Below are 70,925 nucleotides of genomic sequence, written 5' to 3' on the forward strand. Positions count from 1 at the left end.
ACATTCATTTGCTCTTTAGAGACTTTTGCGAGGAGAATACTAAAAAAGCGAATAACATTAACTGAATGCATTATACTCGTGAGCCTGACCGATATATACTGATCACCTTTCGATCTGGGCAACTACTGTTTTGGTATTCGACTGGGAAAGGAAAAATTTTCAGCTTAATCGTTTTTTTTATAGTCTCTTTATATTCTTTGTTTTCCTTAGGATAACTGGGGAGAGAGATAAGGAAGTCGTTTTTCGTGATTCAGCCTCATCATGGATGCGATCTGACACTCAGTTTCCCAGCCAACTTCCAAGTATTCTCCACTTTCAGTGAAAAAAATGTTTTCGATCTCTTTTAGAGACATGTTTTCGTCACATCCTCGTTTGCCGCTATTCGCGCAATCTTTACGTTTGCTGAGGTTAACTTGACAGACCTTATGGGCTGAATCGAAGATGTCTTTACATCTAATGGTAATTACTATAGAGGGGATACTTCCTCTGTTAGTTGTCTATTGTGGATAAGTTTGGAACGCTGAGCTTAATAATGCGCCAGCTTCCAGTAAACCACCTTGTTTTCGCATCGTGTTGCCTGGGGAATACCGTTACACGAGAAAGCGCAATAACAACTTCTCTACTCGACATCACGTGAGAAAGATCATTGTGACCCAAGGGAATGCCGTTCCAGAAACTAGACTACGGTGGCCTGGACAGATATAAAAATACAGCCAAAGAACTACTTTTCCATTCGTGGAGAGCCAAACTACAACCGGCACTTCTTCATCAACCGGAACTATGGGGGCTGTTCCGGTAATGCCGGGTGGATGATAATTGCTACCCAAGGCTGCGAAGTCTCCAACACAAGAACCCTATTCTTTACAGCAAACAGCCTACATTCACCAAGTGGGCGCAGAAGAGTGAGTTAACCAACGCATAGGGTCTATCTGTATGAATTTATTTCGACTTCGGGAATGTTTCCTTCTCGCGGATGAGCAAGGCAAAACGTCATAGAGGAGCATATTGATAAAGCGAAACAAAAATGATGATTGGATTATTATCACATTCACTTGGCGGGCTAGGTTCTCGCTGGTTGGAAAAGCAAGCGGGGGAGGGGGTATAAATATGAATTTGTTTGAATTTGCAAAAGTAGACAGTCCCTCGTGGGTGACTGATACTGATGGGTAGAAAGGATTTTCATTTTTCAGGTTTTAGATGACCGATACCCTTACTGTATCATTGTTAATGGGTCATCGAGGCTAATAGTGTAGACAAACACAAGCACTACTTCCTTCGCCGCTGCACTACAAAAACACTACTTCAACTTGTCACATGACTCCAGACTTCCTCCGGATCAGACACATCCCTCCCTCTCTTCACTTGCAAAGTCTCACTACTACTAAGTAACATGAAAATGTCAACAGTGTCTTTTTAAGGTACAATTGATACAAATTAACACTTCCGTAGGCACAGCCTTATCAAAGTTGCCACTGTCATAGCAAAGTAATTGTCTCCCTCATGTGGTAACATAGTCACTAAGTCTCTCTCGCGTCTAAGCACTTAATTATCGCTGCTGAACTGGTGGACTTAATGACGTCAACCTCCACCCATCGGCTAAAATAATCCACTAGGACCAGCAAAGACTCTCCTGTTGGCATAGGGCCCAGTAGGTCCAATGCTAGAATAGGTCCTGCCACGGTCTCTCAGGTATCCTGGTTGTCTTCACTGGTGGAGGCACTGTCTCCTTTGTCATAAGCTGGCACTCATAACACTCTTGGCGCTTTCGTTCTGCATCTTTATCAACACCTGGCCACCACACCTTAGATCTCAGGCGCTCCTCAATCTTCACCACCCTCTGGTGTCCCTCATGTGCAAGTTCTAAGACCCTCTTCCTCAAAATGTTAGGAATCACGATTCTAGTTCCACGCAGGATGACTTGGCCAATATAGGTAAGTTCGTTACGTACCCACACATATGGCTTTGGAGCTTTCTCCCAGTTCCCACTTATAAGACAACTTTGCACTGCTTGCAAATCCTCATCCTCAGCTGAGGCACTCTCAATCTCCTGAATCTTTAGGGCTATAGGTACGGCACTGAGAGCAACTATTCGAACGTGCTCATCATCATATCGACATTTCTCTGAAGCGGGGATCTTCGTCAGACGATATAGGACATCTGCAATGTTGTCTTGGGACTTGACACAGCATACCTTGTAATTGTATGGTTGCAGTCTTAGCACCCAGCGCTCGATGCGTGCAGATAGTTTGGATCCTCTCGAGTAGACCACTTTCAATGCTTCGTGGTCCGTGACTAAATCAGAGGTTGGTAACCAAAGCAGGTAAAGGTTAAAACGTTCACAGGCCCACACGGGAGCTAGTGCCTCCTTTTCAGTTTGGCCGTACCTCCTTTCGACACTGCTGAGGCTTCTGCTGGTGTAACAAACGACTCGGCTCTCTCCATTCTTGTCCTGGACCAGAACAGCGCCTAACCCCACGGGACTTGCATCGGCTATCACTCGCGTGTGTGCATCTTTGTCAAAATAAGCTAGCACAGGCGCAGTAGCTAATTGCTTTTTCAGTTCTTTAAAGGATTTATCCTGCTCACTGCTCCAAACAAAGGGTACCCCCTTCCTGGAAATTGCTCGTAAAGGCTCGGCGACAGTTGCAAGATTAGGAATAACTCATGCACTAAAGCCAACCATACCAAGAAAGCTTCTCACTTCCGTTGGAGTAGATGGGCGGTTTGCCTCCAGCACTGCACGTACCTTCTCTTCTGTTGGACCCACGCCATACTTTGAAACTAACAGCCCCATAAAGACTACCTTGTCCATTCTGAATTGGAATTTATAAGGTTGAGGGTGAGGTTCTCCTCTGCTAATCTCCGTATCAATCGATATAGATTCCAGTCATGCTCCTCGTTGTTCTCACCATGTACTATCAGGTCATCTGCAATATTCTGGACACCACCAATGTCTGAGACCACTTGTCTGATTATCTGCTGATATTTCCCAGGGGCAGATGATTTAATTACTTTTTACTGAAATCTAAATTTGAATGGAAAATCATATGGACTTCCTCGTTCGTTGCACTTTTCGTTGATAGATCACATAGAGAATTTCAGTTCGAAGTGATTGTTCGCTTAAGTTTAGTTCCGCAAGTTTCTATTTGACAGTTCTTTATTCGCAGTGAAGAAAGATGAGGACTTTTTGAGAGCGGAAGCCTGTATACACGAGTGGCTGAAAATCATCTGGCGTGGATGTTAGTTAAAACAAACAAGAAAATTAAAGCGTCTAAAGAAAATCATTTACCTGACTACGTTTTTGGACCACTCTTTTGGACGAACGACATCAGCCCTTTGAAGTCAGTTTGGATATTGCGTGGCCTGGCCATTTCAGAGGAAAGTATAGTCGCTCATCTTTGTCTCTGTCTTGTAAACACCTCACTTTGTTTTAAGAAATGTAAGAAAGTGGAAAACTTATGTTGAAAAAAGTGACCAGTAGGACACAGACTTTACATTTTATTCCTTAAGGTTTTATTCAAACGGAAAAACCATCACAATTTTAACCTAAAAGAATCAGAAATACGAGAAGATGCAAGTTATATCTGAGCTTTCCTAGACTGAATGTTTCTTTTTGTACGAACTTGAAAAAATCATTCAACAAAAGGAAATAGAGGAATTTACTTCCCCAAATCATTTCGGTTACGGAGAGTTTGTAGTTGAGATTTTGAGTTATTTTTATACGATTTTGCTACGTTTTTTTTCTCCATTTATGTAATTCTCTCGCGATTATTGCAACGTTATAAACAGTCAAATTAAGAGTTTTGTTTTATCGTATTACATAATTCTCTTTGCGCCTTACGATGCAAGACGGGCACCACTTACAGTTTGATTATCTATTTCCCAGAAACGCTTAGCGATCGTTATCCTTTCACAGATTCATTTTGGAAAGGAAACTACTTTATAATAATTATATAGGACCAAATTAAGTGAAGGAAACACACACATGTCAAGCATGCGCACAGCCACATCTCCAGGTACAGATTGTAGTGGCAGCCGTGGAAGGCTGGCACTTAAGGCCCTTTAAGTCCCGGTATACACATACAAATTCTCAAGTCCGATCTCAATGCATTTCCTTGAAAAATTAGTGGAGAGAATTTGTTAAAAGATCAAAGCATTATCTTTTTGGTGTTATTTTATAAATTCTTAGGGTAACCTTTCTACTTGACTAACAAATAGATTCCATGTTGCCGTGCTTCTGTTCAGTAATAGATCACAGATGACGTCAAAATGTCGTAAAAACAAAGAAGTGGCACACGAGCCGCAGGCGAGTGTGTCACTGTTGTTTTTACCACATTTTGACGTCCTCTGTGATCTATTACTGAACAGACCCACGGCAACATGGAACCTATTTGTTTTATACAATGATCAGAAAAGAAAAAGACCGATACACACACCTGCCTCGAACCGCTTGACCTTTTGAGGATTTGTGCTAGTTTTTAAGTCCCAAACCCAACTTTTCATCTTAGCTTCTTCTTTATCTTACTTGTGTATAGTTTCTTCGAAAAGTTTTTCACCGTCTTTTCTTGCTCAAAGAAGAATAATAAATAATAGCGAAAACATTTTGCAAAACAGCGAGTCTCGTAGCGAAGACACACGATGGCAACTGTTGTGAAGATTTCTTGTAGTTTAGGCATTGTCAAGTAGTCAATAGCTTTTTTGGTCTCCGTTTCTCCATTTTTCTTCTTTGTAAATAGCTCCTGCTAAACTTTTTCCGAAGCTTTCACTTGCCTTAATCCGAAATAATCTCACAAACATTTTCAAAACAGCGTGCCATGTTGAACAAAACAAAGAAAACAAGTTTCCCGTGACGTCATCCATGTATCTGTACTCTAATAGATCATGGGCAACGACCAATCACAGCGCGCGTAGCATTCACATCATTGTATAATTATGTATTGATATCAGTTGTTAGGAGAAATTTGATGTCCATGGAGTGCATTTTCGCACTCTCTTCAGCAGTAAACGAAGGGGTCAGGGGTCACCTAGTGAGACCCTTTACCTGGGGCAAAGGCATGCTGATAAGTCCTAATAAGGACGAAGCAGCTGTGAATGGCTGCCAAATCCCAATGATATGGCTGTGTGCAGACTCAAGGTACTGCATGGCCATACCGCGGAGTTGGTAGTGTGTGCTTACTTGCTAAATTATTTGGTCTTGTTTAAAACTATAGCCTGGAATTGCTTGGGAGATTCGTCAGGTTTTGGCATCTAATCCAAAAGCCTGCTGGGGCAACTGTCACCATTATATCTTTTGGAATATTCCCATTGTACCGTTTTTTCTCGCTAGAATACGAAGGTTAATTTTTTATATAGCTGAAGCATCTTTAAAGGTAACGCTTCCCTCCTCCCCCCCTCCCAGGACTTTATTGAAATAAATTTTAGTTAAGTTCTAAGTTAAGAATTGAGAACTCAAATGATGGAGGGCAAAGGATCTTGAACTCGAGTGTCGTTATGTGATTCGAAGTTTCCATGGCTCTGTATCCTCTTCTCCTTATGAAATATCCAGCAACACATCTTTGGTGGAGCGTTGCAGCGGCTGGACGAAGGCTTGACAATATCTGTGAATAAATCAAAATTCATACATATTGTTAGCGGTTTAGCCCTGCTTGTCCGTTCTACGTCACAAATTTTTATTTTATGCCTTTAGGTATAACATATAAGGACACGTATCTAGTCATGAGCTCAGCTAAACTACATTTTTGTTTGATAACTGAAAGAGCATTTAAGGCAGGTCTTCACTAGCGACGGAGTCGGTGTCGGAGTCGAAATCAGAAGCGTTGGGGTTAAAGATCTAGTGAAAACAGCGTCCAAATGCTACGACTCCGTCGTTTACGATCGAGTGAAAATTAGGCTGTCGGAGTTGCAAACAGAAGCGGAAGAACTAAGCTAATCACAAAGGGTTGGAATTAGCGTTGTGATTGGTTTATTCTTCCGCTTCTGCCTCCGACTCCGACAATCTGGTTTTCACTAGATAGTAAAGGACGGAGTTGCAAGCGGAATCGGAAGAAAATGAAAACGTACTGATTCTTTCTACTCCGATTCCGTCCCGCTTGTGACTGAGTCTGCTTACGACTCCAATTTTTGATTTTCACAAGGTCATGAGCGCTCTTACGACTTCGCTTGCGATTCCGATTCCAATTCTGTCGTTTCTTGAGTAAGTTTTTCTGAAGACCTCGCAGCAAATCGAGTTTTTTTGAGCATCAATATCTTGGAAGGTACATGAGTGGGGTTAGGGGAGGCCTAGACTGAACTCAGTCGAGTTTTGCTCTAAATTAAAAGTAGAAAAAAAAATCGAAGAAGCATTAGAAAAGGAGAGACATGATAAACTATTAGCCACCTTTTATTCCTTCACTTTTTTTCTTCTTTACAAATCTCTGGTATAGATACAAAAGCAGTTCACAGAGGAGGATTGCTGCGATCAGTGCTCCCAAAAAGATTGTTAATGAAGTAACAAGGGCGAAAAAAGTAGGATAATTCCTCTCCAGTAGAGAAAACCCGTCTTCATCCATTGCGGTGGAGAGTTCGTCCTTAAAATAGAATTTTAATAATATGAGCAAAGAACTTACTTTTTGTTAAAGAAAGCAAGCAATAGGACCATTTCCGAGTTGCCCTTGGCCTGTTTTATTAGCGAGGACAAGTGCATATCCAGTGATATGAAAATGATTTTTTATCCGCATTGAAATAAATTAAATGGTTTTGCAATTAGACTCGTTTTGAAAGTGAGATTTTGGAAGTATTGACGTGCAGTTGTTGACGTCCAAGGCTATGAAGGAAGGGCGTAAAACGTAAGGCAAAGTTAAGGACTTGTGCAGTGGAACTACACTTAGCTTTTCAGCTTAAGTTTACAAGTGCACCACTTAGACCTTATTCACGATACCCGCCATCCTTGCATTTGGTAAAGGACTGATAGGATAGAAGCGATGTCACGTGGTTTCTCAGGGGACAAACAAGTGATAAATCTGTCAATACAAGAAATCGCAGTCACGTTTATTTTATCCTAGACAACAAAACTTTTTATCTTAAAGCGATAATAGAAACGTATGGGTGAAGTGATCGTTGTTACTTTTTTGGACGCAATAGCGACCGCAGATGTCCTCATAAAAAAACAATATAATGAGATATCAGTAAACTTGTCAATTCTGGAATTGTACATTTGGCATGAGTAAAATTGTTTTCTTGTTTTGAAAGAGTTAACCAACTGACCGTCTAATTGAAACAAATATTCCAAATAGAACATAACAGGGTTAAAACCAAACTAGTAGGAGGTATTAACAAGCGTGGTAGAGGATTTGAGTTCGCAACAGCCGTGACTGAACAAATTCAGCCAGTGACCGTAGGGGAACTCGAACCCGAAACCGCCGGATTGCAGATCCGACGCGCTGATCACTCGGCCACGCCCCAACCCATAATATGTCGTAGTTATCCCGTTGTTTTATTGGATATTGCTTTTGTGTTAATGAGCAATAGTTAGTTGATTAAAAAGTTAGCGAAAGAAGCTCAGTGAATTACTTCCATTGATTAAACCTAATTACCTTCATTTCATCCTTGAACTGTTTCATAACAGAGTAAACATCCTCTCTGCGATGCAAAATAAGGTTTCGAATGCAGTCCTCGGCCGGCCATTGAAAGATAGTGTCTTTCTTGAATGCGAAGCCATAAGAACGTGTTCTCTCAATAATCTTAACCAAATTCAGTCTTGAATCTCTAACTTGTTGCATCCAGTAAAGTCCGTGGTACATCTCATCCATTATACCTGTCACAGTCTTATTTAGGAGAGCTTTTTGCATGTCTTCAAAGTTGTCAAAAACTGAGAAAATAAACGGAGCATGAAGACAAACAATCTCGTTAAGAGAGAGGAATTTTATGATTCCCAACGCTCAACAACTACAATTTACAATTAATTAAATCTTATATATAGCGCAACTTCCCATTGCACATGATTAAATGTGCAGTTACAATACTTGGGAGCTCTTGCCGCTTGGAACCTCAAGCATAAATTTTTTGTTGGATTTGAGAGAATAGCCACAAAACATCAAGGGAACTAGTCGCATGTTACATCAGAATGAACTGGCCTGCCAGCACATGACCCACAGGAACCAGTTGCAGCTATGAATTGGAACTTTTAGGCTGAGTTACGTTCTGTTCAAGAGAACCAAGCGAATCATTTAAATGGAATACCTTTTTTAATTAAAAAAATATGCGACATAACATTTGCAAAAACCATGATTTCCAAATTCAAGTTCAAACCGGTGTTTAGACTAAAGAAAGCTGTGATGTGCTACCCAAGTATAAAATTAATGGTGAAAAAGCTAGTAAATAGAGCAAGAAACGGGATTCTTTTTCCTTCAGTGCTGATCCCGTAAGCGGGAACGGAATAAATGAACTCTCGTTAATAATTAAACACGTGTATACGACCAGTTAGTCATGTTAATCTTACGTGTTGGGCTTGCTCCCTGTTTGATAACTTCTTGGAATGCTGGACTTCCCTTCAACACAGCAATCTGCAGTATGGATAATCGAGAGCACGTAACATATCACTTAGTAATTATTGGATGAGGCCGAGTACTGTGATCTGAAGGAATATAGCAGATAATTTTTAGGAGAGGGTTATCAGTCAAAGCCGATAACATCCTCCGAGATCTGCATCACATTTCTTCAGATCACCCTTGAGCGGAATCCAATAATTGTTTTAGGTTTCCGCCATTTTCTACTGTTCTACCAAGACAATGCAACCTCGTCTCCAGGGCCTCCCGGTTGCCGTCCCTTTTTCTGCCGTTTATCGGATAGTATTGATGTCATTTTATCGGATGTAGCAAACGACTTCCAAATTTGGTCAGCCCTAACTGGTTATATTATAAAAAGAATTAGCCGGAGGATTTAAGGGCAATTATTTGAAAAGGCTGAATATGGTTTGAAGAAACAAGCTAAGCCAAATAAATATTTTATTATTCTTTCTATTATTCATTCAAAATATTTCCAAGGTCAAAACTTGCTTACATGTTTAATTTCCGTCGCTTTTCTGCGTAAGTTCAATGCATCCCTTTATCAGTAGTAGAATAATTTACGATTGACGTCAATCTTTAAATCAACAGTTTTACATCGATATGTTCTTTAAAGTTCTACAAACTACTTTGCTATTCTTATAGGTAGCCTCTATCCAACAGAGTCCACAAACCTTTAATGCCCATTTCACAGACTATTAAGCTCATAAATGTGCAAACGATAACTTTAATCAATGAAAATAGCCAAAGGAAACATCTGAGTAATTTTTGATAATGAATATTATACCTTCTTTCCCACCAGGTCTACATCTTTGACAGCTGCTGTGGCGAGTGCTGTGGTAAGAGTAGCTGTCAAAACTGAACACACTGTAAGTCCAACCATGATCCACACGATAGAGAATAATCGAGCAATAACTGACTTAGGAGCTTTATCTCCGTACCTTAAAACAAGAAGAGCTTATTTTTCAATAGGTCTCAATGCTGCTCTCTGATAAAGTCTGTACCGTTGTAGTAGTGGGACGCCGAAGCGCCGATAAGAGGGACTAAATGGGGAAAACGAGAGTACTGTGTGAAGATGTGTGTGAAAACCCTTTAAAGGCACCTTTCTGTCAGAGAATGCTTGACAAATACACTGTAAGATAAACTACATGGGTTCTTATAAAGACACCGAACGAAATAACGTCGAATAAAAACTATAAAAAATTAAAACCAGCTGGAAACATCAAGGAATAAAATTCGTCATCATTATCCATTTTCATCCGAAGCCCATGAAAACCTCACTTTAAATTGAGCAAAAGTAAATGCCAGTTGTTTTTCAAAAATACCAAACTCAAGTTGAGCGAGAAATCGCTTCTCGTTACTACACTTTTTTCATTGTCAATTGACGGCTCTTTAACGTCCGGTTTGGTCGTTTTTGTTCCATATGAACCCATGCATATTATCCTTCCTGTATCCATTAAGCTTTCTATTTAAGCTGTGAATAAAATGGTAATGAGCACAATTAGCGAGGATAGAACTTTCTACTGGTACCTCATTTAGAAAATTTTAGCCTATCCTGACAGAGTTACAGACAAAAACACATTTTAAGCAACATTTGGGGAAAAAATCCACCACCACTTTTGCTATTTACCCAAAATTCTTTGCAGATTAAATTTGTCCCTTTATTGGGAAGTAAGCCAGCCAAACTTTCATGCGAAATTAAGAAAGACGATAAAGTGGGCAACAAAAATGGCCATAAAAATAAAGTCAAAGAGGAAAAGAAGAAAAGAGAAAAGAGATCGAAATAGATTCGCCAAATTTTGGCTTATGCGGATGCACGAAAAACAAAAAAGCTGCCTACATCCAATTAGCAGAAAATTATGTCTTCTTGTTTCAAATCTCTCTTTTATTTTTAGCTATTCCCATGCTAACTGGCCGAAAAACGGTTCAAAAAGGAAGATTTGGTCAAAAATGCGGTAAGTTACACTTGTAAATTACACGCGTAAAAGTTTTATTAAATTGATCCCTGTTGCAAGTTAATTGACCGGTTGTCATCCAACCACCATATAGAAATTGCTGTAGGCAAATTAGGGCACATGAATTATATACGAACTTCGTTTAGTTAACTGGCAGGCACGTAGCATGCAAAGAATGCAAAGGAGTAACATTTTTGCACAAGAAACCTCCAAGCACTAAGCGTTAGGTTGACATTGAAGATTTCTTATTCTTTCCAGTCACTTTTATGCATAAAGCACTTTATATGCTGATACTTTTAAAACCGCGTACTTCTTTAACGAATCAGCTGTCCGCACATGGAAACCGCATGTGTTTGAAACCGTTTTCCAGAGTGGATTTTTTTCTTATCCGAAGCGTTTGGTGATTTCGTGTAGACGACTGCCGACCGGATATTTTTGAAGTCAAGTACTACATAAACTCAAAAATGCCGCGAAATCACATCGCGAGTTCGGTTTTTGCGCATGCCTAGTAGCTAGTAATTAGCAAAATAATGTAAGTCGCAGTAGTGTATTCCTACGGATGGGTGAATCCAAACCGGATACACCACAACAAATATTGGTGTTCAGCGCAAATAACAATAATGCGGTTTTAGTGTATCCGGATTCGTGTGGAAGTGCATTGCCTAAATTTGCTTTTATTAGTGATGGTGCAGTTGAATTTTGATTCACTTACCCAACGGTTGACATGGTAACGAAGGCCCACCAGAAACCTTCAAATGCCCCACGATGAAAACGACGAGGGAATTCATCTGTATTCCATGTTGTCTCCTGTTAAATAAAACAAAAATTAAACGATATGTCTATTTAGCCTTTGCACTTGTCAAACTCAACTGGATATGCCTGGTCGGTTGTAAACACGCCGGTTCGCTTGTACGTTTACACCACAATGTGTTTACATCATGTACCTTGATACGTTAAACGGGCCACAGGTATTCAAACAGTGGCTTCGTCAGAGCCAGAGGTCTACAAACCCGGGACGGGAAACCACTGAAGGGTAGTTTGTGTAAGGGTTTACCACTGAGGCCATCAAACCATGCCATAACCCTTCATTTTGCTACCCTGTTTAATTTAAGAAAAGAGACCCTTTTTCGTGGCCTAAATATACGACTTTGTCCAAGAACGTTTGACACTTTAAATTTGGAGTCAGTTAGTTTTTTTGGTTCTAAAAACCGGTCACACTACAATGTCGGCCGCGCAGCAGCAAGGATCACATCCCGCAGCATTGTATATACGTTTAAGCCAAATAAGGAAGTGCCCCCAGGAGCCAAATATTATATTACGTATCTTTTCAGGTGGTCAATCTTGCCACCTTATCAATTCAGTTTTGAGTACTTCATTCCCTACCGACAACACAGTTTCCGTTTAGAAACTTACTCCATCTCGTTGTAAATAGGGCTGAAAATGAAGATATAATAAGTAAATGTGGTTGTTTATCATTTACAAGAAGTTTCCGTAAAAGCGGTTGGAAAGTAAATGGAACACGATTTCTCGGGTCGTTTAGGTGGAAATTTTCCGAGAGCAACATATTAACGTCTGAAAAGGTAGAACCGTTTTTTCCCGGTGGGAGTTCGCGTTCCGTTTCTTCAAACCACCTTTGATACCATGTTCAGGCCTTCGCGGTCATTTTCCGGTAAAAGGAACTGATTTGTACTCTTGAAGGTAAACGTGATTCCCGGACGAAATTTACTAGTCTTAAATTTTGCTCACCATTTACCCAAACTGTGAACCGAACGGTTTGCCAATGCAAATAGGAAACACCATGTATTTATTCCAACCAGATTTGGATTTTCCCCAAAAAGCGCAATGATACTTACCAGCGCCCAGACACAAATACCAGAGATTGCGCATAACAACACTGAGATGAGCACAATCGGCCACTGTTTGTAAATGGTTTTCCATAGAACCTTCAAATGATTCTGTTTGACATCATCCTTGTTTCCAATAACAACCAACCCGGGAGATTCAAGGACTTTGATAAATGCCAATGTACCTCCATATTGCTGGTCAAAAAACTCATTTTCAATGTATACTGGCATTCCTATAGAAGCTTTATCATAAAAGATATTAGCATGTAACGTATCTATGTTTTCCGCTTTGTGGGTATATTCAAAGCGTGTCCCCCTGTTGTCGAAATGTTTGCAACAAAACTGAACAGCGCGCCCTATTATACTGTAGAATACACCGTCTAACTTTTCAGTTTGTCTCGTGCTGTTCTTAGGCTGAGAAATAAAAGGAGCAAATGACAGCCATGTTATGTTGATTACTCGGGAGCAAAGCGGTGAGTCGCAATTAGGTGTTTCTCGAACCGACGCTTCCGTGGAAAAGGTCGATACGTTTTCACCAAGGGATGTTGGCACCATCGTGGTACGATCTTGAGTGTTGTTGGTTAACCCAATGTAATAGGATGACGTCTTATCTGTCGGATTTGTCGTAATGCTAGTAGGACGAATGGTACCATTTCTCGATGTGTTCGACGGAAGGCAAGACGAACCGTTTTCGTCGGAGCTACTTTGCTTCAATTCCAAAATTTTGATCATCAAGTAATTCAATTCTCCCTCGTTTTGCGCCAAGCAGACAAGTAAAAAGCGAAACGTAAAAGCAATGACAACAAACTGAGGTTGGGAAAACATTTTCAAAAATTCAGTATCTTTGATTGTTTAAACACCGAGCAATGCTCTGAAGCGTCATCTGCTGTTAATTCCAAATTTACATACACGTACATACATAAACTTTGGAGAATGGGGCTGGTTTTCATAGTACTGCAGCTGTTTATTAGCCATCTACTCCTCTGAACGTGACTAAGTCAGTCCTAGCCGGCACCACCAGGTCGGGTCCCGCAGAGAGCTAAAATGCAAATGGATCTCAATTTAGAATTTAATAGCTTCCTAACCTTTATTCATAATGCAGAAATAATCGGAAGTAATATGTCCAGCATTTTAAACCCACAGTGTTTAAACAAAATCTATGATGAACAAACTAAGAATACAGACAAGAACGTATCTCACCCCTGGATTTCTTACATAACACAAGTTTGTAGTTAGTTTAAGTACCCACGTAAAGACAGACCCTAAATAATAATGCTGAAGCTTTCATCACGAATAAGTTTCTTAATCAGATGCTGATTAAGGTAAAAGTAATTTATACCATTGCATTATAGACTTTTTAGTCTTCCATTACGCCTGAGGGTTTCCAACACGGTTAAAAGTAATTTGACTATGAAAAATTCTTTATACGTTAATTTTATACCGTTTTATTGTTGAGGGCGCATTGATAGGTTGATAAGCTGAAAGCACTTCCTGAACTGTTTGTTAAAACTCTACTAGCGGATGCTTTTCGTTTTGCCAAATCAACCCCGTTAGAAAGCCATTCAAGTGGAACTAACCAAGAAAAAATGGAGCTACAGTATTCTATTGAAGCAAAGTTTCGAACCGAATGAAGTGTTCCATTTACGTTTTGACCGAAATTTTGTTTACTTCTCAGCAAAGTGGGACTAGTAATGAAGACCACCTTTGCAGGTGGACAACTGTTTCCGGAACATTTTTACCTTGAACGAAACGTTCCATTTCTATTTCGACCAAAATCTTCCGAGAGGTTGGCGTAATAAAAAGGGCACAGCCTCTTTAGTGCCAGAATCCCTGAGCTTTTTTTATCCTGTTGTCGCTGGCAATTTCAACAACACTAAATGGTGAGTTTTATTTCCAGTGGCTACAGTAAAAACTCGCGACAAAGAATTTGGTTTTTAAGAACTTGTTAGGCTAAAATGTTCCCATTAGGCCCCCTCTAGCTATAAAAGGGGCTCGGGAACGAATTATACAATTCTTTTGTTTTACTAATGCACGGCGCGCGCAACTTACTTAGTCAGATATCTGCTAGCAAATAACTAGTCTGTAGGCTCTTAGCCAATGAAAAGACCGTTAGTGAGAACAACGTATAATAATTACAAATAACAGCTGTAAAGTCCAAACATACACATTCAAGTAGCGAGTTGAATCAGATAAGAACAACACCAAGAACATTTACTACTCGTTCTTGCACTCTCCGACTCACACGGCATACACTACAACAGCAGAACAGAACTTTTAATTATCTTAGCAAACAAGGATAGTTTACATTAAACAGTTTTTGTTAACTTTGAAATTTTCAAGCCACTTATCATGTCTATTATAAGTCGGTTAGTATTTGTATTTTAGTGCTCAGTCCAAAGAGAATTTAGTAACACCTAAGTTTCACCGACTTTCAATTAGGTATTGCCATATTATATCTATATCAAACGCACTGACCTTCTTTCGGTAATTCTTTAATCAAGTAACTATTGCTTATTCATTGACAACGAAAAATAGTCCTATTTGAAAACCTATTTCAAGCAGAGAAATATATGATAGTAGAAATTGTATTATTTTATATGAATGACGAGCCACAGAACCGGAGTATGAGATAAAGATGCAGATCAGTTCTAATTTTCTTACATCATTTGCAACGTCAGGCAATTGGAAATAACTTTACTGCTGAAAGATTATTGCCCAGACAAACAAACAGGCTCGAAGTTTCAATAGTATTTGTAGTTTTTCCTATATGATAACAAGTATTTGACATTTGGCTTTCATGAGTTTCGAACTTTGGGAGCGACTTTATAATAGGAAAGACTTAAAATAACGGTTAAGTAGGGCAAAAACAAGCACGGTTACACCACCTTTTAATAATTGCAGTTTTTCAGTTTCTCATATGTGACCGTCAATTGTGCGGAATTAAAGAAAGTACATTCTTTAATACTTTAAATAAAAACCTCATTTATAGTAAGCGCCTATTAAGGAAAAATACTTCCATTTTCCTACACAAGAATACATTCATTTGCTCGTTAGAGACTTTTGCGAGGAGAATACTAAAAAAGCGAATAACATTAACTGAATGCGTTATACTCGTGAGCCTGACCAATATATACTGATCACCTTTCGATCTCGGCAACTACTGTTTTGGTATTCGACTGGAAAAGGAAAAATTTCAGCTTAATCGTTTTTTTTATAGTCTCTATATATTCTTTGTTTTCCCTAGGATAACTGGGGAGAGAGATAAGGAAGTCGTTTTTCGTGATTCAGCCTCATCATGGATGCGATATGAGACTCAGTTTCCCAACCAACTTCCAAGTATTCTCCACTTTCCATGAAAAAATGTTTTCGATCTCTTTTAGAGACATGTTTTCGTCACTCCTCGTTTGTCGCTATTCACGCAATCTTTACGTTTGCTGAGGTTAACTTGACATACCTTATGGGCTGAATCGAAGATTTCTTTACATCTAATGGTAATTACTATAGAGGGGATACTTCCTCTGTTAGTTGTCTGTTGTGGATAAGTTTTGAACGCTGAGCTTAATAATGCGCCAGCTTCCAGTAAACCACCTTGTTTTCGCATCATGTTGCCTGGGGAATACCGTTACACGAGAAAGCGCAATAACAACTTCTCTACTCGACATCACGTGAGAAAGATCATTGTGACCCAAGGGAATGCCGTTCCCGAAACTAGACTACGGTGGCCTGGACAGATATAAAAATACAGCCAAAGAACTAGTTTCCATTCGTGGAGAGCCAAACTACAACCGGCACTTCTTCATCAACCGGAACTATGGGGGCTGTTCCGGTAATGCCGGGTGGATGATAATTGCTACCCAAGGCTGCGAAGTCTCCAACACAAGAACCCTATTCTTTACAGCAAACAGTCCACATTCACCAAGTGGGCGCAGAAGAGTGAGTTAACCAACACATAGGGTTTATCTGTATGAATTTATTTCGACTTCGGGAATGTTTCCTTCTCGCGGATGAGCAAGGCAAAACGTCATAGAGGAGCATATTGATAAAGCGAAACAAAAATGATGATTGGATTATTATCACATTCACTTGGCGGGCTAGGTTCTCGCTCGTTGGAAAAGCAAGCAGGGGAGGGGGTATAAATATGAATTTGTTTGAAATTGCAAAAGTAGACAGTCCCTCGTGGGTGACTGATACTGATGGGTAGAAAGGATTTTCATTTTTCAGGTTTTAGATGACCGATACCCTCACTGTAGTATTGTTAATGGGCCACCGGGGCTAATAGTCTAGTCAAACACAAGCACTACTTCCTTCGCCGCTACACTACAAAAACACTACTTCAACTCGTCACATGACTCCAGACTTCCTCCGGATCAGACAACACATCCCTCCCTCTCTTCACTTGCAAAGTCTCACTGCTACTAAGTAACATGAAAACGTCAACAGTGTCTTTTTAAGGTACAATTGATACAAATTAACACTTCCGTAGGCAGCAGCCTTATCAAAGTTGTCACTGTCATAGCAAAGTAATTGTCTCCCTCAGGTGGTAACATAGTCACTAAGTCTCTCTCGCGTCTAAGCACTTAATTATCGCTGCTGAACTGGTGGACTTAATGACGTAAACCTCCACCCATCGGCTGAAATAATCCACTAGGACCAGCAAAGACTCTCCTGTTGGCATAGGGCCCAGTAGGTCCAATGCTAGGTTCTACCACGGTCTCTCAGGCATCCTGGTTGTCTTCACTGGTGGAGGCACTGTCTCCTTTGTCATAAGCTGGCACTCATAACACTCTTGGCGCTTTCGTTCTGCATCTTTATCAACACCTGGCCACCACACCTTAAATCTCAGGCGCTCCTCAATCTTCACCACCCTCTGGTGTCCCTCATGTGCAAGTTCTAAGACCCTCTTCCTCAAAATGTTAGGAATCACGATTCGAGTTCCACGCAGGATGACTTGGCCAATATAGGTAAAGGCTCGGCGACAGTTGCAAGATTAGGAATAAATCTTGCACTAAAGCCAACCATACCAAGAAAGCTTCTCACTTCCGTTGGAGTAGATGGGCGGTTTGCCTCCAGCACTGCACGTACCTTCTCTTCTGTTGGGCACACGCCATACTTTGAAACTAACAGCCCCATAAAGACTGCCTTGTCCATTCTGAATTGGAATTTTTAAGGTTGAGGGTGAGGTTCTTCTCTGCTAATCTCCGTATCAATCGATATAGATTCCAGTCATGCTCCTCGTTGTTCTCACCATGTACTATCAGGTCATCTGCAATATTCTGGACACCACCAATGTCTGAGACCACTTGTCTGATTATCTGCTGATATTTCTCCGGGGTAGATGATTTAATTACTTTTTACTGAAATCTAAATTTGAATAGAAAATCATATGGACTTCCTCGTTCGTTGCACTTTTCGTTGATAGATCAGATAGAGAATTTCAGTTCGAAGTGATTGTTCGCTTAAGTTTAGTTCCGCAAGTTTCTATTTGACAGTTCTTTATTCGCAGTGAAGAAAGATAAGGACTTTTTGAGAGCGGAAGCCTGTATACGCGAGTGGCTGAAAATCATCTAGCGTGGATGTTAGTTAAAACAAACAAGAAAATTAAAGCGTCTAAAGAAATCATTTGCCTGACTACGTTTTTGGACCACTCTTTTGAGAAGTAGATAAAAATAATGGTCTTTTTAATATACAAGAAGATAAGGCTTATTTTAATTCACCAACATTTACTAATCTAGAATCAAGTAATGTTGAAAATTTAATATTTAATAGTAGAGAAAATATTATAGCAAGAATGGAAATGTATTCAGAAAAAGCAAGTAATTGGGTTTTTAAAGAAGTTGTAAAATTTGAAATTCATACTGTTGAGTTTAACCCAACTAAGGGTTCATCTTATATTGATCTTCCTAGTTGGATAAAAAATAAAAAAGCAATTGTTAACATTAAAAATAAAGATAACAAATGCTTTCTTTGGTGTATACTTAGATATCTTCATCCAAGAGATAGAGATGAGGAAAAAATAAAAGATTTAGAAAAGTATGAATTTTCACTTAACACTAAAGGAATTACTTTTCCAATGAAAGTAAATAATATCACTCAATTTGAAAAACTTAATCCAGAACTTCCAGGAATAAATGTTTTTTCTGAAGATGGTAAAATGATTATTTATCCTTTGAGAGAGTCAAAGAGAGATTGTAAAAATACTATTGATTTATTTTTGTATGAAGAAGATGGTGCCTCACATTATACTCTTATTAAAAATTTTCATAGGTTAATAAGGTCTCAAAAAACTACAAGTCATAATGGTAAAATATTTATTTCTAAGAGATGTTTTAGTCATTTTACAAAGAAAGAATTATTCGATAAACATATCAAATATTGTAGTAACAATTCAACAGCGTTTGTAAAAATGCCTGAACCAAACACAATGCTATATTTCAAAAATTATTACAAAAAACTTCCTGTTCCTTTTGTAGTTTATGCAGATTTTGAATGCTTTACCAAACCAATGAATAGTTGCAGTCCTAATCCAAAAGACTCTTATAATTACAACTACCAAAAACATGAACCATCAGGATTTTGTTTTTATGTAAAGGGAATAGTAGATAAAAAAATTAAACCAATCATTTATACAAAAACCTCCGAAGATGAAGATATATCAAAGGTATTTGTGGAAAAACTTGCGGAAGTAACTAAAGGAATTTATAACGATTTTTATCAAAGACCAAAACCTCTTAGACTAACTAAGGAAGAACAAAAATCATTTGAGAAAGCAGTTAACTGTCACATTTGTAGTCGAGAATTAAGAAATGATAAAGTTAGAGATCATTGTCATTTTACAGGTCAGTATCGCGGAGCAGCACATAACAAATGTAATCTTATGTGTCGTAAACCAAGAATACTACCAGTTATATTTCATAATCTTCAAGGTTATGATGCTCACTTATTTATAAAACAAATTGCTAGATTAGAAGGAGATTTAAATTGTATTCCATCTACTGAAGAAAAATATATTTCTTTTTCAAAAAGTATTAAAGTTGGAGAGTATTATTGCTCAAAACTTGGAAAAATGTGCCCAATAAATTTTGAAATACGATTTTTAGATTCATTCAAGTTTCTTCAAACATCACTTGCCAATCTTGTTTCAAATTTATCAAAAGAAGATTTTCATAATACAAAACATGTATTCAAGAAAAATGTAGATCTACTAACTCGTAAGGGAGTTTATCCTTATGATTATGTTTCATCACTTGGTAAATTATCAGAAACACAACTTCCACCCAAAGAGGAATTTTACTCCCAACTTTATGATGAAGATATTAGTGATGATGATTACCAACATGCTATTCGCGTTTGGAATACTTTTGAATGTAAAACAATAAGAGATTATCACAATCTTTATCTTAAATCTGATGTTTTACTTTTATCAGATGTATTTGAAAACTTTAGGAAAACTTGTCTAAAACATTACAAACTAGATCCAGCACATTATTACACTTCCCCAGGTTTAGCTTGGGATGCATGTCTAAAAGAAACAGGCCAGCAATTAGAGTTACTACATGATTATGATATGTTAATGATGTTTGAGCGTGGTATACGTGGTGGAATAACACATATATCAAAACGATACGCAGAAGCAAATAATAAATACATGAAAGAATTTAATCCTGGAAAGGAGTCAACATTTATTCAATATTTAGATGCAAACAATCTATACGGTTGGGCGATGTCTCAAAATCTTCCAACACATGGATTTAAATGGATGAAAAATATTACAAAAGAAAAGGTAATGGATATTATTGAGAAAGCAAATCATAGTATGTCAAATCTTGGGAGTAAAGGATATATATTTGAAGTTGATTTAGAGTATCCTCCTCACCTATGGGAAACACATAATGACTATCCTCTTGCACCTGAGAAGATTATTGTTAATGGTGTTGAAAAACTTATATGTCATTTTAAACCCCGAAAGAATTATGTTGTACATTATCGAAATCTTAGACAGTATCTTGAGTTGGGTATGAGGCTTACTGCTGTTCACAGAGGAATATCATTTTATCAGTCTTCTTGGATGGAACCATATATAAGAAAAAATACAGAACTTCGAAAAGTAGCAGCTAACAGTTTTGAGAAAGACTTTTTTAAACTGATGAATAATTCAGTATTTGGAAAGACAATTGAAAACATAAGGAAGAGACAAAATATAGAACTTGTTGATAATCGTAAAAAAGCTGTTAAGCTAACAAGTAAACCCAACTTTGATAGAGTGACAATATTTGATAAAAATCTTATAGCAGTTCATATGAAGCGGACAGAAGTGTATTTTAACAAACCAGTGTATGTTGGTCAAGCAATTCTAGATTTATCAAAAACACTGATGTTCAATTTTCATTACACATATATTAAAGAGAAATATGGAAACAATGCAGAATTATTGTTTACAGATACGGATTCATTGATGTTTCAAATTAAAACAAAAGATTTTTATAAAGATATAAGTCCTGATATTTTAACCAAGTTTGACACTTCTGATTATCCTCCCAATCATGAATCTGGAATACCAACAGGAGCTAATAAAAAAGTTATTGGAATGTTTAAAGATGAAGTTGCAGGAAAACAGATAACACATTTTGTTGGATTGCGACCCAAACTTTATAGTTTTAAAATTGAAGAGGAAAGGGAAGTAAGAAAGTGTAAAGGAATAAAGAAAAATATTGTAAAAAAGAAAATAGATTTTGATGACTATGTTAAATGTTTAATTTCAGGTGAAAAAGAAATGAGATCTATGAAAATAATAAGAAGTGAGAAACATGATATATTTTCAAAGGAAGTAAATAAAGTAGCGTTAAGTAATGAAGATGATAAAAGAAAGGTCCTTGAAGATAATATTCATACTTTGGCGTTTAGATAAAAAAAATATTTAAAAGTAAATAAAGTATAAATAATAAATGTCATATACAGAAGAAGAAATAAAAAAATATCTGGGTATACTACATAAATATAAAGTTGAGAGTAAAAGAGTAAAAAGGGGTTGCTCAAATTGTTCAAATACTGAATTTTTTACAACAGATTCTGGGTACAAAATTTGTGATGAATGTGGTACAGAAAATGGTCATGTATTAGGATTATTTGATGTAAAAGATTTGGATAGGTTACATTATAGAAAAAAGAGTATTTACCATAGGAAATACCACTATGAGAAAAAGGTAAATGAAATTTCTAAAAGAATAAACCTAAATGATGAAGAAAAATGTGAACTTTATGATAAACTAACAAAAATAGATAATCTTATCATGGAAATACTAAACAAGCAATACTTCAGAAAGAGAATGATAAATATTAATTATTTAACCAAAAAAATTTTGGAGGAGATGGGTTGTGAAAAGTATAAACTTATTGAACTTAAGATTAGTTCTATAACTTTAGAGATTTATGAAAAATGGTGGAATTATTATAAAGGGTTAAAAAAATAATTATTTTTAATAAAATGAGTAATAGTGTTGCTAATGCACCTAAAATTGAAGCAAAAGAAATTTTTTTACAAGTTCAAGAAGGAGAAAGTTTTTTATTTGAATATTTTTTTGAAGTTAATAAGCCACCAGATGGTATATCTAAAGAAGATTACATGAAAGAATTAAAGAGTGAGTATTGGAAATTAAAAAGAGAAGAAGCAAGAAGATTGTTATTATAATTTTATATTTGAGAGGGGCTGAAGTTTTACCATAATTTACTATTGTACTAATCATTTTTTATTTAATGATTAGAATAAAAAAAATTAATTAAGGGCTTAAAGAAATAAAAGAAATAAATTAAAATGGAAAATGTTATAGAGAAATATTTTATAAATAGAAATCTTGGAATTAAGTTTAAATCTTATATTGATGAAGACTGTAATGTTTGGTTTAAAGCCAAAGAAGTTGCTGAAATACTTGGGTATAAAAAAACACGTAATGCAATAAAAAAACATGTAAGCCAAAAATATAAAAAGGAGGCCCCAATTCAGGGCCCCCTTGGAGGAGAACAAAATTGTATAATAATTAATGAACCAGGGTTCTATGAACTTGTTTTTAAATCTAAACTTCCAACTGCTATTTTTTTTAGAGATTGGGTGTTTTCTATAGTTCTTCCTTCTATTAGAAAATATGGTTACTATAACAAATTTAAAAAAGAAAATAACTGTTTGATAACTTCTTGGAATGCTGGACTTCCCTTCAACACAGCAATCTGCAGTATGGACAATCAAGAGCACGTAACATATCACTTAGTAATTATTGGATGAGGCTGAGTATGATCTGAAGTATTATAGCAGATATTTTTTAGGAGAGAGTTATCGGTCAAAGCGGATAACACCCTCCGAGATCTGCATCACATTTCTTCAGATCTCACTAAAGCGGAATCCAATAATTGTTTTAGGTTTTCGCCATTTTCTACTGTTCTATACCAAAACAATGCAACCTCGTCTCCAGGGCCTCCGTCCCTTTTTCTGGCGTTTATCGGATAGTATTGATGTCATTTTATCGGATGTAGCATACGACTTCCAAATTTGGTCAGCCCTAACTGGTTATTTTATAAAAAGAATTAGCCGGAGGATTTAATGGCAATTATTTGAAAAGGCTGAATATGGTTTGAAGAAACAAGCTAAACCAAATAAATATTTTATTATTCTTGCCATTATTCATTCTAAATATTTCCAAGGTCAAAACTTGCTTACATGTTTAATTTCCGCCGCTTTTTTGCGTAACTTCAATGCATCCCTTTATCAGTAGTAGAATAATTTACGATTGACGTCAATCTTAAATCAACAGTCTTACATCGATATGTTCTTTAATGTTCTACAAACTACTTTGCTATTCTTATAGGTAGCCTTTATCCCACAGAGTCCACAAACCTTTAATGCCCATTTCACTAAAATATGCAAACGATAATTGTAATCAATGAAAATAGCAAAAGGAAACATCGAGTAATTTTTGATAATGAATATTATACCTTCTTTCCCACCAGGTCTACATCTTTGACAGCAGCTGTGGCGAGTGCTGTGGTAAAAGTAGCTGTCAAAACTGAACACAGTGTAAGTCCAACCATGATCCACACGATAGAGAATAATCGAGCAATAACTGACTTAGGAGCTTTATCTCCGTACCTTAAAACAAGAAGAGTTTATTTTTCAATAGGTCTCAATGCCGCTCTCTGATAAAGTCTGTGCCGTTGTAGAAGTGGGACGCCGAAGCGCCGATAAGAGGGACGTAATGGGGAAAACGAGAGCACTGTATGAAGATGTGTGTGAAAACCCTTGAAAGGCATCTTTCTTTCATAGAATGCTTGACAAATACACTGTAAGATAAACTACATAAATTCTTATAAAGATACAGAACGAAATAACGTCGAATAAAAACTATAAAAAATAAAAACCAGCTGGAAACATCAATGATTAAAGTTCGTCATCATTATCCATTTTCATCCCAACATGACTATAAATGCGCTAAGCCCATGAAAACCTCACTTTAAATTGAGCAAAAGTAAATGCCAGTTGTTTTTCAAAAATACCACACTCAAGTTGAGCAAGAAATCGCTTCTCGTTACTAAATTTTTTACATTCTCTACTGACGGCTCTTTAATGTCCGCTTTGGTCGTTTTTGTTCCATATGAACCCATGCATATTATCCTTCCCGTATCCATTAAGCTTTCTATTTAAGCTTTGAATAAGATGGTAATGAGCACAATTAGCGAGGATAGAACTTTCTACTGGTACCTCATTTAGAAAATTTTGGCCAATCTTGACAGAGTTACAGACAAAAACACATTTTAAGCAACATTTGGGGAAAAAAATCCACTGCCAATTTTGCTATTCACCCAAAATTCTTTGCAGATTAAATTTGTCCTTTTATTGGAAAGTAAGCCAGCCAAACTTTCATGCGAAATTAAGAAAGACGATAAAGTGGGCAACAAAAATGGCCATAAAAATAAAGGCAAAGAGGAAAAGATTAAAAAAGAGAAAAGAGATCGAAATAGATTCGCCAAATTTTGGCTTATGCGCATGCGCGAAAAACGAAAAAGCTGCTTACATAACTGCTTACATCCAACTAGCAGAAAATTATGTTTTTAGTGTTTCAAATATCCTTTTTTTTAGCTATTCCCATGGTAACTGGCCGAAAAACGATTCAAAAAGGAAGATTTGGTCAAAAATGCGGTAATAAATTACACGTGTAAAAGTTTTATTAAATTGATCCCGGTTGCAAGTTAATTGAACGGTTGTCATCCAACCACCATATAGAAATTGCTGTATGCAAATTATGGCAGGGTAAATTATATAGGAACTTCGTTTAGTTAACTGGCAGGCACGTAGCATGCAAAGAATGCAAAGGGGTATCATTTTTGCACAAGAAACCTCCAAGCACTAAGCATTAGGCTGACATTGAAGATTTCTTATTCTTTCCAGTCACTTTTATGCATAAAGCACTTTATATGCGGATACTTTTAAAACCGCTTACTTCTTTTAAACGAATCAGCTGTCTGTACATCGAAACCGCACGTGTTTGAAACCGCTCTCCAGAGTGGATTTTTTTTCTCATCCGAAGCGTTTGGTGATTTCGTGTGGACGACTGCCGACCGGATATTTTTGAAGTCAAGTACTACTTCATAAACTCAAAAATGCCGCGAAATCATATCGCTAGCTCGGTTTGCGCATGCTTACTAGCTAACGTATTCCTACGGATGGGTGAATCCAAACCGGATACACCACCACGAATTGGTGTTCAACACAAATACCAATAATGCGATTTTAGTGTACCCAGATTCGTGTGGAAGTGCATGACCTAAATTTGCTTTTATTAGTGATGGTACCGGTCGAATTTTGATTCACTTACCCAACGGTTGACATAGTAACGAAGGCCCACCAGAAACCTTCAAATGCCCCACGATGAAAACGACGAGGGAATTCATCTGTATTCCATGTTGTATCCTGTTAAATGAAACAAAAATTAAAGGATTATCTAATGTATTTAGCTTTTGCACTTGTCAAATTCAACTGGATATGCCTGGTCTGTTGTAAACACGAAGTTCGCTTGTACGATGCTCGTCGGAAATTTTGAATTAAACCCCTAAAGGAGACCGATTTGGGCGTGTCTCAAGCTTTTTTTTTGACCCCTAAAAGAGACCATGTTAAAACACAGATAATACATATATTTTTATATTTTTTCACGTGCAACCCTAAACGAGACCTTCGCGGCTAAACATGATGGCATTTTGCCCAGAACACCGTAAGTGAGACCAAAATCCAAAATTTACACCCCTAAGCGAGACAACGAACATCCTCACCCCTTTCATATGCGGAGTCCCTCCCCCCCCCCCCCCCCCCCTGGCCGACAACACAGTTTCCGTTTAGAAACTTACTCCATTTCGTTGTAAATAAGGCTGAAAATGAAGATATAATAAGCAAATGTGGTTGTTTATCTTTTACAAGAAGTTTCCGTAAAACCGGTTGGAAAGTATATGGAACACGATTTCTCGGGTCGCTTACGTGGAACTTAACGTCTGAAAAGGTAGAACCGTTTTTCACCCGGTGGGATTGTTACAAACGGAAGTTCGTGTTCCGTTTCTTCAAAACCGTCTTTGATACCATGTTCAGGCCTTCGCGGTAATTTTTCGGTAAAGGGAACTGATTTGTACACTTAAATGGTAAACGCGATTCCTGGACGAAATTTACTAGTCTTGAATGTTGCTCACCATTTGCCCAAACCGTGAACCGACCGGTTTGCCAATGCAAATAGTAGACACTCTGTATTTATTCCAACCAGATTTGGATTTTCTCCAAAAAGCGCAATGATACTTACCAGCGCCCAGACACAAATACCAGAGATTGCGCATAACAACACTGAGATGAGCACAATCGGCCACTGGTTGAAAATGGTTTTCCATAGAACCTTCAAATGATTCTGTTTGACATCATCCTTGTTTCCAATAACAACCAACCCGGGAGATTCAAGGACTTCGATAAATGCCAATCTACCTCCATAGGTCTGGTCGGAGCGATTATTTTCAATGTATACTGGCATTCCTACAGAAGCTTTATCATAAAAGAAGTTAGCATGTAACGTATTTATGTTTTCCGCTTTGTGGGTATATTGCAAGCGTGTCCCGCTGCTGCCAAAATGTTTGCAACAAAAATGAACAGCGCGCCCTATTATACTGTAGAATACACCGGTGACTTTTCCGTTTAACTCAGTTTCAGTTTTTGTTGAGTTGTTCTTAGGCTGAAAAATAAAAGGAGCAAATTTCAGCCATGTTATTCTGATTACTCGGGAGCAAATGAGCGGTGGGTCGTCTTCGGGTGGGTCGCATGTTTGTGGATCCGGCGCTTTCGTGGAAAAGGTCGATACGTTTTCACCAGGGGATGTTGGCACCATCGTGGTAGGATCTTGAGTGTTGTTGGCTAACACCATGTGATCGGATGACGTCTTATCTGTCGGGTTTGTCGTAATGCTAGTAGGACGAATGGTACCATTTCTTGAAAACCTATTTGTGTTTTAGTGCTCAGTCCAAAGAGAATTTAGTAACACCTAAGTTTCACCGACTTTCAATTAGGTATTGCCATATTATATCTATATCAAACGCGCTGACCTTCTTTCGGTAATTCTTTAATCAAGTAACTATTGCTTATTCATTGACAACGAAAAATAGTCCTATTTGAAAACCTCTTTCAAGCAGAGAAATATATGATAGTAGAAATTGTATTATTTTATATGAATGACGAGCCACAGAACCGGAGTATGAGATAAAGATGCAGATCAGTTCTAATTTTCTTACATCATTTGCAACGTCAGGCAATTGGAAATAACTTTACTGCTGAATGATTATTGCCCAGACAAACAAACAGGCTCGAAGTTTCAATAGTATTCGTAGTTTTTCCTATATAATAACAAGTATTTGACATTTGGCTTTCATGAGTCTCGAACTTTGCGAGCGACTTTATAATAGGAAAGACTTAAAATAACGGTTAAGTAGGGCAAAAACAAGCACGGTTACGCCACCTTTTAATAATTGCAGTTTTTCAGTCTCTCATATGTGACCGTCAATTGTGCGGAATTAAAGAAAGTACATTCTTTAATACCTTAAATAAAAACCTCATTTATAGAAAGCGCCTATTAAGGAAAAATACTTCCATTTTCCTACACAAGAATACATTCATTTGCTCGTTAGAGACTTTTGCGAGGAGAATACTAAAATAGCGAATAACATTAACTGAATGCATTATACTCGTGAGCCTGACCAATATATACTGATCACCTTTCGATCTCGGCAACTACTGTTTTGGTATTCGACTGGAAAAGGAAAAATTTCAGCTTAATCGTTTTTTTTTTATAGTCTCTTTATATTCTTTGTTTTCCTTAGGATAACTGGGGAGAGAGATAAGGAAGTCGTTTTTCGTGATTCAGCCTCATCATGGATGCGATATGAGACTCAGTTTCCCAACCAACTTCCAAGTATTCTCCACTTTCCATGAAAAAATGTTTTCGATCCCTTTTAGAGACATGTTTTCGCCACTCCTCGTTTGTCGCTATTCACGCAATCTTTACGTTTGCTGAGGTTAACTTGACATACCTTATGGGCTGAATCGAAGATGTCTTTACATCTAATGGTAATTGCTATAGAGGGGATACTTCCTCTGTTACTTGTCTGTTGTGGATAAGTTTTGAACGCTGAGCTTAATAATGCGCCAGCTTCCAGTAAACCACCTTGTTTTCGCATCATGTTGCCTGGGGAATACCGTTACACGAGAAAGCGCAATAACAACTTCTCTACTCGACATCACGTGAGAAAGATCATTGTGACCCAAGGGAATGCCGTTCCCGAAACTAGACTACGGTGGCCTGGACAGATATAAAAATACAACCAAAGAACTACTTTCCATTCGTGGAGAGCCAAACTACAACCGGCACTTCTTCATCAACCGGAACTATGGAGGCTGTTCCGGTAATGCCGGGTGGATGATAATTGCTACCCAAGGCTGCGAAGTCTCCAACACAAGAACCCTATTCTTTACAGCAAACAGCCTACATTCACCAAGTGGGCGCAGAAGAGTGAGTTAACCAACACATAGGGTCTATCTGTATGAATTTATTTCGACTTCGGGAATGTTTCCTTCTCGCGGATGAGCAAGGCAAAACGTCATAGAGTAGCATATTGATAAAGCGAAACAAAAATGATGATTGGATTATTATCACATTCACTTGGCGGGCTAGGTTCTCGCTCGTTGGAAAAGCAAGCGGGGGAGGGGGTATAAATATGAATTTGTTTGAAATTGCAAAAGTAGACAGTCCCTCGTGGGTGACTGATACTGATGGGTAGAAAGGATTTTCATTTTTCAGGTTTTAGATGACCGATACCCTCACTGTAGTATTGTTAAGGGGCCACCGGGCTAATAGTCTAGTCAAACACAAGCACTACTTCCTTCGCCGCTACACTACAAAAACACTACTTCAACTCGTCACATGACTCCAGACTTCCTCCGGATCAGACAACACATCCCTCCCTCTCTTCACTTGCAAAGTCTCACTACTTCTAAGTAACATGAAAATGTCAACAGTGTCTTTTTAAGGTACAATTGATACAAATTAACACTTCCGTAGGCACAGCCTTATCAAAGTTGCCACTGTCATAGCAAAGTAATTGTCTCCCTCAGGTGGTAACATAGTCACTAAGTCTCTCTCGCGTCGAAGCACTTAATTATCGCTGCTGAACTGGTGGACTTAATGACGTAAACCTCCACCCATCGGCTAAAATAATCCACTAGGACCAACAAAGACTCTCCTGTTGGCATAGGGCCCAGTAGGTCCAATGCTAGGTCCTGCCACGGTCTCTCAGGCATCCTGGTTGTCTTCACTGGTGGAGGCACTGTCTCCTTTGTCATAAGCTGGCACTTATAACACTCTTGGCGCTTTCGTTCTGCATCTTTATCAACACCTGGCCACCACACCTTAGATCTCAGGCGCTCCTCAATCTTCACCACCCTCTGGTGTCCCTCATGTGCAAGTTCTAAGACCCTCTTCCTCAAAATGTTAGGAATCACGATTCTAGTTCCACGCAGGATGACTTGGCCAATATAGGTAAGTTCGTTACGTACCCACACATATGGCTTTGGAGCTTTCTCCCAGTTCCCACTTATAAGACAACTTTGCACCGCTTGCAAATCCTCATTCTAAGCTGAGGCACTCTCAGTCTCCTGAATCTTTAGGGCTATAGGTACGGCACTGAGAGCAACTATTCGAACGTGCTCATCATCATATCGATATTTCTCTGAAGCAGGGATCTTCTTCAGACGAGATAGGACATCTGCAATGTTGTCTTGGGATTTGACACAGCATACCTTGTAATTGTATGGTTGCAGTCTTAGCACCCAGCGCTCGATGCGTGCAGATGGTTTGGATCCTTTTGAGTAGACCACTCTTAATGCTTCATGGTCCGTGACTAAATCAGAGGTTGGTAACCAAAGCAGGTAAAGGTTAAAACGTTCACAGGCCCACACGGGAGCTAGTGCCTCCTTTTCAGTTTGGCCGTACCTCCTTTCCACACTGCTGAGGCTTCTGCTAGTGTAACAAACGACTCGGCTCTCTCCATTCTTGTCCTGGACCAGAACAGCGCCTAGCCCCACGGGACTTGCATCGGCTATCGTGTGCATCTTTGTCAAAATAAGCTAGCACAGGCGCACTAGCTAATTGCTTTTTCAGTTCTTTAAAGGATTTATCCTGCTCACTGCTCCAAACAAAGGGTACCCCCTTCCTGGAAATTGCTCGTAAAGGCTCGGCGACAGTTGCAAGATTAGGAATAAATCTTGCACTAAAGCCAACCATACCAAGAAAGCTTCTCACTTCCGTTGGAGTAGATGGGCGGTTTGCCTCCAGCACTGCACGTACCTTCTCTTCTGTTGGGCCCACGCCATACTTTGAAACTAACAGCCCCATAAAGACTACCTTGTCCATTCTGAATTGGAATTTATAAGGTTGAGGGTGAGGTTCTCCTCTGCTAATCTCCGTATCAATCGATATAGATTCCAGTCATGCTCCTCGTTGTTCTCACCATGTACTATCAGGTCATCTGCAATATTCTGGACACCACCAATGTCTGAGACCACTTGTCTGATTATCTGCTGATATTTCCCAGGGGCAGATGATTTAATTACTTTTTACTGAAATCTAAATTTGAATGGAAAATCATATGGACTTCCTCGTTCGTTGCACTTTTCGTTGATAGATCAAATAGAGAATTTCAGTTCGAAGTGATTGTTCGCTTAAGTTTAGTTCCGCAAGTTTCTATTTGACAGTTCTTTATTCGCAGTGAAGAAAGATAAGGACTTTTTGAGAGCGGAAGCCTGTATACACGAGTGGCTGAAAATCATCTGGCGTGGATGTTAGTTAAATTAAACAAGAAAATTAAAGCGTCTAAAGAAAATCATTTACCTGACTACGTTTTTGGACCACTCTTTTGGACGAACGACATCAGCCCTTTGAAGTCAGTTTGGATATTGCGTGGCCTGGCCATTTCAGAGGAAAGTATAGTCGCTCATCTTTGTCTCTGTCTTGTAAACACCTCACTTTGTTTTAAGAAATGTAAGAAAGTGGAAAACTTATGTTGAAAAAAGTGACCAGTAGGACACAGACTTTACATTTTATTCCTTAAGGTTTTATTCAAACGGAAAAACCATCACAATTTTCACCTAAAAGAATCAGAAATACGAGAAGATGCAAGTTATATCTGAGCTTTCCTAGACTGAATGTTTCTTTTTGTACGAACTTGAAAAAATCATTCAACAAAAGGAAAATATTATGAGAAAAGAATAGAGGAATTTACTTCCCCAAATCATTTCGGTTAGGGAGAGTTTGTAGTTGAGATTTTGAGTTATTTTTAGACGATTTTGCTACGTTTTTTTTTCTCCATTTATGTAATTCTCTCGCGATTATTGCAACGTTATAAATAGTCAAATTAAGAGTTTTTTTTTTATCGTATTACATAATTCTCTTTGCGCCTTACGATGCAAGACGGGCACCACTTACAGTTTGATTATCTATTTCCCAGAAACGCTTAGCGATCGTTATCCTTTCACAGATTCATTTTGGAAAGGAAACTACTTTATAATAATTATATAGGACCAAATTAAGTGAAGGAAACACACACATGTCAAGCATGCGCACAGCCACATCTCCAGGTACAGATTGTAGTGGCAGCCGTGGAAGGCTGGCACTTAAGGCCCTTTAAGTCCCGGTATACACATACAAATTCTCAAGTCCGATCTCAATGCATTTCCTTGAAAAATTAGTGGAGAGAATTTGTTAAAAGATCAAAGCATTATCTTTTTGGTGTTATTTTATAAATTCTTAGGGTAACCTTTCTACTTGATTAACAAATAGATTCCATGTTGCCGTGCTTCTGTTCAGTAATAGATCACAGATGACGTCAAAATGTCGTAAAAACAAAGAAGTGGCACACGAGCCGCAGGCGAGTGTGTCACTGTTGTTTTTACCACATTTTGACGTCCTCTGTGATCTATTACTGAACAGACCCACGGCAACATGGAACCTATTTGTTTTATACAATGATCAGAAAAGAAAAAGACCGATACACACACCTGCTTCGAACCGCTTGACCTTTTGAGGATTTGTGCTAGTTTTTAAGTCCCAAACCCAACTTTTCATCTTAGCTTCTTCTTTATCTTACTTGTGTATAGTTTCTTCGAAAAGTTTTTCACCGTCTTTTCTTGCTCAAAGAAGAATAATAAATAATAGCGAAAACATTTTGCAAAACAGCGAGTCTCGTAGCGAAGACACACGATGGCAACTGTTGTGAAGATTTCTTGTAGTTTAGGCATTGTCAAGTAGTCAATAGCTTTTTTGGTCTCCGTTTCTCCATTTTTCTTCTTTGTAAATAGCTCCTGCTAAACTTTTTCCGAAGCTTTCACTTGCCTTAATCCGAAATAATCTCACAAACATTTTCAAAACAGCGTGCCATGTTGAACAAAACAAAGAAAACAAGTTTCCCGTGACGTCATCCATGTATCTGTACTCTAATAGATCATGGGCAACGACCAATCACAGCGCGCGTAGCATTCACATCATTGTATAATTATGTATTGATATCAGTTGTTAGGAGAAATTTGATGTCCATGGAGTGCATTTTCGCACTCTCTTCGGCAGTAAACGAAGGGGTCAGGGGTCACCTAGTGAGACCCTTTACCTGGGGCAAAGGCATGCTGATAAGTCCTAATAAGGACGAAGCAGCTGTGAATGGCTGCCAAATCCCAATGATATGGCTGTGTGCAGACTCAAGGTACTCCATGGCCATACCGCGGAGTTGGTAGTGTGTGCTTACTTGCTAAATTATTTGGTCTTGTTTAAAACTATAGCCTGGAATTGCTTGGGAGATTCGTCAGGTTTTGGCATCTAATCCAAAAGCCTGCTGGGGCAACTGTCACCATTATATCTTTTGGAATATTCCCATTGTACCGTTTTTTCTCGCTAGAATACGAAGGTTAATTTTTTATATAGCTGAAGCATCTTTAAAGGTAACGCTTCCCTCCTCCCCCCCTCCCAGGACTTTATTGAAATAAATTTTAGTTAAGTTGTAAGTTAAGAATTGAGAACTCAAATGATGGAGGGCAAAGGATCTTGAACTCGAGTGTCGTTATGTGATTCGAAGTTTCCATGGCTCTGTATCCTCTTCTCCTTATGAAATATCCAGCAACACATCTTTGGTGGACCGTTGCAGCGGCTGGACGAAGGCTTGACAATATCTGTGAATAAATCAAAATTCATACATATTGTTAGCGGTTTAGTCCTGCTTGTCCGTTCTACGTCACAAATTTTTATTTTATGCCTTTAGGTATAACATATAAGGACACGTATCTAGTCATGAGCTCAGCTAAACTACATTTTTGTTTGATAACTGAAAGAGCATTTAAGGCAGGTCTTCACTAGCGACGGAGTCGGTGTCGGAGTCGAAATCAGAAGCGTTGGGGTTAAAGATCTAGTGAAAACAGCGTCCAAATGCTACGACTCCGTCGTTTACGATCGAGTGAAAATTAGGCTGTCGGAGTTGCAAACAGAAGCGGAAGAACTAAGCTAATCACAAAGGGTTGGAATTAGCGTTGTGATTGGTTTATTCTTCTGCTTCTACCTCCGACTCCGACAATCTGGTTTTCACTAGATAGTAAAGGACGGAGTTGCAAGCGGAATCGGAAGAAAATGAAAACGTACTGATTCTTTCTACTCCGATTCCGTCCCGCTTGTGACTGAGTCTGCTTACGACTCCAATTTTTGATTTTCACAAGGTCATGAGCGCTCTTACGACTTCGCTTGCGATTCCGATTCCAATTCTGTCGTTTCTTGAGTAAGTTTTTCTGAAGACCTCGCAGCAAATCGAGTTTTTTTGAGCATCAATATCTTGGAAGGTACATGAGTGGGGTTAGGGGAGGCCTAGACTGAACTCAGTCGAGTTTTGCTCTAAATTAAAAGTAGAAAAAAAAATCGAAGAAGCATTAGAAAAGGAGAGACATGATAAACTATTAGCCACCTTTTATTCCTTCACTTTTTTTCTTCTTTACAAATCTCTGGTATAGATACAAAAGCAGTTCACAGAGGAGGATTGCTGCGATCAGTGCTCCCAAAAAGATTGTTAATGAAGTAACAAGGGCGAAAAAAGTAGGATAATTCCTCTCCAGTAGAGAAAACCCGTCTTCATCCATTGCGGTGGAGAGTTCGTCCTTAAAATAGAATTTTAATAATATGAGCAAAGAACTTACTTTTTGTTAAAGAAAGCAAGCAATAGGACCATTTCCGAGTTGCCCTTGGCCTGTTTTATTAGCGAGGACAAGTGCATATCCAGTGATATGAAAATGATTTTTTATCCGCATTGAAATAAATTAAATGGTTTTGCAATTAGACTCGTTTTGAAAGTGAGATTTTGGAAGTATTGACGTGCAGTTGTTGACGTCCAAGGCTATGAAGGAAGGGCGTAAAACGTAAGGCAAAGTTAAGGACTTGTGCAGTGGAACTACACTTAGCTTTTCAGCTTAAGTTTACAAGTGCACCACTTAGACCTTATTCACGATACCCGCCATCCTTGCATTTGGTAAAGGACTGATAGGATAGAAGCGATGTCACGTGGTTTCTCAGGGGACAAACAAGTGATAAATCTGCCAATACAAGAAATCGCAGTCACGTTTATTTTATCCTAGACAACAAAACTTTTTATCTTAAAGCGATAATAGAAACGTATGGGTGAAGTGATCGTTGTTACTTTTTTGGACGCAATAGCGACCGCAGATGTCCTCATAAAAAACAATATAATGAGATATCAGTAAACTTGTCAATTCTGGAATTGTACATTTGGCATGAGTAAAATTGTTTTCTTGTTTTGAAAGAGTTAACCAACTGACCGTCTAATTGAAACAAATATTCCAAATAGAACATAACAGGGTTAAAACCAAACTAGTAGGAGGTATTAACAAGCGTGGTAGAGGATTTGAGTTCGCAACAGCCGTGACTGAACAAATTCAGCCAGTGACCGTAGGGGAACTCGAACCCGAAACCGCCGGATTGCAGATCCGACGCGCTGATCACTCGGCCACGCCCCAACCCATAATATGTCGTAGTTATTCCGTTGTTTTATTGAATATTGCTTTTGTGTTAATGAGCAATAGTTAGTTGATTAAAAAGTTAGCGTAAGAAGCTCAGTGAATTACTTCCATTGATTAAACCTAATTACCTTCATTTCATCCTTGAACTGTTTCATAACAGAGTAAACATCCTCTCTGCGATGCAAAATAAGGTTTCGAATGCAGTCCTCGGCCGGCCATTGAAAGATAGTGTCTTTCTTGAATGCGAAGCCATAAGAACGTGTTCTCTCAATAATCTTAACCAAATTCAGTCTTGAATCTCTAACTTGTTGCATCCAGTAAAGTCCGTGGTACATCTCATCCATTATACCTGTCACAGTCTTATTTAGGAGAGCTTTTTGCATGTCTTCAAAGTTGTCAAAAACTGAGAAAATAAACGGAGCATGAAGACAAACAATCTCGTAAAGAGAGAGGAATTTTATGATTCCCAACGCGCAACAACTACAATTTACAATTAATTAAATCTTATATATAGCGCAACTTCCCATGGCACATGATTAAATGTGCAGTTACAATACTTGGGAGCTCTTGCCGCTTGGAACCTCAAGCATAAATTTTTTGTTGGATTTGAGAGAATAGCCACAAAACATCAAGGGAACTAGTCGCATGTTACATCAGAATGAACTGGCCTGCCAGCACATGACCCACAGGAACCAGTTGCAGCTATGAATTGGAACTTTTAGGCTTAGTTACGTTCTGTTCAAGAGAACCAAGCGAATCATTTAAATGGAATACCTTTTTTAATTAAAAAAATATGCGACATAACATTTGCAAAAACCATGATTTCCAAATTCAAGTTCAAACCGGTGTTTAGACTAAAGAAAGCTGTGATGTGCTACCCAAGTATAAAATTAATGGTGAAAAAGCTAGTAAATAGAGCAAGACACGGGATTCTTTTTCCTTCAGTGCTGATCCCATAAGCGGGAACGGAATAAATGAACTCTCGTTAATAATTAAACACGTGTATACGACCAGTTAGTCATGTTAATCTTACGTGTTGGGCTTGCTCCCTGTTTGATAACTTCTTTGAATGCTGGACTTCCCTTCAACACAGCAATCTGCAGTATGGATAATCGAGAGCACGTAACATATCACTTAGTAATTATTGGATGAGGCCGAGTACTGTGATCTGAAGGAATATAGCAGATAATTTTTAGGAGAGGGTTATCAGTCAAAGCCGATAACATCCTCCGAGATCTGCATCACATTTCTTCAGATCACCCTTGAGCGGAATTCAATAATTGTTTTAGGTTTCCGCCATTTTCTACTGTTCTACCAAGACAATGCAACCTCGTCTCCAGGGCCTCCCGGTTGCCGTTCCTTTTTCTGCCGTTTATCGGATAGTATTGATGTCATTTTATCGGATGTAGCAAACGACTTCCATATTTGGTCAGCCCTAACTGGTTATATTATAAAAAGAATTAGCCGGAGGATTTAAGGGCAATTATTTGAAAAGGCTGAATATGGTTTGAAGAAACAAGCTAAGCCAAATAAATATTTTATTATTCTTTCCATTATTCATTCTAAATATTTCCAAGGTCAAAACTTGCTTACATGTTTAATTTCCGCCGCTTTTTTGCGTAACTTCAATGCATCCCTTTATCAGTAGTAGAATAATTTACGATTGACGTCAATCTTTAAATCAACAGTTTTACATCGATATGTTCTTTAAAGTTCTACAAACTACTTTGCTCTTCTTATAGGTAGCCTCTATCCAACAGAGTCCACAAACCTTTAATGCCCATTTCACAGACTATTAAGCTCATAAATGTGCAAACGATAACTTTCATCAATGAAAATAGCCAAAGGAAACATCTGAGTAATTTTTGATAATGAATATTATACCTTCTTTCCCACCAGGTCTACATCTTTGACAGCTGCTGTGGCGAGTGCTGTGGTAAGAGTAGCTGTCAAAACTGAACACACTGTAAGTCCAACCATGATCCACACGATAGAGAATAATCGAGCAATAACTGACTTAGGAGCTTTATCTCCGTACCTTAAAACAAGAAGAGCTTATTTTTCAATAGGTCTCAATGCTGCTCTCTGATAAAGTCTGTACCGTTGTAGTAGTGGGACGCCGAGGCGCCAATAAGAGGGACTAAATGGGGAAAACGAGAGTACTGTGTGAAGATGTGTGTGAAAACCCTTTAAAGGCACCTTTCTGTCAGAGAATGCTTGACAAATACACTGTAAGATAAACTACATGGGTTCTTATAAAGACACCGAACGAAATAACGTCGAATAAAAACTATAAAAAATTAAAACCAGCTGGAAACATCAAGGAATAAAATTCGTCATCATTATCCATTTTCATCCGAAGCCCATGAAAACCTCACTTTAAATTGAGCAAAAGTAAATGCCAGTTGTTTTTCAAAAATACCAAACTCAAGTTGAGCGAGAAATCGCTTCTCGCTACTACATTTTTTTCATTCTCAATTGACGGCTCTTTAACGTCCGGTTTGGTCGTTTTTGTTCCATATGAACCCATGCATATTATCCTTCCTGTATCCATTAAGCTTTCTATTTAAGCTGTGAATAAAATGGTAATGAGCACAATTAGCGAGGATAGAACTTTCTACTGGTACCTCATTTAGAAAATTTTAGCCTATCCTGACAGAGTTACAGACCAAAACACATTTTAAGCAACATTTGGGGGAAAAAAATCCACTGCAAATTTTGCTATTTACTCAAAATTCTTTGCAGATGAAATTTGTCGCTTTATTGGAAAGTAAGCCAGCCAAACTTTCATGCGAAATTAAGAAAGACGATAAAGTGGGCAACAAAAATGGCCATAAAAATAAAGGCAAAGAGGAAAAGAAGAAAAGAGAAAAGAGATCGAAATAGATTCGACAAATTTTGCCTTATGCGGATGCGCGAAAAACAAAAAAGCTGCTTACATCCAATAAGCAGAAAATTATGTCTTCTTGTTTCAAATCTCTCTTTTATTTTTAGCTATTCCCATGCTAACTGGCCGAAAAACGGTTCAAAAAGGAAGATTTGGTCAAAAATGCGGTAAGTTACACTTGTAAATTACACGTGTAAAAGTTTTATTAAATTGATCCCTGTTGCAAGTTAATTGACCGGTTGTCATCCAACCACCATATAGAAATTGCTGTAGGCAAATTAGGGCACATGAATTATATACGAACTTCGTTTAGTTAACTGGCAGGCACGTAGCATGCAAAGAATGCAAAGAAACCTCCAAGCACTAAGCGTTAGGCTGACATTGAAGATTTCTTATTATTTCCAGTCACTTTTATGCATAAAGAAAGCACTTTATATGCGGATACTTTTAAAACCGCGTACTTCTGTTAAACGAATCAGCTGTCTGCACATCGAAACCGCATGTGTTTGAAACAGAGTGGATTTTTTTCTCATCTAAAGCGTTTGGTGATTTCGTGTAGACGACTGCCGACCGGGTATTTTTGAAGTCAAGTACTACATAAACTCAAAAATGCCTCGAAATCACATCGCGAGTTTGGTCTTTGCGCATGCCCAGTAGCTAGTAATTAGCAAAATAATGTAAGTCGCACTAGTGTATTCCTACGGATGGGTGAATCCAAACCGGATACACCACAACAAATATTGGTGTTCAGTACAAATATCAATAATGCGGTTTTAGTGTATCCGGATTCGTGTGGAAGTGCATGGCCTACATTTGCTTTTATAGGTGATCGTGCAGTTAAATTTCGATTCACTTACCCAACGGTTGACATGGTAACGAAGGCCCACCAGAATCCTTCAAATACCCCACGATGAAAACGACGAGGGAATTCATCTGTATTCCATGTTGTATCCTGTTAAATAAAACAAAAATTAAAGGAATATGTATTAAGCCTTTGTACTTGTCAACTTTAACTGGACATGCTTGGTCGGTTGTAAACACGCCGGTTCGCTTGTACGTTTACACCACAATGTGTTTACATCATGTACCTTGATACGCTAAACGGGCCACAGGTATTCAAACAGTGGCTTCGTCAGAGCTAGAGGTCTACAAACCCTGGGCGGGAAACCACTGAAGGTTAGTTTGTGTAGGGGTGTGCCACTGAGGCCATCAAACCATGCCATAACCCTTCATTTTGTTACCCTGTTTAATTTAAGAGAAGAGACCCTTTTTCGTGGCCTAAATATAGGACTTTGTTCAAGAACGTTTGTCACTTTAAATTTGGAGTCAGTGAGTTTTTTGGTTCTAAAAACCGGTCACACCACAATGTCGGCCGCGCAGCAGCAAGGATCGCACTCTGCAGAATTGTATATACGTTTAAGCCAAATAAGGAAGTTCCCCTAGGAGCCAAATATTATATTACGTATCTTTTAAGGTGGTCAATCTTGCCACCTTATCAATTCAGTTCTCTATCGAGAACACAGTTTCCGTTTATAAACTTACTCCATTTCGTTGTAAATAGGGCTGAAAATGAAGATATAATAAGCAAATGGGGTTGTTTATCATTTACAAGAAGTTTCCGTAAAACCGGTTGGAAAGTAAATGGAACACGATTTCTCGGGTTGTTTTGGTGGAAATTAACGTCTGAAAAGGTAGAACCGTTTTTCCTGGTGCAGGGATTGTTACACACGGAAGTTCGTGTTCCGTTTCTTCAAAACCGTCTTTGATACCATGTTCAGGCCTTCGAGGTAATTTTTCGGTAAAGGGAACTGATTTGTACACTTAAATGGTAAACGCGACTCCTGGACGAAATTTAATAGTCTTGAATTTTGCTCACCATTTGCCCAAACCGTGAACCGACCGGTTTGCCAATGCAAATAGTAAACACCATGTACTTATTCCAACCAGGTTTGGATTTTCTCCCAAAAGCCCAATGATACTTACCAGCACCCAAACACAAATACCAGAGATTGCGCATAACAACACTGAGATGAGCACAATCGGCCACTGGTTGTAAATGGTTTTCCATAGAACCTTCAAATCATTCTGTTTGACATCATCTTTGTTTCCAATAACAACCATCCCGGGAGATTCAAGGACTTTGATAAATGCCAATGTACCTCCATAGGTCTGGTCAAAGAACTCATTTTCAATGTATACTGGCATTCCTACAGAAGCTTTATCATAAAAGATATTAGCATGTAACGTATTTATGTTTTCCGCTTTGTGGGTATATTCCAAGCGTGTCCCCCTGTTGTCAAAATGTTTGCAACAAAACTGAACAGCGCGCCCTATTATGCTGTAGAATACACCGGTGACTTTTCCGTCTAACTCAGTTTCAGTTTGTGTCGTGTTGTTCTTAGGCTGAAAAAGAAAAGGAGCAAATGACAGCCATGTTATGTTGATTACTCGGGAGCAAAGTTGTTGGCGCGTCTCCGGCGGGCAATTAGCTGTTTGTGGAACTGGCGAAAATGTCGATACGTTTTCATCAGGGGATGTTGGCACCATCGTGGTAGGATCTTGAGTGTTGTTGGTTAACACAATGCGATCGGATGACGTCTTATCTGTCAGGTTTGTCGTAGGACAAATGGTACCATTTTTCGATGTGTTCGATGAAGAGAAAGACAAATCGTTTTCGTCGGAGCTACTTTGGTTCAATTCCAAAATGTTGATCATCAAGTAATTCAATTCTCCTTTTTTTTGCTCCAAGCAGACAGCTGAGTAGACTAGTAAAAAGCGAAAAGTAAAGGCAATAACAACAAACTCAGGATGCGAAATCATTTTCAGAAATTCAGTATCTTTGATTGTTTGAAGACCATGAAGCAATGCCTGAAGCGTCATCTGCTGTTAATTCCAAATTCACATACACGTACATACATGGGCTATGGAGAATGGGGCTGGTTTTCATAGTACTGCAGCTGTTTATTAGCCATCTACTCCCAGCCGGCACCACCAGGTCGGGTCCAGCAGAGAGCTAAAATGCAAATGGATCTCTATTTAGAATTTAATACTGAGCTTCCTAACCTTTATTCATAATGCAGAAATAATCGGAAGTAATATGCCCAGCATTTTAAACCCACAGTCTCTTATCACAATATTAAGAAAAAAGCTGATGAAATACTGAGTCGAATATGTTTGATCATATTACTGTCTCAAACAAAATGATTTTAGAAAGAGAAATTAAGGATGGAAAACAGGACGTTTTTCATCTGGATGATAACATGGTCACATCACGTGCCAAACGCACTTCTTTGATTGTTATGTATAGTTTTGACATTTATTTTATTACTCGGGACTCGAGAAGCAAAATGGTGCGTCATAAAATTTTTACCCGTTTAAGAACCTATAAAAATTCTCCTATCGCCGTTTAGACAAAATCTATGTTAAAGAAACTAAGAATACAGACAAGAACTCATCTCACCCCTGGATTTCTCACATAACAAAAGTTTGTAGTTAGTTTAAGTACCCACGTGAAGACGGACCCTAAATAATAATGCTGAAGCTTTCATCACGAATAAGCTTCTTAATCAGATGCTGATTAAGGTAAAAGTCATTTATACCATTGCATTATAGACTTTTTAGTCTTCCATTACGCCTGAGGGTTTCCAATACGGTTAAAACTGATTTGACTATGAAAACTTCTTTATACGTTTTATTACTAAGAGCACGTTGATAAGCTGAAAGCACTTCCTGAACTGTTTGTTAAAACTCCGTTCGCGGATGCTTTCCATTTTATCAAATCAACCCGTCAGAAAGCCAGTCAAGTGGCTTTCTGACGGGTTTGTGCTTATTACCGTTTATGTAAGAACCTATTTAGGCTAATTACAACTTGGGAAAATCGATGGGAAAATACAGGTTCTTTAATTCGGGAGGTTTTTACTGTTGTCACTGCTTTGTTTTACTTCCTTTACCTCCTCACTAAAAAAATATGAGACCTTAAAATAGACCAATTTCAGTATATTAAAATTCATATTTGGCCCCAAGGCTTAGGGAAAAGCAATTATCTTTGGGCTCGGGAACGAATTATACAATCTTTTTTTTTTTACTAATGCACGGCGCGCGCAACTTACTTAGTCAGATATCTGCTAGCAAATAACTAGTCTGTAGGCTCTTAGCCAATGAAAAGACCGCTAGTGAGAACAATGTATAATAATTACAAATAACAGCTGTAAAGAACAAACATACACATTCAAGTAGCGGGTTGAATCAGATTAGAACAACGAAGAACATTTATTTTACTACTCGTTCTTATGCACTCTCCGATTCACACGACGTACACTACAACAGCAGCACAGAACTTTTAATTATCTAAGTAAACAGTTTTTGTTAACTTTGAAATTTTGAAGTCACTTATTATGTCTATTATAAGTCGGTTAGTATTTGTATTTTAGTGCTCTTAGTAACACCTAGGTTTCACTGACTTTCAATAACGTACTGCCATATCATATTTATATCAAACGCTCTGACCTTCTTTCGGTAACTCTTTAATCAAGTAACTATTACTCATTCATTGACAACGAAAAATAGTCCTATTTGAAAACCTATTTGAAGCATAAAAATGTATTATAGTAGAAGTTGTATTATTTTATATGAATGACGTGGGACTCTGCATATGAAGTCACAGAATCGGAGTATGAGATAAAGATGCAGATCAATTCTAATCATGTTTCTTACATTATTTGCAAGGTCAGGCAGTTGGAAATAACTTTACTGCTGAAAGATTATTGTCCAGACAAACAAACAGGCTCGAAGTTTCAATAGTATTCGTAGTTTTTCTTCTATAATAACAAGTATTTGATGTTTGCAGTGGTTTTCATGAGTTTCGAACTTTGCGGGCAACTTAGTAGAAAAGACTGAAAATAACGGTTAAGTAGGGCAAAAACAAGCACGGTTACACCACCTTTTAATATTGCAGTTTTAGTTCTCATATGTGACAGTCAATAGGCAACTTTCGATATATTAAAATTCAGCATGACGACGAGTCTTAGAGGACACAAACAAAGAAAATGAATAAACCATGATTATTCATGTTTATTCATTTGATTTGTTTGTGTCCTCTAAGACTCGCTATCATGTTGAATTTTAATATATCGAAAGTAGCTTATTGTGCGGAGTTGAGGAAAAAACCCCTGGATAGTACATTCTTTTCAAGGGAATTACCTTAAATAAAAACCTCGTTTATAGTAATCGCCTATTAAGGAAAAATACTTCCATTTTCCTACACAAGAATACATTAATTTGCTCGTTAGAGACTTTTGCCAGGAGAATACTAAAAAAGCGAATAACATTAACTGAATGCATTATACTCGTGAACTTGACCAATTTATTTACAGCTATTTCGAGAAAGGTTGTCGGAAAAAATGTGCAGTCGACAATCCCGAAAGGAAATATGGGATACGATCAATACACTGCTCCTGACTCTGTCCCTCCTTTTGTTGCCTCACGTGCCATTCTTTCAAATTTCTTTGAAGAACAGTGAACTTAAAATCACCCACAATACCTTTCGGGATTGTCGGGTGCACTTTTTCCGACAACCTTTCTCGAAATAGCTGTATACTGATCACCTTTTGATCTCGGCAACTACTTTTTTTTGTATTCGACTGGAAAAGGAAAATTTCAACTTGATCGTTCTTTTTATATTCTTTTCGGCATATTCTTTTTTTCCATAGGATAACTGGGGAGAGAGATAAGGAAGTCGTTTTCCGTGATTCAACCTCATCATGGATGCGATCTGGCAATTAGTTTCCTAGCCAACTTCCAAATATTCTCCACTTTCCATGAAAAAATGTTTTCGATTTCTTTTAGCGTCATGTTTTCGCGCAATCTTTACGTTAATGCTAAGGTTAGCTTGACAGACCTTATGGGCTGAAGATGCCTAATTTTGCGTTTTATGGATAATGTAAACAAGCAACAACGAAATTTATTCTTCTTTTCGCTCTTGAACTTGGATATGGTCCCTTGGAATTCAACTCCATTTAGGTTCGCCTACATTTGACTAAGTAAGTAGATAGGAATAAATAATCCAAAGAAATACTGAATATCCACAACAGGGTCTTGTTAAGACAGCAGTTGTAAGCGTAAGCAAATGCGCGAGAGCCTAAACTTGCTTTCAAACAGGATTTACATGTTTAAAAATTAATTTATTCGTCCATACATAGCGCTGGACGGCGGCTCGATCAAAGAAGCAGACGGATGCTCGCAGTGCGGTTTCTCTCCCTTCGTAGCGTAGCGTCCGACCTGGAGAAACCACTGCTTGCAGGGTATATCATGCATGGCAGCTCAGTGACACTTGCTTCATTTGGGCAAAAGAGAATAATGCAAAACGTTGCCTCGCCGGACAAATATCGATTTTTTGGTCACTTAAAACTGGCCTATTCTTGAGATACTTGGTAACTTTTTACTTATTTCCCTTTAGGTTTGTTTCTTATTCAACCATGCATATATCCCACAAGCAATCAGTTATAGCTATTATTTTGAAAACCCGCTAGGAAAAATTCAACTCTTCCACCTCTTGGTCAATTTCGAACGATAAAAAAACAACCAAAAGCCGATCTGGACTAACGTCAACGAGTAAGTTAGAGATCCCTTACAGCATTTCAATGAGTGCAAAGCTATTATGAGTTGTCTTTTGATGAAATATTCATGTAAGCTCACGTTAGATACGATCAGTCTGATGGCATCGTGGAGTTTCAAAACAGCACGTAAAACAATGCAAGATGGTGATCGAAAAAACGATATTTTGCCCAGTGAGTCTTCCCGGGATACCCTTAGCGAACCAATTTTTCCTACATTCACAGCCTTAAAAACAAAGAAACGTGGCGAGCTGTTTACATCAGAAACAAAAAACTGGCTTGGCTAGAGGGGTCACCCTTTTTCGTTGGTGTAAGTCAACCTCCATGCCGGGTCATATTTTCACTGATTTTCACCATAAAAACACTTTGACAATTTTGGCTGACGACTACTCAGCCGGGTCAACTCGGTCAAGGCGAAACAACCAGGGCATAGGATAGCCGGCACTGTTGGTTCGAAGAAAGGGGTCAACAGTTTTTTTTTCATATAAGCGCTCGCCAAAGTTGACTCAGCTGGGAGATGGTCCGCTTTCCCGGGATCCTATGTTTATTTGTAGAAGACTGCGGGTGAGACTGTGAGAATTTCATTGGCTGCTTGGGATTAGAGCCATGGGCCCAGTTGTTCTAGCAAGAAAGCGCCATTTATTACCCAGAGTTTTCTCGCTCACTCCAGGTTTGCTCTAGGTTCAGCTCTAAGCACGAGATTGGAGGAGCCTGGGAATTAGTGTTGTAATTGTTGCCGCTGCACGAAAAGGGAAAGTATCGCGGGCTCAAATAATCAACGTTAAAACGAAGCAGTTGTCCACAGTTGTCTGTGTTCGAAGAAGTTGAGTTTTATCGACCTTTTGATATGAGTTCTACTGAAGAAAATGGAGTTATGGCCTCAGAGCCGAAGCCGGTAAAATGCCTCGATCTTCGTCCGTCTTTCCTTTTGTAAAAAGTTCTGAAGCACAACAGAATTTGCTATATCTTATTTTGGACTATATTTTTCCAGAATGGCGAATCTCATATGGAGGCCGCAGATCGCCCGGAAGTGTGCGATACTACGAGTAAAACATCCTCGTCAGATTTACAAACTAATGGAAAAGCCTTGCAAAGTACGGATACGACGACAAAAAAGATTGAAGCCAAGCCAGTAAAAAGCAATAAGAAGCTTAAAGAAGAGGAGAAAAAGCTTAGTAAGTCTTTGCTTCATTCGTGTCCTAGGATATCGCTTTCTAACAACAGTTTTCTGTCTTCGTGCACGAGCTATTTTAGTTTCTGCAGTCATGTTGCGTGAGGCTTATTGAGATTGCATACGATAAATACATATATTTTCAGAGTTGCTTTTTAAGTCTTTTGAGGATGTGGATAATCCAGAATCAAAACTTGACGCCCTTGGTAGAAAGTACTTACAACTGGTAAGAACATTTATAATTTTAACTAAAATTTAACCTCTCCCTTGAAGATTGTTCATTTAGCTAGGATTTTAAAAGCAAATTAGTTAATCCGTTTAGCAAACTGACAAGAAAATAATTATACACGAACTGAACAGAATTATAATAAGCTAAGCTATGCCAATTGGCTACGTTGCGTCATGTTTATGGTCTGTAAATTTTACCCCCTAGTAGAACGAAAATAATATTCTACGTTACTTCTCGGTTCAGTGTCTTAAATAACGCACATCAAAAATAGCGATAAATATCAACTAACGCAAACGAAGCGTTTCGTCTAATACAAGTTATTTGCATGATATTGTAGACTTTTCATGTCTGTTATATTGTCCTGAAGTTTTTTCCCTCCCAAGGTCCGGGGTATGAACAGAAAGTTCTGCTTTAATATGTTCAAGATTCTTTTAAATTTAGCCAATCTTTTATGCTCAGGAGTGACAGCAATATTTTTGGTCAAATTTACATAATGTGTTACTGTTACTTACATGTACACATAGATATTATGTCACTACAAAACTCCTGAAGAGTGCACTTTTAGCAGTGTTGATGCTGATGTTAATTGGTACATGTACAATGTACACCTGACTAATTAATATTATTATTCCTCGAGCCCCAATGGGCTCTGAGGCAATGTCGGCCTCATGGGCTATTGACTCAGAGACCATGAGGGCGAGAGGAATAATTGTTTTAGTAAAATCCAACTACAGTAGTGGGTCAAAAATATCGAGAATAAAAAAATTTTAGCTAGTTAAAGGTAGACTTTAATTCTTTTTTGCCGCCAAAAACCCTGCGCTTTTTGCTACTAGTGGGCTATACATGTAACATATAGCCTAGTATTAGCTCAACCAATCAGAACGCAGCGTTGTCTGGCAAATTAGGCATAAACCATGAAATACATGATCTGAAATTTTTTGGGGGGAGGGAATACTGTATTCTCAGTTTTTAAAATATTAAAACCAGCATTAACCAGCATTTTCATCTCCATACCTTATTTTTTCTGAAAATGTGTCAATGGCTTGTAAACATTGCCAAGATGTTCCAGCAACTTCAAAAGATTGCCAAAGAGCTAGAAGACATTTCAACATTGCTTCCAAATGTTGCCAAAGATGTCAAAAAACTTTTAATATTAAATTGTAACTTTTTAGAAAACATCATTTTTGCTATTGTAAGTGATAGACTTTACTACAATTTCCTTTAAGTAAAGCAATTTAATTGTTCTCTTGTATGAGGACAAGGTTTTGTTTACTGCTGCAGAGAGACAGCCAAAGTTTTATACTTGGTGACATTTATTTATCACTGGTGCCACATGAAGTTGCCAACAAAGCAATGGAACACTGGCTTTTCTAAAGCTCCAATAAAATTAATATCATTTAACTTGATATTTACATGCATTATTCCATTTTCGAAACATTCAATATGGTCAGGATTTTCAGCTTTTTTATGAGGCTTCATATCTAAAGGAGATAATGATTATGTGATATTATCTTTTTGTCTAAAAGGTAGCAGATCATAGAACCACTGAAGCAAGAAAAGATGAATTAGAGAAGAGAATAGAAAAGGTTAACCAGTCACTATGATTAACAATAAAATGAGCCTCAAAAATTGAGTATTGTATATTTCAATAGTCAATGAGGCGTGTATTGCTGAGGTAGCTATTAATTTGACTCTTAAGCCCTGTTCACACTACAACAAAAACTAGAGTTACTTTGGTGTTTGCAAAAAAATTGAAATTTTTTTAATCACCAATGTTTCATTTTTGAAAACTTGTTTGCATCAGAGAGACAAGAAATTTTTTGTATAACCAGCAACTTTAATTCAAGGGACTTGGTCATGTTTAGAAAATTAGGTGACCCAGTGAAGGACAGCTGTCAAGAAACACAGAATCTTGTCACTTGACAAAAAAATGTTGGCCTTCAAATATTCTCCAGGACATCTTTGAAGTGTGGTGACAGTTGAGAAAATTTTGGCAGGCAAGAGAATCATTTGCACCATAAATGGCTTCCTGTTGACAGAGTGTTTTTGCAAAACAAACAAAATTTTGCAAAGGGGGCCTTAGCAAAATGAGAACAAGTAGTCTAATTGTTTCTTACAGTTTTTGTGGTGTTCCTGCAGGTTTTCATAGTCTAACAAGAGTTTCAAGGGAAGATTAACCTTTTTTGTTTCTTTAATTTTTAATAAACAGGTTGTGAAGGAAAGGGATCACCTGCAGTCAGAATATAATAAAGCAAGTCTGGCCAAAAGCAAACTGGAAAGTCTTTGTCGTGAATTACAACGTCACAGTAAACTTGTCAAGGTGAAGAATGGTTATGAAATTCTAAGAGGAGAGTACTGAGGGCTCAAAAATACCCAGTCTGGGAATACTTTGTAAATTAAATTTTCTTACAGAGTAATTAAGTAACTTTTTAATGTTCATCTCACTTGCCCAGTGGGCAAGGGTCTAGGTAAGTCATTACTTCATTATTAAGCAGAGCTGTTGTCCAAAGAAAAAGCTAGTAGAATACAAGTATTTATCAAGCCCTAGGGTTGCATTTTTTGTTAAATAAATATACCAGACATACTAATACATGTAATTTACATTTTATAATTTAACAACAATAATAAGATATAATGTAGCAGTAATATGCTTTAGTCATGCCACAGTCATAAAGGTAATTTATTTCTTTAATTTTATCAGCCTGAAGGTGATTTAACTTTCTCCATCTCAGGGAAAGAGTCACACCTATCTTACCCTGCAAATGCTCAGGTCCCTTGACCCCAACCATTATCCACATTTACCACACTATGGCTTACTATTCTCCACCTCACATTCATTACATGCATTTAATATGGTTCCTTCCACATGTGCACTGTAATTCAAGTATTTCATGTAAATTTTCTTGCATAAAACATCTGAGTAACAGTTTTTTTATTGGTTGTTCCTTTGACAGGAAGAGAGCCAATTACGAATCCAAGAAGAGGAAGCCAAGCGAAAGGAGCTTTCAGAAAAGTTTCAAACAACAATCAATGATATCTCAGAACAGATGCAAGAAAATTACAAGGCCAACCAACAGTTGAAGAATGAGAACAATGAGTTAGTAAAACAGCATTTGTAATATTACTGACCTGTACTTTACACATTGGAGGTGTGTGTGTCTGAGTAGTTAACACCTTGAACTCCGGATCTGGAGGTCTGGGGTTCAAGCCTTGCCAGTCGTGTTGTTTCCTTAGACAAGAAACTTTACTCCACTTTGTCTCTCTTCACCCAGGTGTATAAATGGGTATCGGTCACATCTGTTGGGGTGTAACCCTCCGATAGACTAGCAACCCGTCCGGGGGAGTAGCAGTACTCCAAGGCATGCTTCATGCTAATGAAACCAGGATGAGCTCTGTCTGTTTGGGCCTTAGGCCCTTGTGTGTGCCTTTACTTTTTTTTGTGCTTTACACGTTGGGAATGTCTTTCCCTGTCTTGTTATCAATCCAAGCATTAATATTAGAAATTCCAACTCTAAAAGAAGAAACTTGTTCTTTTTGGTTTGCCGTGACTTAACTGTCTTTTTTGTGTCTGCCAAGAACTGAATAAGTTTTCCTGGTACCAGACTCTCATGAAAAATTCAGTTCTACAGACATTCTTCACTGTCTGGTCAACCCTGCCAGTTGATCCAATGTGCATGATTTGGTTTTTTGGCCCCAGAAAAGAATCAGTAATGATTTTTCACATTCCATTTTGTTTGCTCAAGTAATACCTCAACAGCTGGCTTTTCCAGTTTTTGTTTAAAACTGATTTTACCCTTTACAGCCAGTAGCCCTTTATTTAGTAGCCCAGAAACTGGGACCTTTTTGTAAATCACTAGGACAGGGGATAGCAACTCATTAGGAGACTCCTAATCAAATCAGGAGGGTTGGAATCTTTGTTGTATACCTGATTCAATAAAGAATGCTTTGGCAATTGGTCATTGGCATTTGGCCTAAAGAAAAATGTAATAATTTGCTTGAGTGACCACAAAACAATAGATTCCAAGTGCCCAGTTACCAAAGCCCAAAGCAACCTTTATTGAATCAGCTATATAACAGAATGTTTGATTTCCATAATCTGTCTGCTACAATATTATGCACAGTGAAGGTGATGTTACACAGGACGATTTGCAGTCACGATTTTTAGTGCAACACAGCATTGCAACATTGTTCCAACATTGCTACACTGTGTTGCGCTCAAAATCATTGTTGTGAATCATCACATGTAACAAACATGTACCTTAAGATAATTTGTTTCAAGCTCCACGATAAGACAATCAACTGTCTGGCAAGTACATTGGATGATCTTTTCTTATTCCCCTTTTAGTGGATACCTGTTGTCTGTTTTAGGGTCCTTTTTCATTGGGAACCTGATTACAAATGGTGTGTAGGTCATTGAAGTAACCCACTAACCGTCAGTAAATAAAATAACCCATCTGGGTCTTTGACCTTCGTTTTTCAGACAACCTCTTTACATGAACCTTGTGACTTTCTCAAGGGTATTAGAAATTTAAAGTAGGCAAGTTTTAGATTTTTGTCACTCTGTATTTTCAGTGCTGGGTATTTTTATACATTTAAACATTTGATGCTTAGCAAGTAACGTGTTGATTTTACTGTTGTTATCTCTTTCTGTTTCATTGTACAGTCTTGCTGCCAGACTTAAAGGACTAGTTGAGCAATATGAAGTTCGAGAGGAGGTAAAATGAGTTTTAGAAGTATGATAAAAGTGAATAAGTTTGTTTTTGTTATACAATTCACAAACTGAGGTAACATCAGTATGGCAAAACTGATTTTCAACATGCATTAATATTATTTACCAAGGATGCAATTAACAAAATCTAAGGCATACAGTTTTAAAATATTATTATTACTTGTTGATATGAATAGTTATCAATGATTTATTATTTGTTTATTTGCTACATTTTGTACTTGTGCACACTGTTTTTGAAACAATTATGGTGAGGATCAAATTGTTATTGTTCTTATAACATAATTATTGATACATTTATGGCCTGCATACAGACTTGTGGAAATAGGAAACATCTGCAAGCAGTAATGCAACATTCAACAAAGTTTATAATTTACAGCCGATAATGGAAGTACGATAATGTAGATTCAGTTGGAATTCTTTTCAGGAATTGCAAGCTAGTCACTTCATTATAAGTCTGCCTGTAGAAGGGGTTAGAGCAGTATATAAATCTTCGTTTTTTTTTATGTTGAAATAGAACTAAACTACAGGGACATAAATACATGTAGCTTTTTTGTCTTTTTTTTTTTTTCTTAAAGCATGTAGAAAAGGTATTTAAACACAAGCAACTGGAGCTTCAGTTGGCAGAAGCAAAGATGGCTCAGCAACATTTGCAATTTGATGAGGACAAGAAAAAGACTTTGTCAGAAAATCAAATAGTAAGTAATATTCTTCGTGAACCAGTTTTCATTCAAAAGTTGGTTTCTCAGAGAAAGTTGGACGTGAATCGCGTAGTGTCCACCGTCGCCCTTTTTTGCATTTCTTTTGAACATAGAAACTTGCTTGATACAGTTGAAATCGCCTTGGTTCAGGTTTTTCTCCATAATTTTTTTTCCTTTTGTACCTAACAGTGTCTGTATTATTTTATTTTTATTTATTTATTTATTTTTTCGCTCACCCAGTTGATTAAACAAGCTCAAGAGTACAAGAAGCAGTGTGAACTTTTAACCAAACAAGAAACAGAGATGAAATCCCAGGTAACTAACACTTAGCGGTTACATTGATTTTGTTATTTACTCCCAAGAGCACTATAAATTAACAACAAGGAGGGGAACTCAAGACTTTTATCATCTATTTCTTGTTACCCATCAAAACCCATTAGATAGAGATCTGCATTGGCTGTGGGTATTCTAATTTTTTTTAGAAAAATCTGCTGGTAGTCTCTTTCAAATACAAGAGCACTTTCTGGTGATTATGTAGCAAAAAATCAGATTTTCCACTACTCCCTTTCTATATGCTGATACACTGTAGGTAACAAGTGCATCAGACTTTTAAACAGTAAACGGCCAGCATGGCAACAAAGAGCCCAGGCGCGCCTTGCAAATCAAATTAATTATACTTTTTACTTCTCCCTTTTACTGGAATGTGTATTTTCATTGCAGCTGGCTATGTATGCAGAGAGATTTGACGAATTTCAGAAAACTCTTAACAAGAGCAATGAAGTGTTTTCAACTTTTAAGAAAGAAATGGATAAGGTAAGGGTTAAAAACATTAATTTAAAAAAAAAACCATACTGTTTTACATCATATACTTTAAATAATTATGTGTTCCTTAATAGTCCTTTAGGTTAATTGTTATTGTTGTTGGGTCGTAAATGTAATCACCAGCAATGAAAGTAGCCTTTGATACGCTTCGTACACATGTAGGTTACGCGCGCGACACGATTCGCGTTTCGCGTTTCGCGTCTCTCGAGAGGGTAGCTACTTACTTCGAGTGGAGCTTTGGAAATATATGCCCTATTTTTGCATCCTACAATCCTAAATGTGCGTAATTTTGTCCCTTTTTACTGAAACTTTGCCGTGTTTTCTTACACGGCTCCTGCTGGGCGACTTTAACTTTTTTAGACTCGCGTGTGAACCCCCGACTTCTTTGGTAATTTTAAAATCTGAATTCGAATATGCTATTGAGCAAAGTATCAAGTCGATCACACGATATTTGCTGACGTCTGATATGATGTGTTAACACTGAAATTTTCAGTTTTTATTACCAAGATTAAACTGATGTCTGCTACCGAATTGCGAAGGAAAAAGTGAAAACGTTGAAAATTTGTTGGAGACAGTGCGCTATCATGACGTCATACTAGGTTTTGTGATGCAGCTCGCCCAGAGAGTTTGGCGGGAAACAATTTACTCGCTGTGTGTGACGCCGTGCCCTTAGAGTAGCCAGTGAGAGCACGTGTTGTTAAAAAAAGAAAATTTCAGCTACAATAATGGTAGTACCAGTGATAGCGAATAAGTTGTGTGGTTTTCTGATATGCTTGTTTTGAATTGCTTCTTGCAGATGACGAAGACGATTAAGAAACTAGAAAAGGAACGAAATACGTGGAAATCAAAGTGCGAGAGCAGCAATCACTCTTTAGTTCAAATGGTGGACGAAGTGAGTGAAGTTATTCACTTTTAACTGAGTAAACTCGTTCACTCCCAAGGGGTGCTTATGTCGGCAAATAGCAGTCGGCCATACGACTACGTCCTACTACAATTTGCGAATGTCCGACAAATCGTACCGATCAAAAACCCAAAATTATCATTTTAAGACTGAGGATGATTTGCCTAGTAATTAAAGAAAAAGTCAACATACTGTCTGTCTGCCTGACCACTTTTCAGTTTTGTCTGGCTATAAAGGTGACTGGTTCCACATTTGTCCTTTCAAGAAATGCTACATTATTATTTGCTTGCTTATTGCTTGCACTTTATAAGGATTTTGACTTTACAAGGATATTAATTGTTCGTTGAGTGTTCTAATATTGATCTTTGCAATTTTTTGTTTCCTTCTGCCAGCGCGAAAAGCTGAAGAACGAAGTTTCTTCATTACGTTCCAAGAATGAAAAGCTTGAAAATCTTTGCCGTGCCTTGCATAAAGGAGCAAAAGAGACGAGCACAGATATCGATCAGGTATGAACGCTTAAATCCGTATTAATTGTCAATCTTTCTTTAGTTCCAAAACTTTATTCATCAGAGTAAAGAAGTGATAAAGTCAGGAAAACCAAAGTATGGGATGGTCAGAAAAAACATGATGAAAAATACCCACTTGCAATGCCAAAAACCATTGGGATACTGTAAACTGATGGTGAGATATACAACGTCGTTATCCCCTGATAAATCATTACAAATTAATCCTTTTAAAATTGGCGTAGATCGTAAAGCGTACTAACCAAGTAAAATTTAGAGGGATTTGTATACAGTCATAAGAGCTATATCTAACCACCAATTTGCACTAACACGCTGATTTTTGCGGGAAATGGGCAATTTTCTTCACTTTCTTTCTAAACATCGCAATTAATCCCATAATTTCGCAATTAATTCGAATTTTTGATTTTTGTGACGTCACTTTTCTTTGCTAAGATGACGTATTAGGCCGTGAAATGGGGTTTACATCGCTTAAGCCCCAGTTACATCAGCAAAATTCATTTACATGAAAAAGAATATGTTAAAAATTCATATATTTTAATCGCGAACCAACGATTTAAGAAATAGGACCATCACAGGCATCAAAGCTACAGTAAGACAGATTTAGCAAAGACAACGCGACGTCAAATGATAACGTAAAAGCGCGCGAAAAGGAATGAACCCGACTTTCTCCCGCACTCAGCGCCATTGGCAAAGTAGGTTTTTGGTTGAACGTGGGCTGCCGTCACTAACTGTGGTAGCGTTTCCCTCGCAAAATCTCGCTATTTTAAACTTAAACTTAAGAACGTTACTTGACGTTTCGATGTGTCGAGCATCGTTATCAAGAGTGAGAAATGTTAGGTTTTATAGTTGTTAAAGAGTTCAAGCTCAAATTCGTCGATCGGGAGGCATAAATAATTAATGAAACAACATGGAGTTGAGAAGCCAACCCTTAGGGACAGTCCTTAAAAGAATGCAGAAATGAATTCGAATGCCATATTTACGAGCTTTTTATACAAGAACTCAAATCGTCCCTGAACATTCAATTGGACTTGATTCGCCCGACATCTACATTATAGTGAAGCATGCACTAACGCAATTCAAACTTCAACTCTTTTAACAACTTTGAAACTTCACATTTCTCACTCTTGATAATGATGTTCGAAACGTCGACTAACGTTCTTAAGTTTAATTTTTCCCGTGTAATGATAACGTCTAGAACAAAGTGAGGCTTAGATTGGATTCGAACCCATGACCATGCGATACCCGGCGTTACAGCGCTCTGACCAACTGAGTTGTCAGTGAAGGTAACGGTAGCGGAAGACAAGAACGCCATCAGATCCTATTTAAATAAAACTAATAATGGTGAAATGTTCGCGTTAATTAAAGTTTTACCGCCTGACTCACCTTTTGGTAGATAACAGTGTAGCTGTTAAATTTCATGTGATTTCGGAGCAGCTAGTAGGAGCGGAGGAAAATTCAGCTGTTTACTGACGAATATTTTCATTGTTCCACTAGACGAAGGGAGCTAATGCTGCACAGAAAAGTAATGAAAAGACTTCTTCGTGTCCCGTAGTTGATAAAAACAGCGAAAGACGCGAGCTTAATTCAAACGCAGAAGCAGATATGATTCAGAATACACAAACTCAAGAAGCATCACCACAAGAAGTAGAAAACGAAAACGGAGTACATGACGGGGAAAACCAGCACTCAGAAGAAGGATCCGAGGGTATTGGAAGCGTGGAATCAGGAAATAATCCACAAGTTCCCACCAAAGAAAACAGTCATGATTCCGAAGATTTCCCGAGTAATGCCGATACACCGAGTAATAACGAAGAAGACGCACCCAATTCGGAAAATAAATCGAAGGAAAATGTTTCGAGCGTAACTGATAATTCGAAGAACGAAACTAACACGCCTGATGGCGAGGCAAGTTAGCTATATTATGGTCATCTCTAGACTTAAACTGGTTAAAATGCTTTGGGACATAATTGTTATTAGTCTTGTAAACTTTTTATAAGTGTTTGATAGTTAAAATGTTAGTAAATATTACTACTAAAAACTTTAGGTAATTTTAATAGCCTGTCTGGTGCTATAATCGTCTGGGTATAAAATATGCTCCTTTTGATAGAAAGAACGGAAAAATTGACGTGTTCAGTACAGCGCGTGATGTACAGTTATTAAGAACTCTTTGTCTCTTCCTTGGTCCGAGAGCCTTACACTTAAAAGAAAAAATCCCGCGGTGAACTTTGGGAAGAGTAGGCCTTTCCGCTGTTTTCCTCTTACCTTGTCCCCCGTGCGGCGACTTTGGAATAATTTATTTCTCTGTGGAAGAAGGACTAAGGGTTGGAAGATTTTTCGAAATATTTTTCATACCCAGATGATTTTACTAGATACTGTAGACTACTTTTCTATGAGATGCAGAAATATGTTTTGGATGTTTTTAGAGTGATGTATTTTTATCGGGAGTGGATAATTTTGGCCTGTTGCACTTAATAAAGCATAACTTAGCACATAGAATGGAGTTTTTTTCTGATGAGCTGCGACGAACTGAAACCAAGGACACGCAAGCATGCATTTAAAGCACGCAATCGAAATGGCCAGATGAGATTATTTTCAACAGGCAACTAACACAAACCGTGGACTACTATATGATTAACTCTTTAAGCCCTAGGAGTGATCAGCATGAAATTTCTCCTTATAATATCAATACTTTAGAAAACATAGTGGTCTTGAGAATTGAGTACATGATCAGGGAAGATGAGTCTAATTGATATTTCAACAAATTCTCCTCAATACTTCTATTGAATTATATAGGGACAGTAAATGAGAAATTTTAATTTTAATATCAGGGTTCAAAGGGTTAATGAAGTTTAATATGTGAGTTTTTTGCCCAATTCTTTGACCGACATTAGTGTTTGATACAAAGATCCTATTGATTTCAGCCTGGATCGAACCCTAAACTCCTGGGAAGACCCGTATAGACGCAACATTGACTGTATCTGGGTTCAACATAGTTAAGCCAATGCTGGTAATCCGTTAGAGGTCAGTAATTTGATAGTTGTTCGCCGCCGTTGGACCCAAGAGCAGGCGATGAAAATAAAGTTTTGAAACAATTTCCTTTAAAATTTCGTTTAACCAACTGTAAACGGAGCCAACACTGTGCGACGGAGAATCGGCAGTCTTGTGATCGGTGCTTTTCGCGATCATGCCGACAAGTAGTCGAATGGACCATCGGCTTCCGATTTGACGCATTGAACTATATCGTAACATCAATTGACTGAAAAAGTTACGGGACCAAATCATTTATCCCAGGAAGTAAAAAGAATGAGCATTCTGTTATGTTGTTGTTCCAGCTTGCATAAATTCTAATATAAATGGTAAGGTTGGTCTCTTTTTTTCCATCGTGGTATTGTCTGAAGAGACAAAACAAGTTATTGCTCCTTGCATACTAGTTATAAAGTTAAATCTATGTGATTCAAAAACAAAGCGCGGAGAACAAAAAATGTTTTTTATATACTGACTTGCAATCAGGAATCTAAAGATCATAGCATGCTTAATAAAGAAGCTTTTGACTTGACAAAACGTAAAGAAACCGTGCAGAATTTATTGGCAATAACCCGCGGTGAAATTTTCTAAATCGACCAAATGTCAATCTTTTCTTTCATATCCGTTGCCATGTAATTTTGCCTCAACCTGCAAAAACTGCTTTCTTCATATTATTATTAAAGGAAGAGAAAAGGAGACTTGTGTTTACTTAAAGTAATAAATGACGTTCGTTATCCTATTTAAACATTCTTTTTTTTGTGGCTGTCTTGTTGTCAGTCTAGTTTGTCTACATTACGGACGACCCAGTCAATCTATTTCTTCTGCTTTGTTTGCCTTTACGCAGCTAGACTATCAGCTGCTTTGAGAAAACCTCGATGAAAAATTTATTTCCTAATTGTGGCACTGAATCTTGACCATGTTTTTCACGAACTCGTGAATTAAACCAATTACCTTGGTGTAATTACAAGAAAATGCAAAGAAACTACCACGATGAAATTGTTTGTACAATGGTGTGCAAGTTTATTTGAATTGCCTTTACTAAAAAATCAAACACGTCGAAAATGATTCCTCTTAGATTTTCTTCGTTGATTTTCGTTCGCGACACGTCTCGAGGGAGGCATTTTGAGCGGGCAATGCTGGAATTAATCGCGCACTTTCAACTAGAAGATACTCCGTTGCCTTCTTGAAATGGTTCTGTATCCGGCACCTGTTTAAACAAACTCTAATTAGAAATTTCCCTTAAAGGAATGAATTTCCAACGCGCAGAAGTTTTTGACACAGTTTTGGTAGAACTTTCAAGCTTACCGGGACACCACGAGAGTTTTCAGGGAAAGATATCGTTTCGTGGGCGATGAACGTCTCGAATGATACTCTACCAACGTCAAGTTCGACGGTGGACACGTTGGATCTCAACATCACAGTTGTGTTTCTCTCTCTGGTTATTTTCCTGGCATTGTTTGGCAATGGACTGGTCATCCTTGCGTTTTACCGTTTTCACCTACTTCGCACGATCACTAACTATTTTGTAGTATCACTGGCCGTGGCGGACATCTTTGTTGCCGGGCTGTCTATGCCATACTGGTTGTACATTCGATTGTCGGACATAACAAAGATCCCAAGAGAAGATAAGAAGATTCTTTATTACTCATGGCAGTACATAGACATACTGTGCAGTACAGCATCTATCGTGAATTTATGTATAATAAGTGTTGATAGGCACCTAGCAATAAACTCTCCTCTAACCTACCACAGTAAAATGACCGCAAAACGCGCTAAAGGCTCCATTGCGTTCGCTTGGCTTTTTGCCTTTTTCTGCGCAAGTTTATCCATCGTAACAGTGGTAAAATCGATAATGCCGATGGCGGGACGTGTCTACGCGATTTTTATCGCCTTCATGGCATTCTTTCTCCCTCTGCTTATCCTTATCGTGGTCTACAGTAAAATTTGCTGCGTTGCCTTTCGTCAAGTGCGCGAAATCCGCGGCGCTCACTCTAGAATTCAACACGGTCTTCAGCGAGAACGCACCGTTACTTTTCGTCGTGAGCTCAAAATCACCAAGACTTTGGCATTTGTCGTTGGAGCGTTCATCCTTTGTTGGGGACCGTTTTTTACACTCGTTGTTGTATACGCAGTGTGCAAAAAGTGTCCTGACCGAACAGATTGGGTGAGTTTTAGTAAATGGCTGCATTATTCCAACAGCACACTAAACCCACTCATCTACATGCTGTTTACTCGCTCGTTTCGTTCTGCCTTTAGACGGCTGATTGTTCGTGGTTTTTGTTGCAAGTCATGGCCGCATGGGGGAACTCGCTTTAATCTTACTATATGGAAAACAGCAAGCGTTGAACCAACTGAATTATTTTCTGTTAAAACAGCAAAGACTGTGGGTGTCAATGGAATTGAAAGGAGGACAACAGGACTGGAAATACTCTCATTTACCCAAACAAATACTGATATACAACAGTGAGAAAGAGTATACGTATTCGTTTTTTGAAATGAATACGTATATGAGTACTGAATACGTAAATACTTTTTTATCAATTTGGTAAAAATAAAACAATCAAAACTAAAAATTTCGGCTTATACTTTTAATTTACCCACTGCTTTAAGTGACAGGCCCCTTTTTAAATAAATTTCATTTTTATATATATTTGCTGTTCATTTGTGTAAGGAAGCTTTTAACATAAACGTTTGTTCTAGTTACATTTTATTTTGCTTCGGGTTTTATCATTTATAATGAACAATCCGCCGTAAAAGAAAAACCAATAACAGATTATGTAATAACTGTTTCCAAGGAATTTTAGTTGCCATAGCAACTAGAAATCCGTTTTTTTCCCCCGGGTCATGAACAAAATTGTGGAAAAATTAATTAACGCAGCTTCAATAAATCGTCGACAGGTTTGTAAAACTGTTTATTCTAAACATGGAAATTGAATCCCTTAGGATAGTCGTAAAGTCGTGCAAGCAAACCCTTTCCCGGAGGCGGGGACATAAGGGAAGTTTGAGCAGGAAAGTACTGCCTAGGCCTTTAAATCGCGAAACTGTTTCTAGTCGAAAGAAACGCGTTGAGATCTGTAAGAGAGATAAGACGCAATCCAAAGTAAAGCAGAGCCTGAAGCCAAAGCTCGTTCTCGAGACGACCGAGTAAGACGTCAATGTCGACGGTGTCAAATGTTGCACTTAGGTGCATCAGGTTTTTTTGAACCTTTCTTAACCTTCGTTGCTCGACTACAGCGTGAAAGTGCCTAATTTCACGTTTTGTCGAGGCGGGGAACACAAGACGATAACTTTCTGTTTCCTTTCTTGAATTATTGTGGCCCAAAAGGACTGAAACAAGTAATTTAAGTGTCAAATTAAAAGTAACTGTCATCTCAACTGGCCAGGGGCAAACCTCAGAGCGGAAAAACGTTCTGCGCAAGCTTCTGCGCATCCCTTATCGCAGGCTCAAGGCGGGCTTTTTCTGTGTGTTGACTGTGTTTGACTCATTCTCGTCCCCAGAGCCCGTCGTTTCTTGGCCACGTGGTAGGGAAACGAGGGGCTCTGCCACTGGTCGGTTACAAATTAAGCCGAGTGGCTCTGGGGAGGAGAATGTGTTTGACTGTGTTTGTTTGTCACTGAGAGAGTTCTGACTAAGACTGAATGAAATGCAAACGTTTGCTTCTCGAAAAGCCCTTTTACTTTTGTGTGGTTTTTGTTTTTTGTCACTTGAAAAAATTACTTTGAACTCGGAACAACCAATGTTAAAGGAAACATGGATCATCCCGTTAGTCTGAGGTGGAATAAAGAGTTTTGAACATTTCCAAAGAGGGGAGTATTTTTCTGATTGTTCATTTGATTTATTTGTGAGTAAATTTCGCCTTCTTTTGCCGGGCTGAATTAAAACCCGCTTTTTTTTATAAGTGAATACTTTTTCACCAGCTTTATCCTTCTCTTCAGTCAAAGAACCATTTTGTGCGTCGTAAAACTTTCTTGGAAATAGAAAGCCAGTAAACTTACTCGAGAAGAAAAGACTACTTCGATCATTTTTCTGTTGCTCAAGTAATAGTAGTCAGAGTTTTCTTCACTTTTAATTACATAGTTGTGTTTTCCAGTGCACTGTGAAAGTTTCTGTTCTTTATAAGAAATAACTTTCTGTACGCAAATTTTCCGTTAATTTTCACTCGCTGTGAAGTAAAGTACGACAACTGCCGGCAGTGACTTCACTGAAACAATTGACTCTGCCCTTAACAATTGCTGGAGCTTGATTTGTCTGAGGCGAGCAAAACAAATACCTTTATGGGCAGTTTTCTGTGTTTTCTAACGATTGGCTGAATTTAATTTGCGTGAACTAAGACCCTCATATGGACCAGTTATACCCTGAGTTATTAAGCGAGGAAAATAGCTACATGGTGAATCATGGCTTAGCTGCGAAGCTCACTGCAACTGATCTTTTGCTTTTACGATCTTTAGGTAGGTTGTTTTCGTACAAAAAAATCATTTCTTCATTGTCAGCAAGAAGTTTTAACTTTGTTTGAAGGAAATCCTACTTACGCGTAGGTTTTTGACAGATATTATGCATGTTCAACTTGACAACACAGAGTATGCTTCTGGCATAATTTATATTTATCTCTTAGTACGCGAAACGATCAAGTTTAAAAATAAACTATAGTTGCTTTGAAACCGATTTGGGAGAAGATTTTACTAGATAAAGATTGACTCTTTTTCTGCACACATCGACGCCAAAACTTGACATAGAGGATTTTGTTTATATTTCAGTGATCTGCAAAGCTACAAGTGTCCGATCGAGCGTGGGTTTAAAATATCAGCTTGAATGCGACAAAGTTCAGCGACTTTAAACACATTGTGGGCATGCGTTATTTTTTTGGGCAAATCACTGTACAAAGATATTTTGTTTTGGTGTCCACAGTGGGGCTCTTGACCTTATATATCCAGGAACTTCCTTATATGAACACATTTTGTCAACTCATCTTGAAAAAAAGCGGACCTACGCATGCACATTTCCAGTACAACGCAAGGAAATTAATGTCCGTTTTACCATGAGGTATTCTTCGAGAAAATTAAGTCATGAGAAGCTTATAACAACAGCTTGCAACTTTTGAAGACAAATTGCTTGTTCTTTCCTGGTTAAGAGTGGAAACGTTTTATTATTAGGCAAAAAAACAGGGGCACCCAACGACAATTTTCGGAAAAATATCTGTTCGGAAGACGATTTGAAGATCTAGAATTTTCGGAACATTTGTTGTAAAATTACTTGCTTGCCTGCCTCTCCTAGGATTTTCGAACATCTAAAAAATGGTAAAATTGCCCATTTTCAACGGATTTTACCCTAAAAAGGTCACCTAGAATTTTCGGGAGCCTTTTTTCTGGCTGAAATTTTCGAACAGGTAAGTTTTGATCCCTATAATTTTCGGATCACTAGACTTTCAGCTAGGAAATCCGAACAGATGAAAAATTTATAGGGGATAAAAATATGCCCATATTCACCGTTTAAATAGGAAAACACGTTTAACAATGCTATGTTTAAGTGGTTTTAAACTATATTCTCGTTGGGTGCCCCTGAATAAAATTTTTGAAACCCCGCCAGTTTTTCAAACCCGGCCAGGGGATCTGGGCAAAAAAGTTCACGCATGCTCATTACGTTTTCCCGCCCTGAAATTCCAACCTTAGTAGCGCAAATCTCCTCCTCGTTCGCAGTCCTTGCAATAATCCGGGAGACTCCAGATTTTGGAGCTTATCTCCCGGTCTCCAGATTAGCCGTATGAAATCTCCCGGATAATCGCCAAAGTTTGCCATTTCTTCGGTAGACTCGACTTTCTGACTATAAAATTTAACTATTTTGCGTTGTTTGAGCTACCGTATTTATTCGAATAAGCGCCCAACCTCGAATTAGCGCCCGCCTCGAATAAGCGCCCACTCTCAAGGTCCAAAAATTTAATAAGCGCCCAGGGCGGTTAATCGAATAAATACGGTATTTTTACGTTTCCTTATAAACGGCTCCTGTTTGCCACTGTAATAATGTGATTGGTGGAAAGCAAACCAATCAGGTAATATGTTACTAGGCAAAAACATTTTGTTCGCGCGTTTTGTGCCATCGCAAATTCGTGACGATCGGAGAGTATTTTATGTACAAATGACGTCATGTGCTATGTGTTATGACGTCATCTACCATCCCTCCCTTATCAATTCTCACTATTTGAATACGTCGGGGGTTGACATTCCTTTGTTTGTAAAGTAGCGGATTAAATCTTATACCAATAGTCCATTTTCCAGTTGCTAGGCGAACGAACCATCAGATCTTTATCAGAGCAAGGCTTGGTGCCCAACCATCCATGCGAACATGAGTTTTATTAATTTGCGTTTGAATGAAACGTTTTCTTCTTCTTCTTCTTCTTTTATATGAAAGGACGAGTACCAGGAGTTGCTTTGATAAGGAGCCTGAAGGCAACTAAAAATCGGAAAAAGACTATTGTAGAACATGGCCGGACTAGGAGGCATATTGTACTGGGTCGGAGTCATGCCCAGACACAATCGTGAACCTTAAACTCCAATTCTGACGGCAGGGCACTGGTCACGTGACTTCTTGACGTTCGCGGTTAGCGGGAAATGCCAAAAAACTTCGATCTTAAGGTCTCTGATATAAAAGCGCAATGTCATGCAATTTTAGGCAATTTTCAGAAGCAACCAAGAGATCAAAGAAAAAACAACGACATCAAGTATCCTCTTCAACCTAAGATAAGACGTGGATGGTCACAACTGAAGAAGATGGAGTAAACTTGGAAAACGTTGGCTCCAGTTTTAGTTCAGTTCCGTGAGATAATCCAGCATGAGAGAGAATCGAGAGAGCACACTAACAATTTTACGCTAAGTTTGCAAAGTGAATTTCAAAAGCAGGTATAATGATAAACGGGGGATGTTAAAAAAAGATAGCAAAGTGAAAACTTGTAAAAATCTGTAAAGAAATGGATTAAGTTTCCTCCTAGTTTTCATATGGCGACTTTCGCAGGTGGGCAATCTGAAGTAAATATTGTTTTCTGATTGATTGCCTACATGATATCCCCTGTTGGGAATTTGCTGCAGTTGTCCCTCAACAACAAGTTTATTGACCTCGACACTCGGTCCATAAAAAAAAACAAACAAACAAACATCCTGCCCTCGCCCAAATTTTGCATAGCATTTGTTTTTCATTTCTCCTGTGTATTACAGTCATCCCAAGAAAAATTGAAGACATAAGAGAGATTTAGAAAAAAGTTTACGGCAAACGGCAAAAATTTCACTTTGTACTTTGAGGTAAAAAAGTACCTTTTAATACCGTAATACCGTTCAAAACGAAGATAAATTAATGACTTAGGATGTACTAAGGTTAAGTAACGACTAATGAAGTGATTTTCAGTCAAAAATTAACATCGAGGTTTGACACTTACTGCAAACGGCAAACTGCGGTTTGCGGTTAACGGTTTCTCGTCGCCACAGACTGCCCATATTTGGGACTCAAGATTCGGGTGTGATAGCTCACGGTGACCATGTTTGTTTTCATTCATCCACTCACTTCTATTTTAGCTCAAAAATTGTCTTCAAAAATACGTTTTTTATGAGAAAGAATTGGATGATTAATAAACGAAAGAGCTCTAAAAAGTAGCATTTACAGCAAGGGCACCCAACGACTCTTTTCTGTAAAATAACTGTTCGAAGAAGCAAATATTGGCTACAAATTTCTAATGCTCGAGAAAGGCTAAAATATTCTGGATAAGCGTTCCATTTATTTAACATATTCCGAGTATTTCTAATAACTTACTTACGATTTTCGGAGGTTGTGTTTTTCACATTTTGCTACCAAGATACTGCGTTTATTGATAAAAAAAAAGGTCTCCTGAAAATTTCGGTTTTAAGACAAAACGCTCCCTTGATTTCTTTTAAATGAAGGCTGTTCACTACCCCGGGTTCCAGAGGATATTTTTTTTCTTATCGATACTGATGTTTCGCGGCGAAGCTGCGTCAACGAGGTGCGAAGCGCCTCATAAAACTGCGGGTACGGAAAAACGGGCAACAAAAAACGTACAACTTGTTTTGTAACATTGCTGCAAAACGCGTTGAATAGCGATATTGCGCGTTTTACCACCCATGTTCAAACCTGTTAACAACCTGATTTGTTGCAAGACAGGTTTTATGTGGGTGGTAAAACGCGCAACATCGCTATTCAACTCGTTTTGAAGCAATGTTGCAAAACAAGTTGCACGTTTTTTGTTGCCCGTTTTTCTGTACCTCTGAGAACGGACCTATGGAACCAGGGTAGCTGTTCACTGACCTCGAACTTTCGATCGGCCCCATCAGAACAATTCCCCATCAGGCGGTAGTTAACAGTTTTGGATGAGAAGAAAAATCCACCTAAAACTTTCGAGACGACCAAAGTTTCCCTAAGACACCCGAACAGAAAAAAGGTTTGTAGGGCAGCTCCAAATCAACCAAACAGGCCAGTACAACATAGAGAAAACCAAACACGAACGTCTCAGTAACGCTTCAGCAGGTTACAACAGGATATTAGGGCCATTTATACGAGGAAAAACTAGACGCGTCTTACATAAGACGCGAACTGTACCATTTATACGAGCATGTCGTATCTAATAAGACGCGTCTTAGCTAAGCCGCGTCTTATTTAGACGAAATGTGCCGTTCATACGGAAAGTTCGCGTCTTATTTAAGACGCGTCTTATGTAAGACGCGTCTTATTTTTCCTCGTATAAATGGCCCTATTGTGCATTCTGAAATGTCACACGTCTCCATCCCCTAACCCCACACGGGTTAGGGGATGGAGACGTGTGATATTTCAGTCTAGATGTTGTGTTTCTTTCAATTCACAGGAAAAGTAACAGGTATGTATGAGAAATAATATATAAATTTAGCCAGGGATAAAAGTGAAGCTCTCGATAATATTTATAGTTCGTTCAAACAAAATATAAAATAGTGTAATGCTAAGCGGCGAAGGCAACGCCGGAGAACAGTGAAAAACAACAATAGGTCCCTAATTAGCAAAAAGGAACTTTGCGCGTACAACACACTTTTTTTGTACATTTCTTTGCCGTTGTTTTGCACGACTACAACGTGAAACTTCCAGAAACTTCTTAGTTACACTTTTAATGGAGGAAATGTCATACGTGTTCTCGTTCACTTTTTTTCACTGCCGCTCATTTTCACCTTGCATTTGATTGGTGGCCGCTAGCATTTCTCATTTTCTTATCGCCACTACAAAATTTTGATGTTGTTCTTCCAACAAAGAAATGTCTCCTTTTTTTAACTCACGATCTAGATCTCTGTCGCACTATTTCTTGTTGAGCTTCGCTGACCTGCCGCCTACTTTCTCCTTTCTCTGTCTTTTTTTTGCTCTATATTCCAAATTTGTGGACATGACAGTTAATCTAAGCTTAATACTTTAGACAACACGGATGCAGAAACAATTTCCGCTTTCCGTTATCGTCTTTATTGACTCTTTAGCCGTCTCTGCTTTACAAGACGCGCCGGGTAGCTATGCGATTTCCCGGCAAAATAACCTCGAGTTGCATTTGGGTTGCCATTGGTTGCCATACCTGTCGATTGAGTTATTTTACATTGGTTTGCCTGTAGTGCGGAAGGGTGGTCGAGCGGGCGGGCGGGCGGGCGGGCGTACGGTCACGTGATTGCCAAATTTTCTCGGATGGGTAGATTACTTCATTTTCTTACCCATGGTGCTCTGCTGCGAGAGCTCCGCTATAATCAACTTTCATTTTTAGGTGAATTTAAGAAATTTGTGCCCTACTGTTGGCGTTTTAGAACTGAAGCCGGATCAAGTACCTTCTTCGCTTTTGCACTTCTTCTCTTAAAGCTACTCCGTTAAATTTTTTTTTGATATATTTTAATTATTTGATTTTCGTTTTTTTAATTCTACATCACTATTACAATATATTATTATTACTATTTTATTTATTGAAACAGGTCAAACAGTTCTTAGCGCCAAGGTCTAACAAAAGCGAACAACATTAATTTCTAAAACTATCTCTGCTTATCATGCATAGGTCACGAGAGTATAGAGAGAAAAGTCGATGATCCCTAAACAAAACCGTCATCGATCAGTCTTTAAAGAGCGACATGCAATATCGATAACCGGGAGGATATTTAAACTATCATGAAAAAATGTAAAGAACACCACCCTCCACAGCATATTTTTTTTAACGTGTTTGTCTCTGCTCTGTCTGCTAATTAAAACGGTTAAAGCTAAAAGTCCCCCCCCCCCTCTCCCACCGCACTACTTACCAAACAACAGTTTCATCTGGATACCAGCATATTCTTTTTATCGCACACCGTTTGCGCATTACAAAGTGCTCCAAATCAAAGACGAAGGCTAATGACGACAAGGCCAGTTTCGAATTATCAAAATTCTCTTCTGAGGGAAATAAAAAAAAGTTAATGAACTATTCATCTCTGAATCTCAAAGCCATTTCCTTTGTTTTATACCCCTCAGCTTCTGCGCCAAGCAACTGGCTCGTTCCCAGGGTTCTGTCCAACTCGTCGGCCCGGATTGAGAGAAACGGGAGACTAGTAGAAGAGGACCTTCGGAATGAAGTTGAAGCTAAGTATACATTCCTGAACTGGCCTATTGATATTGATGCTTGTTTACATCGATCTTTTGACACTCAGGTCGATCTTGCCTTCAACGATTTCTTTTCTCCTTTTAATCCTTTCAATCATATCCTGTTGGTGTTATTTTATTTGTAAAACCAGTTGAAATATTAGGGAGTTTACGCACCGACGACGGCGAGAGCTAGGAAAACGACACTTAAAAAGTGAATTTGAGCTGCCCCAAACTTAATCTCGCTTATTCCATCTCGTTTAATTCGTCAAATGTTGGCAAATTCTTTTGGAGTTGAATTCTAAAGGACTGCATCAAAGTTCAGGAAAAGAAAAAGAAAGTTGTTGTCTTTTGTTCCCGTCCTCGGCAAACGTGAAATTAGGAAATTTTGACGTTGTGGTCGTACAAAGACGGCAGAGAAATGTACAAAAAAGCTTGATGCACGTGCAAAGTTGTTGTTTTTTCTCTTGTCTAAACCTATTGCTTTTTTGCCGTTCTCGTTGCCGTCTCCGTGTTTGTTGCGTACCTCCTTTTTATAAGAATTACAAAGAAGGATAAAAACAATCTGAACAAATCGTTACAAGAATAAAATCCTGCCACAATCAATGACACAAAGAGAGGAACCATTATTCTCTCTTGATAATACTCAGAGAGGATGGTGCACAACTCGTAGCACATCCAATCATCGTACAGATAAGAATTCGAAGGTTTTATCAGCTAGTTATTAGTAGAACAGCGAAGGTAGGTATAAACACCTATTTTATATCAATAAGTGAGTTGAAATGCTCGATCTCTTTTTAAAGCAGACCACTTTCCAGTGGAACTTGATGCAATATTGAATTGTATTCGTATAACTTTCTTTTCTTAGCCAAAAAACATAAGTTCGTATTCGCCATGCCCTTGATGTCAATTTGCCTCGTCCTGGTGATCGCTTGCTTCATTCATCGCAGAGAAGCGATTGAAAAACTGGTCGAGTCCAAGGTCACCGTTCCTTTTTTGATGAAGTCGTGGCAGCTCGGATGACCCCATTGGCTCAACCATTACATTTAGGAAAATGTTCAGAGTCTTTCGCTGGTGCCTTCAGGAAGTAATCTAAGCGCCTGTTTACATGGAGGTGGGGGACCCCAGGTTGGTGAGGTAACCCGCGGCGTGTTACTCCACCCGATGTAACTGTGATCAAATTAAAATGAGAGATTATATAGACCGGCGGGTTACCTCACCTACCTGGGGTCCCCCACCTTTATGTAAACAGGCACTAATACTGACGTGACATAAAGACTTATTGATCTATTTAGACTGTCCTTGACTTTAAAGGTCGGTACACACTAGGCGACAAGTTGCAGCAATAAGTCGCGGCAACAGATCACTTCGTGTGTACAGGTCGGGCGACTAGTTGCAGCAACATGTTGCGGCGACACATCGCAGCGACAAATCGCTTCGTGTGTACTGCAGAAATTTTGTGAAAATCTTTGTCTCTGAAAGAGAATTTTGTCGCCGCGACAAGTCGCACAAATTCTGTCTGATTTGATTTTTTGCACCATGTTGCTGCGACAAAATTCTGTTGCAGAGACAAAGATTTTCACAAAAATTCTCCAGTACACACGAAGCGATTTGTCGCTGCGACGTGCCGTCGCAACATGTTGCTGCAACTTGTCGCCTAGTGTGTACCGACCTTAAAACTTCGAAAAAGTACTGTATTGTTAATGTTATAACCGTGTAAAATTAATTTGCGATGAAAGTATTCCGCTCGCATTTATCTTAAATCAAATTCCTAAAAACTTGAAAGTAGCCTCTGTTGTTCGTTGATAATTATACTGCCACGTGTATGGCAAGACTATGAAGGATATAGTAGTATTTTTATTCTTTCACCCAAATATATAGTGATTATCTATATGTGTAGCGTAAATCAAAGGTTACATGAATCGATCTATTTCTTCCATTGTGTGTCAGATTTAATAAAAACCTTCAGTAATTATTTGTCTTCAAACAGGAAAGCTGCTTGAAGGTTTTCCTTAGTCTAAAAATTTTACATTTCAATATGGATGGCTTTTCTCCCCACTGAGTCCTTGTCTTTACCCCATAACGTTAGCGAGCAGGCTCCAAGTCCAACCTTCTTCCTCTGATCCTAGAGTAAAATTTTAAATTTACTCAAACCTATCTAGACGGATATCAGCCAAGAATTATCAGCTAAGAATTCCTGTGTTTGAAACCTTGAAGTGGACGGCAAAGTGATTGACGATCCCAGTGAACTTCTCGAGCAATTTTTAACACTCATTTCTCAAAAATCGCCGATAAACTTAGGGAAAAGTTACCAGATTTAAATATTGACTTGTCCAGATTGACTTATTTTGTCAACTCCAGAAAAGACCATGATGTTGTTTTCACTCTTCGGGATATTACTGTTACTCAAGTTCTTAGTATTCTGAAGAGAGTTAGTCCTGATAAATCTGCTGGTATTGACGAGATTAATGCTCGTTTACGTCGTTTGGCTGCACCAGTTATCACACTGAGTATTGCAAGGATAATAGACCACGCATTCTCAACAGCTGGAAATTTTCCTCACCGTTGGAAACCGCTTAAGTTACCCCTTTGTTCAAAAAAGGTGATGCAAGCGACCCATCTAATTATCGTTCAATTTCTGTCCTCACTGTCCTATCTATTAAAAATTATTAAACGTTACGTCCACGATTCTTTGTATGACTTTTTTCAAGTGAACAATTTGATTTACTACCTCGTCCCCAGGGCTTTTCCCTAGAAACAATGGGAGTTTGCTTGATTTATTTAGACAGTCCGGTTTTCGTAAGCACCATGGCGGTTCTGAGATTGCTCTGTTTAAAATGAAAGTTGATGAGCTCTTACTAAATTTGGACAACAACAGAGTGAGTGGAGTACTACTTGTTGACTACTGTAAAACGTTCGAAATGGTAAATTTGAGGCTTATGGCTTTACCAACAGAGCATATAATTGGTTAGCCTCCCACGCAGACGTTCTTAGGGGTTCGACACGCGTTCGTGGGACAGGAACGCGTGACGAACCCCTAAGATCATCTGCGTGGGGAGCTAACAATAGACCTATTCGGCTAACTCAGTGTTGTACCAGATTCAAACCCTTTGGGAATAAAACTTTTTGTTTCAGGAATTTCCATACATTTAAATGAGAATGCCACATTATAATGCAAATACAATACACAAAGAATCTTAACCCCGGGAGATTTGAATTGGGTACAACATTGAGTTAGCCGAATAGGCCTATTGGTGTCAGTCTTATCTCTCTGCTAGACGTCATCTGGTCTGCATTAATGGCAGGGAATCGTCTTTGGCGTGTGTAAACCATGGAGTACCACAAAGATCTATTTTGGGTCCTCTTTTCTTCATCTCATTTATCAAGGATTTGCCTCCTTATATTACAGCTCAGGGAGAGGTTCCATCAACCACCCCCCCCCCCCCGGCTCCATACCCCTTGTACCACGGTGGGGGTATGACTTTGCGTGTACGCCCGAGGGTTCTGTGCGCGTTTAGTTCACAATATATAGCCTTACGTTTGCGTTGATTTGCCTGCGTATTGAAGTCAGACTTTGAGCTACTATCACGCTCATGATAAGGTCGCGCTTCTCTTATCTGGTCTCAAGGCTTCATTACCCCACGCGTAAAAGTAAACAAAAACAAGCAACAGAAGCATTATGTTCTTTGCCTTTGAGTTCCTAAGTCTCAGTTATTTCGTTTCGTTTCTTTTGTTTTTTGTTTTTATTCTTCTGATTGTTTTTTTTTGGAATTGT

General features: G+C 38.4%; 6 protein-coding genes across 6 annotated transcripts; 3 read left to right on the plus strand and 3 right to left on the minus strand.

The window, feature by feature from the left end:
- Positions 1-5,417: 5,417 nt before the first annotated feature.
- On the minus strand, positions 5,418-12,894 carry LOC140930716 (uncharacterized). The gene is made up of 6 exons (XM_073380428.1): positions 12,349-12,894; positions 11,208-11,302; positions 9,328-9,481; positions 8,477-8,540; positions 7,572-7,846; positions 5,418-5,597 (listed from the first exon to the last, which is right to left on the minus strand). Exons 1-6 carry the CDS (start codon positions 12,892-12,894, stop codon positions 5,418-5,420), a joined length of 1,314 nt encoding a protein of 437 aa, XP_073236529.1.
- Positions 12,895-18,742: 5,848 nt separating this feature from the next.
- LOC140930726 (uncharacterized) lies at positions 18,743-21,244 on the plus strand. The gene is made up of 3 exons (XM_073380432.1): positions 18,743-19,175; positions 19,599-20,351; positions 20,742-21,244. Exons 1-3 carry the CDS (start codon positions 18,743-18,745, stop codon positions 21,242-21,244), a joined length of 1,689 nt encoding a protein of 562 aa, XP_073236533.1.
- Positions 21,245-22,482: 1,238 nt separating this feature from the next.
- Positions 22,483-26,771, minus strand: LOC140930736 (uncharacterized). The gene is made up of 4 exons (XM_073380443.1): positions 26,163-26,771; positions 25,197-25,291; positions 23,320-23,473; positions 22,483-22,557 (listed from the first exon to the last, which is right to left on the minus strand). Exons 1-4 carry the CDS (start codon positions 26,769-26,771, stop codon positions 22,483-22,485), a joined length of 933 nt encoding a protein of 310 aa, XP_073236544.1.
- Positions 26,772-32,932: 6,161 nt separating this feature from the next.
- Positions 32,933-40,724, minus strand: LOC140930755 (uncharacterized). Its single transcript, XM_073380465.1, has 6 exons — positions 39,828-40,724; positions 38,702-38,796; positions 36,842-36,995; positions 35,991-36,054; positions 35,086-35,360; positions 32,933-33,112 (listed from the first exon to the last, which is right to left on the minus strand). Exons 1-6 carry the CDS (start codon positions 40,722-40,724, stop codon positions 32,933-32,935), a joined length of 1,665 nt encoding a protein of 554 aa, XP_073236566.1.
- A 4,506-nt stretch (positions 40,725-45,230) lies between these two features.
- Positions 45,231-56,025, plus strand: LOC140952711 (beta-taxilin-like). Its single transcript, XM_073402154.1, has 13 exons — positions 45,231-45,350; positions 45,447-45,630; positions 45,773-45,852; positions 47,382-47,441; positions 48,065-48,175; positions 48,810-48,952; positions 50,519-50,570; positions 51,160-51,279; positions 51,523-51,597; positions 52,003-52,095; positions 52,901-52,996; positions 53,398-53,511; positions 55,024-56,025. Exons 1-13 carry the CDS (start codon positions 45,303-45,305, stop codon positions 55,441-55,443), a joined length of 1,596 nt encoding a protein of 531 aa, XP_073258255.1. The 5' UTR covers positions 45,231-45,302; the 3' UTR covers positions 55,444-56,025.
- Positions 56,026-57,384: 1,359 nt separating this feature from the next.
- On the plus strand, positions 57,385-59,596 carry LOC140952721 (D(1) dopamine receptor-like). The gene has a single exon (XM_073402164.1). The coding sequence runs from the start codon at positions 57,905-57,907 to the stop codon at positions 59,018-59,020; it is 1,116 nt and encodes a 371-aa protein (XP_073258265.1). The 5' UTR covers positions 57,385-57,904; the 3' UTR covers positions 59,021-59,596.
- The last annotated feature ends 11,329 nt before the right edge of the window (positions 59,597-70,925 follow it).

This window comes from Porites lutea, chromosome 1 (assembly GCF_958299795.1).
Source record: "Porites lutea chromosome 1, jaPorLute2.1, whole genome shotgun sequence".
Taxonomy (NCBI): domain Eukaryota; kingdom Metazoa; phylum Cnidaria; class Anthozoa; order Scleractinia; family Poritidae; genus Porites; species Porites lutea.

Bases quoted from the DNA above. Each gene is read 5' to 3' on its own strand.
- LOC140930716 (XM_073380428.1), bottom strand. From the start codon at position 12,894: ATGGTGCCAACATCCCTTGGTGAAAACGTATCGACCTTTTCCACGGAA. The intron at 11,303-12,348 runs GTAAGTATCATT...TTTATTTAACAG, and splicing joins GTATTTGTGTCTGGGCGCTG to GAGACAACATGGAATACAGA. The intron at 7,847-8,476 runs GTAAGATTAACA...TTATTTTCTCAG, and splicing joins ACAGGGAGCAAGCCCAACAC to TTTTTGACAACTTTGAAGAC.
- LOC140930726 (XM_073380432.1), top strand. From the start codon at position 18,743: ATGCCTGAACCAAACACAATGCTATATTTCAAAAATTATTACAAAAAA. The intron at 19,176-19,598 runs GTCAGTATCGCG...GTAAATTATCAG, and splicing joins AGATCATTGTCATTTTACAG to AAACACAACTTCCACCCAAA. The intron at 20,352-20,741 runs GTATGAGGCTTA...CATATATTAAAG, and splicing joins TAGACAGTATCTTGAGTTGG to AGAAATATGGAAACAATGCA.
- LOC140930736 (XM_073380443.1), bottom strand. From the start codon at position 26,771: ATGGTGTTAGCCAACAACACTCAAGATCCTACCACGATGGTGCCAACA. The intron at 23,474-25,196 runs GTAAGTGAATCA...TCTTGTTTTAAG, and splicing joins GTTACTATGTCAACCGTTGG to GTACGGAGATAAAGCTCCTA. The intron at 22,558-23,319 runs GTATAATATTCA...TCCATACTGCAG, and splicing joins TAGACCTGGTGGGAAAGAAG to ATTGCTGTGTTGAAGGGAAG.
- LOC140930755 (XM_073380465.1), bottom strand. From the start codon at position 40,724: ATGACGCTTCAGGCATTGCTTCATGGTCTTCAAACAATCAAAGATACT. The intron at 36,996-38,701 runs GTAAGTGAATCG...TCTTGTTTTAAG, and splicing joins GTTACCATGTCAACCGTTGG to GTACGGAGATAAAGCTCCTA. The intron at 35,361-35,990 runs GTAAGATTAACA...TTATTTTCTCAG, and splicing joins ACAGGGAGCAAGCCCAACAC to TTTTTGACAACTTTGAAGAC.
- LOC140952711 (XM_073402154.1), top strand. From the start codon at position 45,303: ATGAGTTCTACTGAAGAAAATGGAGTTATGGCCTCAGAGCCGAAGCCG. The intron at 51,598-52,002 runs GTAACTAACACT...TTTTCATTGCAG, and splicing joins AAACAGAGATGAAATCCCAG to CTGGCTATGTATGCAGAGAG. The intron at 52,997-53,397 runs GTGAGTGAAGTT...TCCTTCTGCCAG, and splicing joins TAGTTCAAATGGTGGACGAA to CGCGAAAAGCTGAAGAACGA.
- LOC140952721 (XM_073402164.1), top strand. From the start codon at position 57,905: ATGAACGTCTCGAATGATACTCTACCAACGTCAAGTTCGACGGTGGAC.